This window comes from Phycodurus eques, chromosome 10 (assembly GCF_024500275.1).
Source record: "Phycodurus eques isolate BA_2022a chromosome 10, UOR_Pequ_1.1, whole genome shotgun sequence".
Taxonomy (NCBI): Eukaryota; Metazoa; Chordata; class Actinopteri; order Syngnathiformes; family Syngnathidae; genus Phycodurus; species Phycodurus eques.
In genome coordinates this window covers 18550228-18613867 of record NC_084534.1, presented here as the reverse complement: position 1 = coordinate 18613867, position 63640 = coordinate 18550228, and the positions used below count along the sequence as shown (strand labels likewise).

The window sequence follows — 63640 nt, the reverse complement described above, 5'->3', positions numbered from 1 at the left end:
AACCCTCAGGCCTTGTTGAAGGATCGTTGTTACTGTACTTTTTTTGATACTTTTACTGCATAAAGTGTTTAGTTATCATCAGTTCTTGTTCATTCCTTTTAAAAAAATGTAACCCTTCAAATTCTAGTTGGTTTGCAAAAGAACCGCTGGTGAAACAACAGACTATAATTAATAATCCACAGTAATACGTGTTAAAAAGAAGTGGCTACAAATGCTCAAATGATATATTGTGCATCCCTAGTGGTAAGCGTTGTATCTGTTACATGAGAAAAGTCGTGCTGCCACTTTGTCCCAGTCGGAAAAGCATCACATAAGTTGACTGCACTTTACACATTACACACTTTACTGGCTATCATTAGTTAAATAACAGACCCGCTAATAAACAAGTTGCGACAAAACAACATATACCTGTTTGAATTAGTTTACAATGAACAGGTATATTATTATTATTGGCCATGTTGCAAGAACTTAGTCTGATGCTGACAATGATCATTTCTCCTATCAGCACTGTCGTCACAACACGTTGCTGATGCGAAGCTAGACAACCAGCAAAGTAATCAAGAAAGCGGCATACACAAGGCGTTATTTTCTTGTTTTTATGGAAGTCTCTTGTGCTGATACAAATCTCAGTTATAGTAACTGAAACCAGAGATGCGGGGAATTGAGTCAAATACTTGACTCGAGTTGCCAGTTTTACGACTTGCGACAAATACTTCAGAAAGACTTGACTTTGACTTGAACTCCATGACTTGACGAGTCATCTCATTTAGAGTTGGAAATCTGCATTTTAATTGAAAGTTTGCCTTTTGTTTTAAGAGAGAAACTTTTTTGGGGGGGGGGGGGTCATTTGCACCAACCTGGCAACCACAGTCTGCATGAACAACGATGGAAGGCGCTCCAATGATAATACAATTTGGATTCCAAATATTATGTTGTCGATTAAGTTTGTAAAAAGAGGACGGCAACCTGCATGGTTTGCAACTCGCCCATTAAAGACACGACGACGACGTTGAACTTCATCCGTCACTACAAAACTCCCAAGGACAGGTAAGCTAATTTAACAGTTTAACTACTATAGCTGGTCAAACATTAAGTTTCATAAGTTTCACTGGTTTGGGATGATTAAAAATAAAAATGATATGCTTGTGAACGTTTTAGTACAGCTAAGTAACGTAACTAGGGTTGGGTCGGTTTATGATGATTGTCTGAACCTTTCGTTTTGGTTCATAGGCACGCAAACGTCTCTCTCTTTTTGTTTTCCCTCTCTGTCTCTCTCATGCACTAGAACAGAAAGTACATTACGGGACTGGGGCGTATACTTTCTAGTGCGAGCTCCCTTCGCCACTATGCAAGTACAAAGTGACGTCATTTCGTTTGGCTGCTCAGTTGTGAGTTAGCTGTGCTCAGCTTTCATAACAAAGCCCATTTACCACTCCAGCTTGCAGTTAGCAAGCTAACGATGGCTACACCCCGAAAATGCGTCTTCGCTGGATGCCTCAATTTAGAGAACAGCTCGGTGACGTTTTTTTAAGCTCCCCAAAAATGAGGAACTAAAAAAGCGATCGATTGACTCCTTAAATACACACGCAGATGGCGAGCTGAACATCAACATCACCAGCCAACTCTGCAGTGCGCATTTTACGACGGATACTTTTGCAAACATTCACCAGAGACCACATGGCTTCGGGTCCAACTTGATACTAGTGAACGGGGCAGTCCCGACTGTCTAACTAGCCGGGCTTTCTCCTAGCCTACCAATGTGGTCGGGTGCCGTGTTCGGCTGTGACATTATGTCACCAACAACGAGTGTAAGTTGACTCGTGTGCTTATGTTTATGATTATAGTCCACAATAACCATTCAATTTTCAAGTTGAGCCTCCTAACGTGATTTTGCATCGCAGAAGCTATCTCCCACTCAGTATTTTTGATTCCTTTTGGTGCATCAATTCGACATGCCCACAGTTGCTGAGAGGTGGCCCTTATTATTCAAGATTTGAAAGCTGATTTTATATACTTAGCATTTATTTTTTTATTTTTTTTAATTCATTCAAATTTGGCAGGCTTCTTAAAAATCGTCTCTGTGGTGAGTGAAAGTTACCTGCCATTTTTTGGGCCTGCTTAGTGCTACTTTAACTTTTATAAGGTGTGAATACTTTTTTGTGTGTTATGACTTAGAGAGAGAAAAACTGTGAAAAAAAAAAAACCATTTGATCCCCACTGCAATCTATGTTGCGACTGGAGCAAGACTGTATGTATTGATTGTATTGACTTGCGACTTGATTAAACCAAGTAATGACTTGACTTAAATCTTTTGTGTAGGCCAAAATGAAAAGTTACCGCTCAAAAACATCCCATCTAGTCAGGCCAGTGGACGGATTCTGGACACATTTGTCCGTAACTTTGTATTTAAGGCAAATTTCTGGTTACCGCTGTTGCACAGAGAATCTTTGCTGCGTAGTTTGGCTTGGCATTAGCTGGGCCAAACCTGCATTCTGCCACGAAAATGAGGTTTCTTAGCCAATATTATACGGACGTGAATGGGATTTCGACCAACAAATATTCATTTGTATGCGCCAGAAATACGTCATGATGTTTCGCGAACGCTCCCTTACAGTGCACATATAAACAGCGGATCTTCTGAAGGACTTCTGCAACTTCGCCATTACAAATCTATACAACAACTTTAGCCTAAAATGGGAAAATATCTGTTTTGCTTTTTCAGAAAACAAGAAAATGACGACGCATTCGTCATCATCAACCTGTCAATCTTATTGTCAAAAATGTATCTTCACAAATGTAAATACAGGACGCAATTACCTTCCTTTACCCAGTTCAACAATGACACTATCTTTTCCATGAAACTCCTGAAAGACTTGAGTAGCAAAAAGGCTTTGAAAATGTTTATGAAAAATTCTATTTATTTGTAATTACAGTTCCTTACCCGCTGGCATAAAATGTTCTGTATGCACTTTGTATACTTGTTCTAATAACTAATTTAAAAACAACAAGAACAGGACAGGTTTAAAACAACAAAACAAGAGGTTACAGTTAGCTTCGGTGAAACAATCACAATTTTCAGTGTTCAAATAAAATCTCAAACTAGTGCTTGTGAACTTACAAATACTTATAAAGACAAACGTTTTTCCAGGCTGAAACGTTTAGAAGACAAGTCAGCGTGTTATGAGCCGTTTTTAGAGCTCACTTCTGCTTTGTCAACGAGCTTAATTTCTTTCTTTCTTTTTTTTTTCTTTTTTCTTTTTGGGCGAGTTTGGAGAATACGTCAAAGATCCTCTATGAACTGGAAGATGCGCTTACATGGCTGCGACACCAAACGATCCTTAAAGAGATAATATCTCACTCTGACAATTTTACGCCCAACATTTTAACAGTTCGTACTATGAAATATGCACGATGAAGCAACATTTCAAATGAGCAAATATGAACTTGTACTTTTTTTTTAACTAACATTTTAACCTTATGAAATATGGATTTCTATTAACACAAAGACATGACAATTAGAATTTTACTTTCAGCTTGGTCTATCTAAACTCTTACAAATGTGTGCTTGGAATATATATATATATATGTGTGTGTGTGTGTGTGTGTGTGTGTGTGTGTGTACGTGCATGACCGTGAGGAAGAGGATACCGTATACTGTAGTGGGGGTGGGGGGGTTGTGCCCCAGTAGAGCTTCGTGCCTAGCAATGCTCCTGCATTGAACCCCTGATAGACACCTAGGACTTTCTGCATTTGAGTAAGTATTACTACTACTACTAGTAATAATAATAATAATAATAATAATGGGGAACCGCATATTTGCGCTTTGGCATCCGTGTATTCACCTACTTGTGGATTTTAAAAAATAATTTGGTTTTTTGGGGGGGGCAAGGGCTACTTCCGTTTTCTGCGGAAACTAGTACTTGTCAGTTTCCCTATTCCCCGCGAATGGCGGGGTCCACTGTAATAACGTGACCTGTTCGGTCACGTGGGACACCAGCGCCCCCTGGTGCTGCTGTGTGCACACGCATCAGCCTGACTCGCGGGCGCGTTCACGTGCATCATTTCCACCAACATGGAGGAAGCGCGTTCACGTTCCCACTCGTCCTCCTCTCTCCCCGAAAATCCCCCCAAAAATGTGGCATGAAATGGGTTAAAAGAAAAAAAAAGAGCGAGGGGAAAAAGAGAAAAAAAGAAGTCAAGTGTTGCTTTACGAGGCTGGCTAGCTTGTGCAGGACCCAGAAGTGAACACAACAAGCGACCCGGAAGGTTTCAAGTCCGCCTGACTGCAAATCGAGACGAAAAGAAAGACGAGTAGCGATCGTTCCCGAAAAGAAAGAAAAGAAGAATTCGCTCGGCCGTCTGCTCCATCCTGCGCAGGCCAGGCAGGCATCCATCAGGTTTGTAGCCAAATCTCTTGTCGTCATCGTGTCGCTTGCAACTCGCTCGATCGCCATCGTCGTTACGCAAGTCGTGCAAAAACAAAGTTACCATTAAAAAAAAACAACAACAACAAAAAAACGAGCCACTCTGCCTCTCAACGAGCCTCTATGATAAATGTGCAGTAATCCCGCATTACATCGCATACACTATGTACGCATCATGATTCTAGTTGTTGTTGTTGCAAGGCGTGCATCATCCCGCACATCGTCCCTTGAAGACATCCATCGTGCTTGTTGTAAGGAAGTGTCATCAGGGCTGTTTTTTTTTTTTTTTCTCCCCCGCTCTCGTGTCTCCCCTTCAACTAGCCGGGATATTTAAAGCTGCAAAATCCGAGTCAACAAGACGGCAAAACAGTCGCCCGAGGACAAACGCTCGCCTACTGGGCCCGTTCGCAATCCTGGACTGCGCCCACTGCTTGGAAAAATAAATGCAAGGAAGGGGCTGCCATTTTTGTTTCCCTTTTGTCTCATTTTGGGAGAAAAGCAAACGAGGAGAGCAGAGCAGAGCAGAGCGCGTACATGCAGTGCACATGCAGTGCGCGGCGGGCTGCAACTAGCGAGCGTCACAACGGAACATTGCGTCTTCTTATGTATGGGGCGCCACAATTGCATTCTCATTATTACTACACTCTTCATAAAGAGTCATATTAGCTGATGATGACTGCCTCTCGCCGAGGCATCTCGCAGTACGAATAATTACATTGCTGCATTGATGATGATGATGATTATACAACAGTAACCCCAAAACAAGCAGATAGTTTGAGTCCTACAATACCTTGCTTTCTTTTTACTTTGCATTTCCTGTTTTTTCCCCCTATAATTATCGTTTTAGTATTGTTTTAGTTTGACCCTTTTATTATGTTTGTGTAATATAGTTATATACATTTTTTAAATTAAATTATTGTTTTACATTTTTGCCATTTGTTTATTTTGTAATGTATTTTGAATAATTATTTTCATTATCCATTTTGATTTTATGTATTTTTTATTATTTTAATATTTGTTCTACAATATATACCTACATATATATATATATATATATATATATATATATATATATACACGCACACAGATTTTTTTTGTTCTACATTTTATTATGTTTGAATTATTAAACTAGATTTATTTTTATGTAATTGTCTATTTTCATTTGTGTTAACTTTGATTATTTAACTATTATATACATATTATTTTATTATTTTGTAGTAAGTGATTTTAAATTTAGTTTGACCTCTTTTACTATTATTTTGTATTATCTTCTTTTTGACCTTTTTTTACTTTTATTAATCCATTTTTCTACTGCTTATCCTGGTCAACTATCCCAGTTGACTTTGAGCGAGAGGCTGGACTTCACGCCGTCACTATCGAATATTTTTAGGATCAATTAACGTATAAATATTTCGTCAAGGACCCGAGTAATCGATGCTCCCCCTTTTTAAAAATTGTTACATTTTTATTTTTCGATATAAACTACTGACATACATTTTCATCTCATTTATGAGGGCTGGACTTCTATCCTTAAACTGCATATGTTGGTACAAAGTGTATGGTATAAACTCTACCAAATTTGCGACAGTCTACACAGTGGACTAGGTTTTTTTTTTTTTTTTTTTTACCTTTTACATGGGGCCTCTTGACTTCAGCCTCTGCATTAATCTGGCCCTGGCAACAAAAACACAAAGGGCGAGGATTATGTATTGATGGCCCATCCGTCATTTTCCCCAGTACAGTACAAAGTTATTGTAAATAAATATAAAAGAAAAAGGCTTGAAAATCACGCCAGTCAACAACAGCGGCCAATTCTAGAACTAACAGACTTTGTCAACGGGATTTTAAGTGACAAATGGAAACTATTTTTGGACACATTGTTCAGTCCCAACGGTCGGTTTTATCCGATATCTGTTATATCGGGGTCCGTTTTATTGAGGTTCCACTGTGAGTGTGAGTGTGAGGAGTAGTGCAAATCGTTAACCCAGGAAATCACCTGTTCACGCCATGTCTTGCACGGGCTGTTGTTCAAATCCTTCCATGTAGATGGTGAACTCAAGTGGACAAAAATAAAATACCTGTACCTCGCTCTAAAGTGCAGTTTAAAAACAAATTTAACAGATTGGCATTGGAACGCATATATGAACTTTAGAAAAATATATATATATAGTAATATAATGAATGATGAATTGCTATATTGCATATTTAATTTACTGCGAGGTTTTTCTCAATCGTAATTTTACTGTAATAAAAATCCAATTAATCTGTTCCTGACACCCAAAACTACATCAAAGGGCCAGCCGTTGTGGAGCCTAATTTAGGCTCCACAACGGCTTATTGAACAGTTGCACCCAATAAATAAGCACCAAAAACTTCTGAATGCTTCTGATGAATGTGTAGGGCGACACTGACTCTCAACAAAACACTCAAAGTTGCACATGGGATTCTTTGAATCAGGCTCGATTCCAGGAAATGAGTGGGCGAGTTTGATATGGAACGTTTTCAACTGTATGAAAACTGAGCGGATGTATGACAACTGGGATAAAATTTTGAAAAAAAAAAAAAAAATGTGATGAAAACCAGTTGATACCAGAATTCGGGCATACGAAAACTGAAGTTCCTCTGCGTTTAAGCGCAGTGTGAATGTTCAACCAGTGCATGATGTTACTGTGGCTTACAATAATATTAAATATAGTGGTACATTCAAATACAAGTTTAATTTATTCTGTGACCACGCTCTGAAATCAAAACACTCGTCTCAAATCATCTTTTCCCAATGAAATGAATGAAAATATCAATCTGCCACACCCAAATAACAAAAATGTTTTAGTTATTTTAATAAGGAAAGATAGCTGTCTATAATATTGTACTTTATTAATAAATATAGATTAATAACATAATTACATAGAGTCGCCACCGGTAGACTTCTACTACAATTGTGACTCGGTAAGCTGCTGTGATATTGTCATTTTTCGTAGATGATAAACAATATATGCTTGTGGGTATTTTTATATTATCTGACTGCATGTGTTGCTCCATTTGTTTATGTTCAAATATCCCTTGCTTCTAAAACCGAAACTATCGATGCAAATGTCGTTCTGCATTGTTTGTCAAGATTAAGATAAGCGGACTTTCTTAAGGCAAAAACTATATTGTTTTAAATGCGGAAGGTGTAATTGTCTATTCGATGTTTAGTTTGACAGCAAACCTCAACTGGGAGTGGCATTAAACAGCTCGAAGCCTCTTTTTTGATGGAACTTGTGAAGTGAGTTAAATTGAGGACACTGCCACTACACAGCGCTCCTATCTCAATTATGTGCTGCCACGTCAAAGAAATGAATCGGGCGAATAACGGCTTGTATCTCGAAAAACTCCTAAGTCAACTCGCTCGTATCTCAAGGCACCGCTGTATATTTTTAGCACCAAAACCCTAGCTTGTTTTTATTAATGAACATTCAGACCCCACTATGCCACTATATTTTAATGTTGGTCATGATGGTGTTTCTTGGAGAGCAAAGATTTTTTTCTGTAGTTAGTGTAGACCATAAATCTAAAACAATGCAATGCAAAACAGTAATTGTGGTGGTCACTAAACGGGCCTTTTACTGCCACATGATGACATATACTTACGCTGCTATGCAAACAAGTTCATTTTGCGCCTTTTGTCACCCGAAGACAGACCCCTTGTATCTCTCGTCCCTGCACTGTGCTTGGTGGAGGTAATAAGATCGTTTGATTCCATGGTAGGCTGAGGTTGTCTTTACGTGGTCCAGATGTGCAGGACCTAATTTCTGCATGCAGAAATAATCAGTTTTTCCCCCCACCAATTTTTCAGTCTTTTGGAGACATTTCTCATTGCATACTTTGGCACTCTTGCACCATTCCTGCGTGTGTTTGCTTTAGCCAAGGCATAACACTGTTCTGCGTACGCCAGCCAAGAGCAACAACAAAAAAAAATATATCGGTCCTGTACACCCCCCCCTAAATATTTGTCTAATGATGTCGGGCGCAGTGGATCGTTTTCACGTACTGCAGGCTCGTCTAATTTGCGGGAACTGCGCGACACCACCACCACCGACTGTGCATTGCTTTTCATAATTCACTGAAACACTTTATAAGTACACTATTTACTGATAGTTTGTGTCACCTTAAGTCAGTACTTGATATTTGCAGAAGCGCAGAACAGTAAGTGTACTAACTGTCTCGTCATCCACAATTTTGCTACCATGACAACTGAGATTAGGTTTTAGTGTAATGGAGTCAAAAATAGATGGGGGGGGGGGGGGAATCACGAGTAACCAACATTAAGCCTGTCAAGGTCAGAATGCTAAAGGATGCTTTAGCATTTGTCCCTTTAATCTGAAAAAATTGTATGGTCCCTTTAATCTGAAAAATGGTACGGTCCCTTTGATCCATGTGATGGGAAACGCCAAAAAATCTGAAAATAAATTTCTCTCACAAAAGGGAAAACATTTTAAATTTGTATGTTGGAATGATATATAATTTTTGGATTATGTAATTGTATTTGTATTATTGCAAATAGTCGTTTGTTTCTATGTGCCCTGCGATTGGCTGGCGACCAGTTCAGGGTGTTCCCCCGCCTCTAGCCCAAAATCATCTGAGTTAGGCGCCAGCACGCCTGCGACCTAGGGAGGATAAGCGGTTAAGAGAATGGATGGATGGATATTTGTCCATCCATCCATTTTCCATACCGCGACTACGGGCAATTTAGCGACTACGGGCAATTCACACCTACAGGCAATTTAGAGTCTCAATTAACCTACTATGCATGTTTTTGGAATGTGGGAGGAAACCAAAGTACCCGGACAAAAGCCACACAGGCATGGGGACAACATGCTCACTCCACACAGACGAGGCCGGATTTGAACCCGGGTCCTCAGAACTGTGAGGCTGACATGCTAAGCAGTCGTCCAATGTTTGTATTATTCTGTTTTTTGTTTTAATTTTTTAAATATTTTTTTTTAAAATAAGATTTAGGTTTGCAAGTGGTGCTACCACTTTGGTCCAATCTTCTCTTTTTGTCCTTGAGATATGACAGAAGCACCCATATGGCTGAAGAATGGTATGGTCCCTGGAGTCCCCATGATCCATGTGTGTCGGAATGACAACAACTAAAAAAGTTTTAAAAAATGACAATCACCTTATTGTTTGTATGCTAGCTAGCAGACTTCATGGTTCATGGAGCGCAATGGACAACATTTTTGTAAAAGGGACAAACTGCAAAAGGGTGGTGTTGTTGTTGTTGTTGTGTTAATGCTAGTTGGCCAGTTACTTCGTGGTTCATGGAGAAGCCCGGACTGTTCCACTTGCTTTCTGGCATGCGGAAAAAGCCATTATATTTGTATTATTTAATTTTTATCTTTGTTTTACCTTTTCATCATTATTTTTGTATCATTTAATTGTTTTTACTTTCTTTTTCTATTTTACTTTTTACCTTTTATTATTTTGTATTATGTAATTTTTATTTTACCTTTTTGTCGAATTTTGTCCTTTTGTCTTTTAAGACATGCAGCCGCCTTGAATGAAAAATGGTAGGCTGCTGTCCATGTGACGCATGTGAATCAGAACGACAAAAAAAAAAAAAAAAAATTCCTGTAACAAAAGTTTTTAAAAATTCGTAAAAACGCACATCTGACATTTCGGCGGACTGCACCATTCTGTTTCTGGGAGAGGGTGAAAGCTTTCATTGTTACTTGAACTGCAAAAAGTTGACAACGTGAAGTTATTATTAGTACTGTGTCATTTTTAGCAAGTTAGACTGTACCACCATGCTCTTCCCATGTCTTTCAGCCTAGGCTAAAATGCTTTGCAATTTACAATGACGTTCCCACAGGGTGAAAAATGGTATGGTCACTGGGATCCGAAACAGAAGAGAAATTCCTCTAGCAAAAGTGGAAAAAAATTGCCATATTTAAGTTTTTATACTAGTTAGCAGGTGACTTTCCTCATTGTGGAAAGGGGAGCTCAGTTGTTTGGATGATTGAAACCTAAGATTAAGTTTGCATGTGGTGTGACGCCTCCTCCCCGAAAAATGGTGCAGTCCCTATGAGTCATGCTATGTGACTGGCAATGACAAAAAAAGAAAATAAATTGCTTCCATAAAAGTGAAACACTGTATTTTTGTTTGTTTGAATTCAAGTTAGAAGACTTAGATAAGTGGTGCAACACAATGGAAGTCCCCCCCCAAAATGAAAAATGGCCCAATCCTCTATGATACATGTGAAAACAACAAAAACAGAAAACAAATTCCCCCAAAACAATAGTGAAAATGTTGTTTGACACTTGTCTCTTGTTTGTATGCTAGTTAGCAGGTTACTTCCTGGTTCATGTAAAACATAGGGCATTTAGGCAGCCAGGACTGTACCATTTGATGTCTGTCCCATGGTAAATTCTTACATTGTTACTTAAGATTGTAAAATGGTAAAAAGTTGACCTTGAGAGCTGAGTTAAAAGTTGTCATGATCGAAGTCATGACACGTACTAAGATTAGGTGTGCCAATTCCTCCATGATACATGTGACTCAGAAACACAAAAAAAAAAAAAAAAGTACATTTCCCCAAGATTGAAAAAAATGTGAGACATCATATTTTTGTTTGTATTCTAGTTAGCAGGATAGTTCATGGACAATGGGCGGTCAGTGCTTAGCCAGACAGGACTATACCATTTGGTGTCTGGTGGAGGGGAAACGCTTCCACAGTGAGTAGTTGACCTAGTTGAGCTGAGTTAAGTTGATTGAAACCATGACTACCGGTACTAAGATTAGGTTTACAATTGGTGAGACAAGCTGGAAGTGCACACCCCCGACCCGAGAATAAAAAATAGTATGGTGATGGTCCCCGAGATGTACCTGACTCGCAACGACAGAAACTAAAAATCAATTCCTCTAACAAAAGTGGTAAAAAAGGTGGAATGCTGTTTTATGTTAAAATAATACTTAACAGGATACTTGGTTCACGGAGAAAGACAGACGGGACTGTGCCATTTACTTTCTGTCAGGGAGAACATCTACCACTGTAGCTTAAAAAATTGACCATGTGGAGCTGAGTTGGTAAAATGGCAGAGGCCAAGTTTAGGTTTTCAATCATCCTGTCACTTTTATCCAATTTTCTTTTATTTTCTTTTTTTTTAATTGCTACTTCAAATCAAAATGTCTGGATTTTTTTAGTCTTTTGAAGCATGGGTTTTTATGCTTTCCATCTGCCCCAGAATGAAAAATGGTACCGTCCTGTGATCTTGACCCTTCCACGTGGGATTTGCATTATTGCAATAGCCTTATTGTTGATGTACTTCTTTCTTGCCACAATACCGCCACTCACCAAAAATAATTTGAAATGCAAAATAATATGCAGTATGTATTATGATTACAATAAAAAAAACAATTATTAGCGTATTATTTGTTTCACCAACCTTTGTGGCTGCTGCTTTTCCCAGTCAGTTGTAGGACTTCATGCCTGTGTTTACGCTGATAACGCTTTGACAGCCAAGGCCCCCAAACAAGAGCCCCGCTCACGTGATCGCATATCTAACAACAGGCATGGACGCCTCTCTTTACGAATGTCTTCACCTTGTTTGCGCAAAGAGCCAACTGAAGATCTAGCTCCTACTCGTTTTTGTGCACATTGTTTCCACACACAGTAGAGTCTAAATTGCAGATAGTGATGTGGAGTTGCAGATGGGTGACACTAGATTGCAGGTGGGCGTCACTAAATTGCAGACGAGTGATGCAAAATAGCAGATGGGTGACAATAAATTTCACACGAGTGACGCTAAATTGCAGATGGGTGATGCAAAATCTCCAATGAATGATGCTAAATTGTCAATGGGTCATGTTAAATTGCGCATGGGTTAGGCTAAATTGAAAATGGGTGACACTAATTTGCTGATGGGTGACAATAAATCTCAGATAGGTGATGCAACCTTGTAGATTAGTGACGCTCAATCGTAGATGGTGACACTAAATTCAAGACAGATGATGCTAAATTGCAGACAGGCTAAATTACAGGCGGGTGAGGCAAAATTGCAAGTAAGTGACGCTAAATTATAAGTGACACTAAATTACAGATGGGGACGCCAAATTGCAGATGAGTGATGCTAAATTGCTGATAGGTGACACTAAATTGCAGATAGATGATGCAAAATTTCAGATGGGTGACAGTAAATTGCAGATGGATGACGCTAGTTTGTCCAATGGAGACCAAAATTGTGTGGACACATGAAAATTCCTGAGGACCCATGCCCAGAACTGAACAGGGAGTCGGCCATTTTGATGTAAAGCAGTCATTTCAGCGAATTCCGGTGCTCGTACATCCTTCAATTAGAGGTTTTGTCGTGATAAAGGGTATGCGAGGGCCCGTTTATCACTCATGCAATATAGTACAAAACCACATGAGCATAGGAAAATCAAATAAAAATGGATACTCTGTCAAGAAAAAGGAATTGAGCGCAGATTCCCAGAGAAGTCCACGATAACAACTAGCCATTTTGAATTATTATTATTATTTTAACTCTGTTCTTTGTCTTTCAGAATGGCTGAACCTCGCTTTAACAGCCCCTATTTTTGGCCCCCGCCACCTGCCATGGCTGTCACTCAGGTGAGTGTTATTTCAAGTTCGCCTTAAAATCGGACTTTTTTCCCGAAGAAAAGGATGTGGTGGTGTTTTTGCAGACATCACTTCATAGAAATCTCCAATTTTTGTAGTGTTACCAGGCAACATGATCTCACGGAATTCAGTAGGGAACCGTACAAAAAAAAAAAAAAGAGCACTGTATTACATTCAAATGGGACTATTTTTAGGGACAGCAACAATAACAAACTCCAAAAAGAAGATATCTTTTTTTTGTTTATATATACAATATCCAACTAAATCTTCTCCCTTCATCAAATGAAGGAGCAGCTGATGGCGGAGAAGATCCGGGCATCCCATCCAGCCCCTGTCACGCTCCCTTCCCAGCAGCCCTTGCTGTCTCCGGCCGGAGGCCAGCATGTGGCGTCCAAAATCCACCAGCCGGACGTCGTCCTGCACGCCAGCCCCGCCCGACCCACCTCCAGCTCACTCACTGGTATTTGTCACAATTATGTATCGACCTTTGCACCGGGACGTCACACGTGCTTCGTTAGCTTTCGCTGATGGCACCATTAGTAAACAAGCCCTTCTATGTACTGTATGTTAGAGCCATTGAGAAAACAAAGTAAATGAATCAATGAAAATTGCACAAGTTAAATTTCAATGAAGTTAAATCACAGCGGGCCAGATAATTAACTGTCCAATGATGGCACAAGATGGAAAGGAAGTGAAAAGGAATTGAACCAATTTTAATATCAATTAAGATTTCAAATCCTCAAATTTTTTGTTGTCACATTGGACTACTTTCTGATTTCCTTAGCGCTCTGTCGAAGCAAACACGTTACCTTTGTGTTTTAAGTCAAAATAAAAAATAAAAGAAATTCATGGACTTCAGGTTTTGGAAAACTGACATTACTGCCTATTTTCTGACATGTTTGGAATCAAACACTAACCAGTTTAATTGGGCAGTTTTTCTGCCCAATTCAAAATCCTAAGGCCCACCAAAATCTTTAAATCAAAACTCTGATCAACCTATGAGGCTAGGATGAATAATTTTCCAAACAATGCTCCATACATACATGCAAAGCAGTGAGTGGCTTTGTTTATTACATTCAAATAGCTTGCAAGCAAGCTAATATACTATAGGTAACAATATCAGTCTTTCATCAGGGCTCCAAACTGCTAACTTTTGATTTGAAAGGCCTGCACCGGAGTGGAGTGGACCACCGAGTCGCACAGACATCCCCTTGCTGGTCGACTTTTCAAAATCACCGACTCACTCCACATTATCCCTCCTAATGTTAAAATGACCTATTAATTTGGCATACGTTGTCTACATGAACATGTAAGAGTTACTCAACTTACATGGCTTTTTCGTCCAACATTTGATCGGTCTGATTGTTCATGTGTGAGCCTCTGCATACGGTGCATTCAAGAGTAACTCGGAAATGCGTGTTTTAGCATGTTAAAAAGGATCGTAATAGTTTGAAGGGCTGTAAAATTGTGTTTGTGTGTATCAGTTACGGGTAGCAGGGGAACTATTCAGTGGTGCCTTGTTTTTTTTTTTTTTGGTTGTGTTACGCCGCCTCTGATCTTGGTGAAGTTTGTATAACTTCTATGTCTGATAAATGTGAATCTCACTCTTGGATGAGTCGCTCACGTGGGCACGTGGAGAGACTCGCCACAGCCCCTCCCCTCTCACGTCTCTATTCATATGTGTTAATTCCTGAATAATTTTGACTTCATATGTTTTTTTTTTTTTTTTTTCAACACGGTTATATTAGAATTTATTCATGAAAGGCCCCAGACAGGCTTACACAGACGCACACGTTTAAAAGTAAAAAATAAAAAAAATGGCAAAGGCTGCATCAAGGGCAAAAGGGCAAGGGCCCGGACACCTAAAGACCCTCCCCCCAACCCGCACACCCCTGTCGTGTCTGATATCTCTTTCAAAAAAAAAAAAAAACATTTATCCTGGAGATCACTAATCAGTACCCAACTGTGAAATCTGTCATTATACACAGAAAGGGCCCTGGATGTTCTCAAGCAGCAATCAGAGGTACGGAAGCGAGATTTCATTGATCTCCTAACAAAAGTGCAATGTTTGGATGCTGAGGTTTTTATGACTGGACCTCTCCCACTTGTACGATTTGGAGATGAACGATTCTCTAGGCTCAGTCAATTAAATAAGTGACTCAAGAAGTGTGTACGGCACTATCCGTGCGTTTCATTGACAGTTTCTGCATTTTCTGGGAGCGCAGGCATCTTTACAAGGCAGACGGTTTCTGTCTAAATAGACAAGGGGTTAAGTTATTGGCTGCCAACAGTTTTTACTGTGTACGTCGTTCAGCGGCCCAAAAAGAAAACACTGGCCTCGGTGACAAGGCTGAAGGACAAAAAGATGCAGTTGTCCCCAAACAATCGGAGGCACAGGAGATAAGGCGACACGAGGCGCAGACGGATTCATCAGGGTCATCCAAACAATCGGAGGAGCCAGCGCGTTGACTCTCCCACAGCCCTCCCTGACAAAATGGCGGAAAGCCCAACGCAAAACTCACTCTCTACTAGCCTAAATTCTCTGCTAGGTGTGACGGACAGGATGAAGGCGATTGTCAATATGTGAATCCAACGCACACCACGCCAAGATCTTCCTCCCTTCCCCCCTCGCGTGAAACCACCGTCCACTAAGATGCGAAGGGCCCCTCCTCCACCCATGAAGAACCTTATCTGCGAATCTGACTGATATCTGCGGGGTCTTTTCCAGAATAAGGCGGACCCCTACGGAGATCAGGCATTTTTGATCCCTGTAATTACAAGGGACAGAAAGTTGGTCAAATAAATATGGCACAAAACAAGTATAACTACAAACTTAGTGAGGATAAAATGTGAATCTATCAAACCATTGTCTCCAGTTATCTCTGCGAGACTAGCTCTTTTCAACATCAGGACACTGGGTAATAAATCAATGTTGATTAATGACATCATTACAACCTATGATCTGGACTTTTTGGTACTAAATGAAACAACGTGGTTAACAGAAAGTAGCTGTAATACCATTTTAAATGAGGCAACACCAGCAAAGTTTTAATTTTGTGTCGAAGAGGGAAAAAAGGTAGTGGTATTGCTGTTATTTTTAAGTCTTTATTTCAGAGTAAAGAAATTTTACTCTGTGATTTTAGCTCTTTTGAATATCTCTGTTTTTTAGTTAAAGGTGACCCAAAGGTTATTTTTTAAATAATTTATAGGCCTCCAAGAGACAATAGAAAATTTATGGAGGACTTTTCAGAACTGCTGTCTGTTATTTGTACTGACTACAACTATTTTGTCATAACGGGAGACTTTAACATTCATGTTGACAGTAACGTGGAAAACAAATATAAAGAACTCTCTGCTATACTAGACACATTTGACCTGTCTCAACATATTAAGAGTCCAACCCACACTCAAGGTCACATTTTAGACCTGGTCATCTCTAAGGGTGTTGAAATTCTATCAATTGACATTAAGGATATGGCTATGTGTGACCATTTTTGTGTATTGTTTGACAACCTCCATGTCTATTAAGAAAAGGTATATAAATGAGAGCACTGCCACTAAGTTTATGGAGACCGTTGCTGTGCCACAAACTGTGAATGCTGAGACAGTTGATGAACGTTTGGATAATTTCATCTGTAAAATCTCAAATGTCATGAATGCTGTCGCTCCTATTAAAACTAAGACAATCTTGAGGCGACCTAGAACACCGTGGAGGAGCGCAATGATGGTAAAGACCTCTAAATCAAAGTGGAGGAAAGCATCCCCCAAAAAGCATTAAACAGCTGCAGCTCGGGTTCTGACCAGAACAAAGAGGTCAGACCATATTACTCCAATTCTAAAGTCTTTAGACTGGCTTCCAGTCAGCTTTAGAATAGATTTTAAAGTTCTGCTACTGGTCTATAAATCAATAAGCGGTTTAGGTCCTGAATACATGAATGAAATGCTAATGCAATATAAACCCAGTAGGGCTCTGAGATCGACAGACTCAGGACAAATAGTGGAGCACAGAGTCCAAAGCAAACATGGTGAAGCAGCATTTTGCTGTTATGCTGCACGCAAATGGAATAAGTTGCCAACAGAAGTGATGTCAGCCCCAAGTGAGCATGTTTTTAAGTCCATGTTAAAAACTCTTCTTTCCCCCCCCCCCCCCCCCCCCCCCCCCCCCCCATAAAACGTTTGAGAACCACTGGTCTATAGGCTTTGACATCTCAGCGTCTGCGCCACAGATTGTGATGATTATGACATGTTTTCAAGGTCGCATTCTCGGCGATGTCAACTTGAACCTGGACGAAAAAGCGGCCATCAAAGCCAGGGGATTGTGGGAGGACTGGCGTCAGCTCATCGAGCATCCCGCTCGGGCAAACCACCTCTCAGGTAACAGCACAGCGCTCATTTAAAAAAAGTTGGGATGCATTCAAGACCACTGTAGGAAGTCTGAATTTCTAGACTTGGCTGTTTGGAGTACGGTCCAGCTATGTTGCTGCATGCCCTTTTTTCAAATAAATAGATTCCCATAGGAAATAATGGAAAGTCAATTAAGCCGTCACAAACTCAAACAAAGGAAATGTTTTAAGTCATTTTATCATTGGCATCCAAGTGTAAAAATAAGTTAAACACTACAAAATCTAAGTAAAACTGAAGTAAAGTAAAACTACTCCCTCTTTGAAGAGTACTTCCTCCTATGTATTCTAATTTTATTATTTTAGTATATATGCTAAAACTCTTGTGCCCAAAATCGGAAATGATCATACAATGAGACAACAAAAAGGAAAACATTTTACTCATCTTTAACTGTAAACTATTTATCCTTCTCATCTAAATGTAGATATTCATATATTTTGAAATATAATTATGATATTTTATTTTTATTATTTAAGTTTTGTCTTATTCAAAGTGACCCAGCTGAGCAGTAAGGCGTCCAAGCACCCTCTATTGACCAGCCGTCAAATTTTTAACTCGTAAGTCAGGTCGCTCGTATCTCTAGGCACATCTGTATCTGTAGAGATCGCCAGCTAATCATGTGATATTGAGCTATGTGACATACAAAAAAGTTTCTTTTTACCGAGATTTTTTTTTTAATGGTTTAACTTTTTTATTTTATTTTATTTTATTTTATACATTCTTATAAATTGAGAAAAAAAAAAAAAAAACTACAGACAGACTACAGACTTAAATAGAGAGGGCACGTACAAGTATCGATCCATATAGGAATATGCTCATGATCCAAAGCATACCACTTCATGCTAAGAAAGCTACTGTATGTGACAGAAGGAAAAGGATTTTTTTAAATACATTTTTTTATCTTTAAATTTCAATTTTAATAATTTAAGTATTATTTGTAACTTTAAAAAAATCTGAAAAAAGATAAATAGTTGACAATTAAAATAAAACTACTCACCCTTTGAAGATGCCAAACACACATAAAGGAGAGGGAACATTGTGTGCTTTCACCTTATCCGTTTTCCTGAATGAAAAAGCGGTAGACGTTCATTTCAATATGCCTAGAGGTTATGAAAAAGGTGTACACTTTCATTCTAATATGCCAGCGCCACCTAGAGGCTATGAAAAAAGTGTAGCCTACACTTTCATTCCAGTATGACTGCATAATATATACAGTTGTGCTTATAAATTTACATACCCTGGCAGAATTTCTGAGATATTGTTAAATACGACTGATGACTGACAACAATGACAACAACCATCATTAATTTCTTTTGTTTTGATTGATGATAATGCTTTTCGTAAATGCTTGACAGTTTAATTTGAATCCCATTAAAATAGAACTAAATGTGTTTCGCCTGGCCCATGTTTTCTTTAAACATATGAGCACAACTGTGTGTTTTTCTCATTTACTAAATAAACGTAGGGCTGTGAATTTCAAAAGAAGAGCAAGTAAATAAAAAGAAAGTATTACGTGTTCAAATGAAGTGCTTAACTTCAGAATATTTTTTTTTAAATACGAGCAAAATACAGATAATACTTCATGTTTAGATGATATGGGTAGAAGCAAAATCTTGCATTGTAAAATTGGATTATACATAGGTTTTCCAGAATTTTGAGGTCGAATTTTTTATAATTTAGTTTTTTTTATTATTGATCATGTATTTATTATTAATTTCTTCAAATCAGTTTTGTGTTGATTTAGTTTTGTTTTTATTCATTTAACCCTAACCCTGGCACAGACAAAAGTTATGTTAACCATTTTTTTAATTTTTTTTTCAAAATTAAAAAAAAAGGTTTTTTTTTTTAACTGTAAAGGCATATTTAAAGTCATAATTTATCATCAATAACCGTTATACAAGTTTAAAAAGAAATTTAAAAAATGAACGTACAATAATGTAAAACTATTCAAGATATGACAAGACAGTTATATAACGGAGTAATTACGTTTTAATTGGACTGAAGTCACCTTCATTGTATGCTGCTACACGGTACATCAGATTCCCCACTTTCCCCGAATGCAGCATTGTCATCATATCTTCTCGCCCATCAGGCGTTTCGCTGGCGTCTAGAACCGGAAACCTCAACAACTCTGAGCTAACATCCCCGGCCACACCGCCCTCGGGAGCCTCCACCCCTCACCTGCTCTCCAGCTTCACCAACCCCCATGGGATGGAGCCCGGAAGAACCAACGGAGGGCTCATGGGTCTACTCGGGGTGTCCAAGCCCCCGAAGGACGGACGTCGAAAAATCAAAGCGGAAAACGGCTCCTCGCTCTTGGTGGTGCCGTACCCAATCCTGGCGTCCAGCAATGACCAGTCACCGATCAGCATCACTGCCAAAGAGAAAACCTACAGGTAGGCGCATTATCTATCCATAGAGAAGAACAGCTCGTGATCCCAAGTACACCACATCATGTGCTATACAGCTATGTGACCGACAAGACAGGAGTATACAGTATATTTGAATTTTAACTCTTAAAACCTTTTATTAAGTTTTTTTAAAATGAATTTGTCCCAATGCAAGCAGACAGTAATGAAGCGAAAGTGAAAAGTCTATGGAGAGGAACAGCTCATGATCCAGCACCCCCACAGTATTATTACTCCTATCTCTGTCTCTCTCTCTCTCTCTCTCTCTCTCTCTCTCTCTCTCTCTCTCTCTCTCTATCTATCTATCGTGCTGTGAAGCCTTTGTTGTTTTTGGTCAACAGTGTTTTTTTCCTTGGAACTCTGCCATGGATGCAATTTTTGCCAAGTCTCTTCCTTATTGTGGAGTCATGAACACTGACGTTAACTGTGGTCTGCAGTTCATCTCCAGACCACAGTTCATCTGGGAGCCTCCCAGATGAGTTGTCGCTGGGAAGGTTCATGGAACATTGATTGTTCCATGTTTTCTTCATTTGGGAATAATGCACGCATCTATTTTGATCCGAAGCATACCACATTATGTCTTATGTTTCTATCCAGAAATCATGATCTGTGTTATCTACATACAGTACCTACTGTAATCCAAAGCACACCAGATCATGTGTTATCGCTCCATGATCCAAAGCATACCACATCACGCGTTCCGTTTGTATGTCCGCCACAGGTGTAAAGTGTGCCCGCTGACCTTTTTCTCCAAGTCGGACATGCAGATCCACTCCAAGATACACACGGAGGCCAAGGCGTACAAGTGCCCTCACTGCACCAAGACGTTCGCCAACGCTCCGTACCTGGCGCAGCACCTGCGCATCCACCTGGGGCTCAAGCCGTACCGCTGCGCCTACTGCGAGAAGTGCTTTCGACAGCTCTCACACCTGCAGCAGCACACCAGGTCAGATACGTTGACATTTCTCTCTTTGTGTCAAATGGACTTCGGTGTATGAAGCAGAACTTCAGTGGCATTGACATGTAAAAGAAAAAAGTAGGATTTGTCATGTATTTTCGTTAACATTCACTTTTTCTTGTTTATGTGTGAATTTTTACTCAGAATCCACACGGGCGATCGTCCGTATAAATGCTTCCAACCCGGATGCGAGAAAGCCTTCACTCAGTTGTCTAATCTGCAGGTAAACTGCCACTACTGCATCAAATTACATTCAATTGATGTAATGTATTCCTTACAAAATAGAATGGTATATTTTGTGATAATTCTTTTTTTTTTATAAAATTTTATTATGACCAAATAAAAATGTTTTGTCATTTTGTTTATTTGTAAGTTGAAAACTATTATCATTGTTGTTTTGTTTTATTTAGTATATTTTAATGATTTATTTTTACCAAAATGAAATATATTTACATCATTACTGTATTTTTTTCATTCAAAGCTAAAATATTGTATTTTTGTGATGTTGTAATTTTATTTAATTTTAGTCTTAGAAAGTAACATATTATAATTGTCATGATTATTTTATTATTACAACCTAAAATTGTATATTATTATGATATATTTATTTATTACAAAGCCAAAATATTATATTTTAATCTTTTGTTTGATTTTTCATTAAAAATTTAAATACAGTAGTATGTTTTCAAGATAATTTTTTAGTTAAAATAAAATACTGTATTTTTATAATACTTGTATTTTATTTCATTTTGACAAAATTAAAATGCTACAATTTCATATTATTTGTTTTACATTATTCATTAAAAATTAAAATATGATATTTTCATGATTGTTATTTGATTTTAGTATTAACATTCACTAAACTTAACATAAACTAACAGTTGTTTTCATGTTTTGTTTTGGATTATTTGTATATATTATTTGTATATATTATTTGTAATATTATAGTTATTATTATTAATCAGTACTTTTTCATTGAAATACTAAAATGGTGTAATTTCAACATGTCTCTTTTATTTCCCATTACAATTTTACACACACACACACATATATACATATATATATATATATATATATATATATATTTTGTTTTTGTTTTTTGTTTTTTTTGTTTTAATGATTATTGATTAAAACCCAACATTTTTCATTATTTTATTTTTCATGGAAAATATTTTTTTCACAATTCTTTTTTTTGTTTTTGTTTTTTTAAACTGAAATAGTATTGTTCTTATTGTTTGTTATTTTGCTGTTATACACATTACTGTTACTTAAATATTAATTTTTTATTTTTTCATTCAAAATATTTTTTTTCATTATCATTAATGATGATGATTATTTTTATTGCTATTTTAGGATTACTTATTTTTGTATTTTATTATTAAGACCATTGATATGGTAATAATAATATTATAGTTATTATTATTAATCAATGTGTTAATCTTACTCTCATTTAGGACAAAACAAAGATTCAATTTTTCAGATGTGTTATTTTACATTTTCTTTTTTTTTCTCCTTAAAGTCGCACCAGAGGCACCACAACAAAGACAAGGCGTTCAAGTGTTCCAACTGCTTCCGGGCGTACTCTGACGCGGCGTCGCTGCAGTTGCACCTTTCCGCCCACGCCATCAAGATGGCTCGGGCCTACTGCTGCAGCACGTGCGACAGGGCGTACACGTCGGTCAGTGGCCACGACCTCCTCTTTTGATGCACTGAAACGTCATTTTATTTTTTCGCCACAAATCAGTCAAACAACACTCATTCATTCATTGATAGAGCATCACAACAAATCAAAATCAAATCATCCACGGCCAGATATTCGTATAATGAATGAGAACAACAGAAGTTTTTTTTTCTGTTTTATAACATTTATTACATTTTTTCAAAGTAGTCCGAACAATTGTTTTTGTTCGGACTACTACACTTGACACCCACTACGAAGTGGGTGTTAAGTGCCGCGTACTGCAAGCAAGCCCCTTAACAAAATCAAGCAGAAATTCTTTATGACCTTTTTACCATGTTTCTCGATGTAAAGGCCCGCCATCCAAAGCATACCACATCACCTGCACACCTTGTATTGCAGGAGACCTACCTCATGAAGCACATGTGCAAGCACGCGGCGGCGCAGCACGCGGGGCCTCGGAGGAGCGACGCCCCCCACCACCACCCCCGGACCGATGCCTCGGACCTGAGCGCAGCCGCCATTTTGTCCCGACATCATCTCTCTCTCTCCGTTTAGTAGGCAACGACCATACAACTGATGGACTCGGTATGACCAAAAAAAAAAACAAAAAAGTGCCAGAGTGTACTAATATCTTATGAGGTACTACTTTCCTCTTTATTAATTTTATATATATATATATATATAAATATATATATATATATATATATATATATATATATATATATATATATATTATGTACAACCCCAATTCCAATGAAGTTGGGACATTGTGTTAAACATAAATAAAAACAGTATACAATGATTTGCAAATCATGTTCAACCTATATTTAATTGAATACACTGCAAAGACAAGGTATTTATTGTTCAAGCTGATAAACTTTATTGTTTTTAACAAATAATCATTAACTTAGAATTTTATGGTTGCAACATGTTCCAAAAAAGCTGGGAAAGGTGGCAAAAAAGACTGAGAAAGTTGAGGAATGCTCATCAAACACCTTTTTGGAACATCCCACAGGTGAACAGGCTAATTGGGAACAGGTGGGCGCCATGATTGGGTATAAAAGGAGCTTCCCTGAATTGCTCAGTCATTCACAAGCAAAGATGGGGCGAGGTTCACCTCTTTGTGAACAAGTGCGTGAGAAAATAGTCGAACAGTTTAAGGACAATGTTCCTCAACGTACAATTTTAGTATTCTGTTTTTATTTATGTTTAACACAAGGTCCCAACTTCATTGGAATTGGGGTTGTATGTATGTATGTATGTATGCACACACACATACACACACGCGCATCTCGATTATGTCTAATGAGCACTTTGAGGCCTGGAAAGGACAGACCTTTAACATTTATTGTGATGTCACAGATTGTTCTTTTTTTATACGGTCCCTAACTTTTTTAATGCTCGTTAAGGTATCGTCTATATATAGTACGCATCTTACGTTTATGTAAATATGATGTACTGGGTTTTTGTATCGTCTATTTATTCTTTTTGGCCACGTTCCCTCTGGAGATCACTTATGTTTTTGATAATGAAAACATAAAACAAAACAAAAACAGTTCAATCCAAAGGCCAACATATTAGGTGCACTCGCACAATTTAATAAGATCCCCTAATAAGAGAGTTGTGTTAACAAAATTTGCCTTTACAAAGACGATAATGATAAGTTTAACTTTTTAAGTTTAAACTGTAATCTGTTTATTATTGTGGTAGCCTTGTGAGTCCTAACACAAAAACAACATAGGATTGACTGTCAGCCTCTTTTTAAAGAATAAAACAATCATAACGTCAGAGAGTGGTGAAAGATTTTTTATTTTTTTTCCTATCACAATGACATTCTTTAATGTGTGCATCAGCTGTCACGGGGTGAGTAGTTATACTTCATCCGTCCATCCATTGTCTTTACCGCTCATCCTCACTAGGGTCGCGGGCTGCTGGAGCCTAGCCTAGCTATCTTCGAGCGGGAAGTGGGGTACACCCTGAACCGGTCGCCAGCCAATCATAGGGCACATAAAGACAAACAACCATTCACACTCACATTCACACCTACGGGCAATTTAGAGTCTTCAATCAACCTACCACACGTGTTTTTGGGATGTGGGAGGAAACCGGAGTGCCCGGAGAAAACCCGCGCAGTCACGGGGAGAACATGCAAACTCCACACAGGCGGGGACGGGATTTGAACCCCAGTCCTCAGAACTGTGAGGCAGATGTGCTAAGCAGTCGTCCACCGTGCCGGCTAGTTTTACTTCATTTTAGTTTAAATATAGGACATTTTTATCATCATAAAAATTTGTAAAATAAATGGTGAACTAAAGTCAACTCCATCAGCTCTCGAAGTGCATGTAGTTTTACTTTAATATCAGTAAAACAAAATAAAGTAACATTGTTATAACGAATCAAATAAGCTCACTTCAAATCAAGGGGGAGTAGTTTTAATTTTACAGTAAAAAATAAAATGGTAAAATAAAGCCAGCTCTGTCAGTGGTTAATCGGTGAGTAAAAATTACAAATATAGTTGAGTATTGTCGTAAAACACAACATATGTATACTTTATAGAGTATATTTTTATGGCTCTGCAGTGGCTGAGACGCGCTCGCTTAAAACCCAGAAATGCAGTGTTGCCGTTCAGCTGAGCTGAGTTGAGTGGGCGGGTAACAGCCACGAAGTGGTCAAGTATAATATATGAATATACTGTAATTACCAAAACTACGCCACTCTGTCGGTGATTTCAAATCCTGTCGTTTGCAAGCAGCTTTCAACGGACAAACCGCATAGATGTCAACCTTAAACCGTGTCGCAGACTCATTTTGACCTATGTTATGCATAAAACAGTAGAAATAAATGGATTCTGATGGGAGGGGAGCTTTAAAATAAATACCCCCCACCCAGAAAAAATATTGAAAAAATTGTGAAATGGAACAAAAGAGAGCCAAAATAATGAAAATCTAAGAATGTATTTTTTAAGAAGTAAAATGTGAGTAATTTTACTGTATTTTAGTTTCTATGACTGTGATGAAATTGACTGTAGATTAGTGTGCATGCATTTGTGCGCGCATGTGTTATGTCTTGGGTGGGCTGACACTTCCTGCACACTGGCCATCCAAAGTGGGCCGCCGCCGCCGCGGAGCACTTTGAACTTCCTGCTTTCATTCACCTCCCTGTGGACTCGTGCCAAGCTGTCATGGAAGACTTGATTTCTCCTCAGTACAAACCGCATTAATACTTCTTTAAAAGGGGGATGGTGCAAATTGGGCCCATCCAGGGGAATTTGATGTTGCTCCAGACCACAGTTATGAGGGGGAGGGCCAGAAGGAGGCAAGGAAGGGGAGGTGAAGCTTAGAGGAAATGGGTGGAGAGGACTCCTCCTATGCCTCTACACATTCCAATTCTCCTTGAAAAGAGCACAGAAGGAGGATAACATCACCTCTCGGGACAAAACTCCAAAGCATCGAGGCAAAGTGGTAAGAGTGCATGATGCAGAAATGATACTTTTCTCTTCTTTAGGCATGAAAACTCAGGAAATGCTTTTGTTTTACATTCAGAACAACTATGTGCTTGCACTATCTGGACCTCTTTTGTGAACTTGATGCACTGTATAGTAGAACGTAAGCGAACGCAAGCTGCTGCCTGTGGTGATGAGATCAGAGAGGACGAGACTGTCGAGAACAATTTTGCCCACACTGTCTCAGTCCATTCATTGAAATATAAATAATAAAAGTATGGGTCAATATCACTACGAAATGCCTTTGGTGTCCTCATCAGAATCTTTCAGTCACCATGGAAATGTAGCAGATTAATGAAATGCTGAGGTTGAAATATAAGGGGCTGAACCTTTGCATACATAACAGTACAATGATAAATCTTTAAAATGAATGCCTTTCATTTTACATCATTTATTTTCATTGGATGTACATGATGGCCTGACCCACTCGCTGCTAAACTAACAACAGTGTGTGTAATAAGTAGTTAGATGATGCAAACTAATATATTTAGCTTTTTACATAGTTTTACTGTCCACAAGTTCTATGATAAAACAAGTCATGTAGCACATGTGAATTCTATTTTGAAAATCAAATTGAACATTTTGCCTGTGTCACTGAAATTGCTGTCCACCCTGTCATTATGGGGTAACTTCCCCTTTAAGAAACCTGCCGATGTTTTCAGTGACATCACGACCAATATTTTTTATTTCCTCAATGGATGCTGAAACTGTTGCTAGTTTTAGGATAAACATTTACTTGTCTTTTGTCATTTTTATCATATTACGTGTAGTTGGATGGTGTCAAGCTTAACATGTCCACTCTGTCTTCGTGAAAGATCATCCATCCATCCATTTTCTGAGCCGCTTCTCCTCACGAGGGTCGCGGGCGTGCTGGAGCCTATCCCAGCTGTCGTCGGGCAGGAGGCGGGGTACACCCTGAACTGGTTGCCAGCCAATCGCAGGGCACATACAAACAAACAACCATTCGCACTCACATGCACACCTACGGGCAATTTTAGAGTCTCCAATTAATGCATGTTTTTGGGATGTGGGAGGAAACCGGAGTGCCCGGAGAAAACCCACGCAGGCACGGGGGAGAACATGCAAACTCCACACAGGCGGGGACGGGGATTGAACCCCGCACCTCAGAACTGTGAGGCTGACGCTCTAACCAGTCGTCCACCGTGCCGCCTAGTGAAAGATCAATTAATATAAAAACTTTTCAGAAATTGGAAATATAAAGTATTTGACAGTACACAGATGGTATCCTGTTGCTAAGTACAGGTCCATCATGTGCTTAGAAAATGCTAACATTAGCCAAAAATGTAAAGCGTCATTGTCCACCCTGTCAGCCAGCTAACTTGGTTTGTTTGCATCTGCTTGCAGTTTATTATTATTGTTATTTTAAAGTGTTGGAGCTTGACCAACATGCATTTCTAACAGGTTAACTTTACTTCATGAATTTGAAGTTCAAATGAAAATCGAAACATTTTCTGGGGAAATCTGGAAGTCTCAAAGGCACCTTATGGCAATATTGACTCATGCCAAGTCCAAATCTAACATGACAAAAATCCAGTTCTTGGATGAATCATTCTTATGAACGGTGCTCAAATAAAGTGTAAAGACAACATTAAATGCATGTTTTAGAAGAATGCTGATTTAACTTTTTTAAAGGCAGGAAGGAATTGCAACAAAATCAAGACTCAAAATCTTAACTTCCCATTTTGACCACAGGCGATCTTAGAATAATAGCACTTTCCAAACATCCAATGCGGGCATGTTGCATGCAGGGATTGCGTTGTTATGTGTGCCACTGAGAACTAGAGTGGGCTAACAAAATGTTTGTCATTTTGCAGGTGAGTGATTTAAAGTTTTCTGGCGACAATGAAATTTGGGGGGGGATTTATATCATGAATAATACAGAAAATATTTCTTCTGGATGGTTGTTTTACAGAAATTGGGGTTTTGCTCAGATTTTGGCATTTTGACAAATAATCATTTTGATGAGATGTCACGACACTTTTATCTTCAACTAAGGTACTGTCATCATTTTCAGTTTCAGAGGTAGGATCCTGGTCAGTATCATCTATGTTGACTCAAAGAAAATAAACAAATTTGGGTTAGAAAAAAAATGTTTAGTGGTGTAAGTACAAACATCCGTCAAATCTATGAACATTTCATGAAATATGATAAATAATATTTACGGAATACTTATATACGTGTAACATGCAGATGCACTGGCACGCAAGCTAAAGCACTACTAACTACACTCTGAGTCTCCTATCAGTCTCCAAACCTCACTTTCTGAGATGTTACATTTTTGTCATTTTTGCAGGAGAGTGATTGAAAGTTTTCCAGCTGCAATAAAATCTAAGGAATTCATATCTTGGTGATTCATATGGCGATGATTACTTCTTCTGGATACTTGGTTTTACAAAAGTGGTGGTTGTGTACATGTATGTGTGTGTGTGTATATATATATATATATATATATATATTCATTTGGCCAATTACAATGATTTTTTTTTTTATAGGTTGGATCCCGGTCAGTATCATCTAGGTTGACCCAAAGAAAAGAAACAAAATATTAGATTTAAAAGGTGTAGTGTAATCGTGGTCTAACTCCAAACATCTATCAAATCGATCAGCATGTCATGAAAGATGATAAATGATATTTACTTTATATTAACATCCAAATGCATGGGCACTCAAGCTAAAGCACTACTACTGAAACTCTCTGCGTCCTCTCTCTATCTCTGAACGTCACTTTGCGGGATGTGAAGCCTGGTTGAAGGGTCAGGGCCCAGTGTAGCAGTGGAATCAGGATGAATTGGGAAAAGTGCTGAGTGCAGTGATGGACTGCCCCCGATATGTCAAAATCGAAACTCAACCTTGATTTTGACCAGTATTCGCCTAAACGATATGCCTTTTCTGTATTAATTTCTCCACTTAACTAAAACAATGTCAAAACTGGAGTTTGCCCACTCTAGTTCTCAGTAGGTCAAATAGCAATAAGTCAGAAAAAGCGCGTCACATGAGTTTCTTTCTCTGGCGACAACTTGTCTCTATCACAGTTCCTCTTTGGAATAAAGGGACTTTTGGAAAGGTTTTTGTGGGGAAAAGAACTATAACACAATCTCGTTGCTTGTGCTCAAGTGAAAAGAAGTTATGAGCATGCGCGTTGTGATGTCATGGAGACAATAGTGCAAGATGAGAGGATTAGGGGGAAGCATGTTCATGATTGCGCTAATAGATAAAAGATGTTCAGGGGAGGGCGTCACGAGAGGCCCTTTTTGAGAGTCTGCCCCTCATCTTGGAGGTACTTTATGAGGAAGTTGAGCTGTGATTCATAACCGGGCCCACTTGCGACACTTCCTTAAGGAACCACCCAATAATAAGATATATTCACGGTTTTATTATAGCAACCTCAGCCATGGTGTACCTGCTCATATCCTTGACCGTGCTGCATCTGCTCACCCTGTCCATGCTCCTCGTGGCTACCCTAGAGAAGGTGAGTGGCACGTTTGTCCAGGAGATGACACTCTCAAGCCATATACAATGCAAGGGGTCCGCCACAGAAAATTATGTAAAATCAAATCATCTTTTCCACCTCTCTAAAAGCTGTTTGTTGCTCTTTAAAGTAACATGTTAACAATCTTCATCCAGCCATCCATTTTCCGTACAGTTTCTCCCTTCATTAGGGTTGCAGGCATGTTGGAGCCTATCTCAGCTGACTCTGGCCGAGAGGCCGGGTGCACCCTGAACCAATCGCAGCTTAACTGTCATTCAAGTGTAAACATGTGTTAACCACTGCTAAATACAACTAAGTAAAAACAAAATCAAGTAAAATTACTCACCAGGATCCAACTGTCAACCTTTGAGGCAAGGTTTTGAGTGACATTTTAAGATTCTTAACTTCCCATAAAAGTGTAAAAAATAAACATTCCTGATTGATATTAAGGTGTAAAATTGAGTTAATCACATTATAATAAAACAAAATGAAGTAAAACTACTCACCAGCTTCAAACTGTTGCCATGGTACAACCTTTAGTAACTGTTATAAGTAACATTTTAACATTCTTACCAACTCACTCGGCTCCAAAGAGTTAACAGCTGCTTAATAAAACTAAAATAAAGAAAAACGACTCACCAAACTTTAACTGTCAACTGTAAAGTAGAGGAAATATTTTATGCCAGCCTGCGTTCTTTGTGTCTCCCAGGTTTTCATTCTGGGTCCAGTGTTTTTCGGCCTTTAGATGTGCTCGAGATAGAAACTTTATTTTGTGTGTGTGTGTGTGTGTAGTCCTGGTGGGTATGGGACAATTCGGAAATCAGCGACCTGTGGTATAACTGTTTCCACGACAACGCCACTGATACGTGGCTGTGCGCCGCCACCAATGAGAGCGGTAAATGATCCCTTGCATTTCTGCACAACTCTATCTGTATTGTCCTCAGAGCTTCAGGTTTCAAAGCGTTTCGTTCTTCATGAATTCCAGACTGGTTGCAGTCGGTGCAGGCCCTCATGGTGCTGTCCGTGGTCTTCTCGTCGATCTCCCTGCTCGTGTTTGTGGCTCAGCTCTTCACCATGTCTAAAGGAGGTCTCTTCTACTTGACTGGACTCTGTCAGGCCTTTGCAGGTTGCTTATTATTATTGACTGAATGTTCATGTTCTTCATACTAAGTGTAAATAGATAGTTTTTTATTATTATTATTTCTTGCGAGTATATCTTAAATTAATTAAATGTTAGATTTTTTTAATTTGGGTTTTCTTTACCGCTGTGAATTGGACAATTTGCTTGTTTATTAATTTAATTAACAGTTTAATTAATGAAATTTAATTTGTATTTTTTTTGTGTTTTCCTCTTCTTATTATATTTTTTACCTGGAGGAGTAAATAGACATTGTTTAGTTTTACAATTTAGTAGTGTTCATTTTATTTTTCTGGGAAGAATATTTTATAGTGTGGTGGAAATAATTTGCCTGACCGTATAAAAAAAAAAATCCTTTAACCTGAATGTGTATTTAATTTTACCTTATTACCCTGGGACAAAGAGTCCATAGTGTGGTGGAAATTATTTACCAAACAGTATTTAAAATGTGTCTTTTACCCTGGAATTATACTGATTTTATTTGCTTGAGTGAATTAATTTAATTATATTGTTGTTTAATTTATTGTTTTTGCTAGGATTTATTAACCGAAGTTAATTTAAATTTTCTATCATATCTTTTTTTTTTTTTTTTTTTTTTTTTCACGACAACTTTTTCTGTGGCTCTTGCAGGCTTCACCGACTTCGCAGCGTGCCTCATCTTCACCTTCCACAGAAAGGAGATCGTGAACGGCTCCAGAGATCTAGGCAAAGGTCGCTTCGGTTATTGCTTCATCCTTGCGTGGCTGTGCGTCCCCCTCCTGCTTATCAGCGCCGTCCTGTATGGACACCTGAGAAAGAAAGAGTGAAACATGCTACTTTAACGTTGTGGAAATCAAAAGGACTGAAAGGGCCATGTTGTCGTTTCCTGTAAAAATGTGTGAATTTAAGAACATATCAACAAAAGGGCAAGCAGGGTGCACATGAACAAAAAACACCAGTATATGAATCAATTGCTGTATCTTGCATTGAATGATTTGTCTAGCTTACTGCAGAGTGGGTTTGCTTAACTGAATTGAAAAAAAAAATACTTGACCCCTTAAAAGTTTCAAGAATCAAATATTGTGATTTTTTTTTCCCCCTAGTGTACCAGTATAAATGACTATTAAGGCCACATTGGAAAGAAAAAAAAAAAGAGTAAAAGGTACACTATGAGAATGCTATGGGAATAAAGTTATAGTCTCATGGGGTAAAATATATATATATATATATATATATATACATATATATATATATATATGTAGATATATATGTAGATATACTGTATGTATATATATATATATATATATTTATATATGTATATATATATATATATATATATATATATAATGTGTGTGTGTGTGTATATATACTGTGTGTATATATTTATATATATATAAATTTCTACTTATTTTTTCTAATCACTTTTCTCTATCCTGCGATAGTGTAATTTTTTCATGAAAAGAATTATTGTATTATCATGAATGTCTTTTTTTTAAAAGCTTGATTTGAAAAAAAATTACTTTATTCCCCAAAATACTATTTTGTTTATCTCAAAAATGTTTCTCAATGAATTAAAAAAATATATTTAAAAGAAATGCATAAATACAAATACGCAATAATATGATGACTTCATCCTCATTTATTTTCTTTCCAGTGTGCTCCTAATACTGTTTTGTATAACAGCCTAGTGAGCATGGTGACAGTAACACTATGACAGTAAAGTCATAATTTCCTTTTTTTCCCCCAATTCACTCATTAAAATTGCATTTTTACCTTGTAAATTAGAATTTTTTCCCCCAAGAAATAACAAAATTCTCATAGCTTTACTCGTAATCTTATAATTTATTTTCTTTTCAGTATGGCCTTAAAAGGCCAAGGATCATTCAGCCAATCACCGTTTTTTTTTTTTTTTTTTTTTTTTTTTACTTCCAGTATGCTCATGTTTCCTTACAACTCACCAGACTTTTCACAGTCAATGTATTGACATGTAAGATCAATCAAAGTTCAAAGTAAGACTTGGGTGAGTTTGCTGATGTCAGCTGAATAGACAGACAGAGATGTTTGTATATATTGCTTAAGGGTGCGTCTGCCTTTTGTTGGTCACATGTTGCGAAATGCAATCTGTCAACAACATTTTCTCTGGCACAGCAGCATGAATTCAGAAATGGACGGAATTGCCTAAAAAGTATCAAGAAAAGGGCACTGCAAAACAAATAGGAAGTGTGCAGTTCGTCTGGATTGACAAAGCTGCCAGTCAGGCTAAACCAGTCCAAAAAGACACGTTAAGTAAAAGGATATTTCTTTAACAAAGGCAATTTCGTAATATTTGTCTCTCAGTCAGACACACACACACATCATGCAGACTTTTAAAATGCATATGCATTAAAGTGTTCCTGGGTGAAAGTGAGCGCAGTAATATGACAGCGTGGCTGAGCGCAAACGGCAAAGATACAGTATCTGTCAACGGCACAGAATTTGTGGAATCCGATTACCACGTTGCCCACAAGGAGTGGAAGGCTGACTGAGATGACAGGCAGGGGTGGGAACGATTCAAGCGAGAACTACAGAGTCACACAAGCTCCACTGACGGTGAGTTTAGCAAGACGACAATGATGGAAAAATGCACCGACTGCACGATTCTCTACGATGGCTTTCTGTTTAAGGTCAACATGAGCTGTGGAAGAAGGCTGCATACAAACAGGACACACACAGTGTCATCTTGAGGGACTTACCCTCAGAAGTAATCATCGGATGTCTTTCCTGTCTGCCATTTGGTCCTCAAGATCAGCACCTGATTGGACCGATGGGTGGCATGAGACGGGGTCAATAGTTGAATGAATTAGCATTTTATCACAGAGGCCGCAGCCATGGCGGGGTCTCAGGAGGCAAATCTGGATGAGAATATGGTGTTCCTGCCAGTAAAGCCATCTTCCCCGGAGTTCCTCTACTCTGAGCTGGAGCGCCAGTCAGTGGAGAAACTCCTGTGCGAAGGTCCCAAAGCCTTCTACAAGTCCGTCGGTGCAGGGCTCTTCAGCTCCTTCCTGTCTCCAGATGAGGTGGGCGAGATAACCAGCTGGGTTCAGGACTTTCATTTTACACCCCTGCAAAAAGAGGAGAATGGAGGGAAAGCCAACCTGGATGCAGCGGACTTAACATCCTCCTACTTCCCTTCCTACTCGGATGTGCCGGCTCCGGGTTTGGACCTGGGCTGGCCAGAAGTGCCTTGGGTACGCATGGAAAACGTTGCAGTCTACACAAATCCCCCCTCCGACGGAGAACCTTCCATCAGAGAGGTCATCCGAAGGCATCTGCAAAAGGCCAGCCAAGTATGCATACTTTACATGGACTCAAATTCTTATCGTTTAGATGGGTTTGAGCTGTTTCCAAAGCTATATCTCGTTTTATGGTACAGGTACTTGCTATTGTGACTGACCGTCTGACAGACAGCACTATAATTGGGGATTTACATGATGCAGCCTCCAGGGGTGTCCCGGTTTACATCATCCTCAACCAAAGAACCGTTGAGGAGAAGTACACACTCCACAGGCTGGGACATGTGGTGAGTCAGGCTTCAAACATTGCATTCGCTCAAACAGATTATACCCTAGACCTGCTAGAAGTGGTCCAAACCCCAAAAGATTTCAAACTTGACGTACAGCATTGTGCGCTTAAGGTATGGCACCACATTGCATGCCTTAGTAATCACGATAATGCCAGTGAAGCATTGCAGTTCAACTGGTTGCACAGCATTCAGTGCCATCGTCTTGTTTCTGTTGCAGAATCACTAGATGTTGCTCTTAAAAGAGGGCAAAAAGACACTACAATAATTGGAACGATAACAACATCATGTTTGATTGACTGTATAAAAATGGAATAACAAATATGATATTTTGAGATTGGATTTTCATCAAAATTGTCAGGGAGTTTGTACAACCAATGGTCATCCCTTGACTTGTAATTAAATTGATTGTATGGTCTTATTGTTAATTCTGTCATAAAGTAGTCTGATGACATATTTGCTGATTAGCTAGTTTTAACAACTTGTTGTAAATTTAGAGGGTTCAGTGTGTCCTGGGCTGCATGTTCCCATGCTTCCTCGCATGCATTCAAGGACTAGACAGATCAGAGTCTTACATTCCTAAGGTTTCAAGACACCAGTATGTATGTGCCCATGTATCCATACAGGGTTTCATGTTACCAGGACCTATTTTCCTGGGTTTGTATGGTTCAATGTCTCTAGAACCCAATTTTCTTGCGCTCAAATGTTCCCAATGTCTCATATGACACTGAAAACATGGGTCTATAGGTACACCGAATATTGTGTTGGACCCTGGTCTGTCTGGGTCTTAAATGCATCCTTAGAACCCTGGGAACATGTGAAGGACACATAAATTCCTGGGAATTATGTCACTGGGAATTATGTCACTGGGCATTACAGGTCCCCCCATATTGCCAGGGCCCATTAATACTCATATTCTCAGAGATGTCAAGGACCCTGTTTTCTTATGATCTAATGTTCCCAAAGTTTCATATTCTATGAGTTCCCTGCTGCCAAGCCTCCAAATTCAAAGGGTCTTATGTTCCCAAGATTCAATTTTCTTTGGGTCCTGTGATTCCAGGGTTTCATTTTCCTCGGGTCCTACGGCCCTATAGTCACAGGAAGCTTGAGTCTATCTCAGCAGACTATGGGCAAAAGGCAGACCACATCATAGCTTGGTCACCAGTTAATCACAGGGTACATCCAGATACAGGCAACCATTCACACTCACTTACCCACCTACAGTCACTAAGCAGAAATGAATCTCATGTTGGCTGCAGGAAAGTGAACCGTGTGTACCACTACATTATAGCCACCTGTTCTTAATAAGATGTTTCACCTTGAATTGGCAGAATATTCAGGTTCGTCTTCTTGGAGGCAAAAGCTTTTGTTCGAGGACGGGAAAGATGATGATTGGGGAGTTGAAAGACAAATTTATTCTGGTGGATTTGGAGACAGTAATTCATGGCAGCTGCAGGTAAACATTCATATAAAATAGATCTCTCATTATAACTGCTGATGACAGGTTGTCTTCATCCTCTACAGTCTCACATGGACTGATGCTCATTTACACCGGCAACTCATTACTGTTGTCAGTGGCTCGGCTGTTGACAGCTTCGACAAAGAGTTCCGGATCCTATTTGCCGCGTCCGCCCCGGTTCCTAACTTGTGGGATTACTCTGTTTCCCACATGGAAATGCCTAAGCAACAAAAAGACTTCACCGACCCTAGCCCCCCAAGACACTTCCACATGAAACACGAGATCCTCAACCCCCCTCCTTCGCCACCGATGGACACACACCTGGACTGGGAAGCCATGGGCGTCATCCCCAGAGGGAGCCTACCGGATAGTCCTTTTGAAGAAGAGCAAACTGTGGCAAAGGAAACAGCCCTGCAGACTGATATGCAGTTTGATAAAATGACACCCGTTCCAGATAATTTTACTCAGAATGGATACGAGCCTGTGACCACGGCAAGGTACGAATACCGTAGATGAGATGCTGATGTGGTTTTGGACACTAACCTCAACATATACAGTAGAGTGCAAAAAGTCTTGGGTCACCATTACCTTTGACTTTTTTTTCACTGTAGTCATTTTCCCAAACAGTAAATTGTACATTTATTGGATTACTCAACAAATCATGTTAAACCGAACCCTAACCCCAACTCTAGCCCCAAACCTAACCCCAACACTAGCCCAAAACCTAACCTTAACCCAATCTCAAACCGAATTGCTAACCTTAACCCTTGCCCAAACCCAGGGGTCACCAACATGGTGCCAACAGGCACCAGGAAGCCCCCAAGGACCGTATGACTAACCTGCGGGCCTCTTATAAAAAAATAAAAAGAAAATGTCTTACTATTGATGAGACATTGTGATCTCCTCGGATTGTTGTAGATGTGATGATCTTTTTTTTTTGTATCTAACAGGGTATGGGACAGCTCTCCGGTGACAAACAATATGCTGGACAATGCAAACATTTTTAAGTAAGCTTTATGAAAGACACATTAGAAACCTTTTACATAAAAATGTGCTTTCCTTCTAAAACATTGATGTAAAAAGACAACAAAATCTTGCACCTAAACTGCAGGGAAAGACAACAGCATATCAAATAATATTATTCCTTTCTTTGCCAGTTGGGCCGACTGTCAGACAGAACAAGCAGCATCCCGGCAGTTCTACAAAGAGAAGAGAAACAACGCGGACGACAGAACGTCAGCATGGCGCGACAACAGAGAAGGCGACTTGAGGCAAAACATTTTTTTATTTTCCTCGATGAGGGAAAAGCGATGTGCAAACCTGGATTCCAGTGAGAGAGAGGAGATCGACGTGGACAACATCAGCTCCAGCATAGAGAACAAAGCCGCCTCGAGAGTAAGCCACTACTGTACTTATGAAGTAGGGTTTTCCAAACTGTGTGTCGGCACCCAAAATGGGTCTCAAGTCGATTGTCAATCAGGCGTGCAATTTATTGGTGAAGGTTTTTTTTTTTCATCACATTTCACAGTATATAGTATGTCAATGTTACTGCAATAGATAAGAGTTAAGCAGGGCAACTCTTGGAGCTGCGTACATTCATTCATTCATTCATTTTCCATACCGCTTATCCTCACTAGGGTCACGGGCGTACTGGAGTCTATCCCAGCTATCTGGGATAGGCGAGAGGCAGGGTACACCCTGAACTGGTCGTCAGCCAATCGCAGGGCACATATAAACAAACAATCATTCGCACTCACATTCACACCTACAGACAATTTAGAGTCTTCAGTTAACCTACCATGCATCTTTTTGAGATGTGGGAGGAAACCGAAGTGCCCGGAGAAAACACACACAGGCATGGGGAGAACATGCAAAGTCCACACAGGCGAGGCCGGATTCGAACCCAGGTCCTCAGAACTGTGAAGCAGATGTGCTAACCAGTCGTTGCCGCCGTATTCATTATTTTTCTTCACAAAAATTAGTCACGTTTTTGGGGAGCTCAACATGCCCGAAAACACATAAATATTTGCATTTTTATGAGTTCCGAATTCAAAATTCACCGAATAGAAAGGAAAATGTGAAAAAATTTGAAAGAATTAGCCCCTGACATCAAGTAACCATAGAAATTCAATACGGAGTTGGCCATTTTGGTTTTAGAAAAAGATTTTGGGCAAATTTCAGTTCGACAAACTCCTACTCGGGATTTCAACCAAATGAGCCCCAATCGGAAGCTGGTATACTCGGCAGGTGGGTGACACTAAATTCCCAAGCTTTTTTAAATATGCCATCTAAAGTGGGTGGAGCATGATGTCAAATTTGCTGATCAAGTCAAGGATTCGCCATGAAAAGGGGATGCAGGGAATTCCTTTCATGAACATTGTTATTCATGACTTACAGTCAAAACACACCTTATTACTGTGAACTCACTAACATGAAACAATGGAGCTCTTTGCCTTTGTCTATTGTCCATTCAAGGCCACCATACTTGAAGGGCCTCAGGGGCTTGGCAAATAATCTCTAGTGAACTAGTTTATGCTCTTGACAACCACAAGTTTGATACTGCACCACTGACTTCCTTCATAAAAGTACCTCTTCAGGTTAAAATCTGAAGATTCATTTAGATGTTTCTGCTTGAAGAAGCCATTAATCTTGAGGGTGCCCCAGTCGGAGAGCTTCAACTCACTGAGCGACCTCATGAAGAGGTTGACGTCTCAGGCGAACAAGGGGGAACTGTACAGGAGAGGCTCCAGGACCAACATGCCCGAGACGTCCCAGTCCATGACGGACCTCCGCGCAGATGCGCCCAGCGCAGACCGAACTCCAGATGAGAGAAGACTCTCAGTACCGAGGCCCAATGCCAACGTAAGCGCTTGCTGCTGCATTTTATTGCATTGCTTATCATGCAACCTTATGTCAATACATACTTTTTTTTTTTTTTATGTGCAGTGTTATGACCCGGACCAAATGACACCGGGCTTGATACTGATGAAGAGGAGGAACAATGTGATCAAGTCAGCCCTACAAAGAATTCCAAAGGCCTTTCAGCCCAGAGAGCGACCTCGCAGCTTTGGTCTGGATATGAACTGGAAGCCTCTAAGGGAAAGAAAGTGGGAAGAAGAATGAGCTGCCGCACAGAATAACAAGGTTCTGTGTCTTGAAGGAAACTGGAAAACCTCTGTTACCTCTGTAGTATTAAACACACAACCAAGAAAAAAGGCTGACTTAAATCCTTATTTTAAATCTTGTGATGATTTACAGCAGCGCGGTAGACTAGTGATTAGCATGTCTCCCTCACACTTGTGAGGTTTGGGCTTTGAATCTCAGCTTCGGCCTTCCTGTTTGGAGTTTTCATATTCTCCCCGTGTTTGCGTGGGTTTTCACCTCGCAGTCTGGCCTCCTCCCACATTCCAAAAACATGGATGTTAGGTTAATTGAAGACTATAAATTGTCCACTGCTGTGAATGTGAGTGGGAATGGTTGTTATATGTTCCCCACGATTGGCTGGCAACCAGTTCAGGATGTACCCAGTTTCTCCCACCCAAAGTCAGCTGGGCTAGGCGCCAGCTCCCCTGTGACCCTACTGAGGACATGTGCTTTATTTTTTTCTTTTATTACTGTAAAAGGTAAAATATTATGATTCTGTTTTTTATGTGTCCAACTATATTTTAACTGTGTGACGTTTGTGAGTCCTATTTGTGTAAAGTGCTACAGGCCTATAAATAAAATGTATTTACTTCCTATAGAAAATGGATCGATTGATATAGTTTATGGTAGCACGGTGTTATTGTGATTGGTGCATGAGCCTCACAGTCGAGAGGTTCAAACCTCAGTTGTGGCTTACTCCCACATTCCAAAAACATAGTTTCACTAAAGACTTAACATTTTCCATAGGTGTGAATGTGAGTGCAAATTATTGTTGGTCTAAATGCGTTGTATGCAATTGGCAGTCCAGAGTATACACGGCTTCTCTTGCCCAAAAGTCGGCAGGGATAGGGTTCAGTTCAGTGCTATAGAAAATGGATGGATGGAAGGGGGAAAATATTTATTATACCTAATATACCTGTGAGGGTGACAGGTTAACCACTCCTACACCGTGCTGCCTACATTGAAAATGTTTCTAATAATGTACACTTCATGCATCCTACAAATGACCGGGAGTGAACCGCAGTCTGAGCCCGCCACACGCGACAGAGTTGAAAATCCTGTCCGACACGAGGCTGAGCTATGCCGTTTAAGATTGGTCATTATAATCTTTCCCTTACATACAGCACCAGAAACCATAGATGTGTTAAATTCCTCATTTGCGTTCACATTTTGTATCACCTTTTTTCCATTCATTTACGTAATTTTCAGCATTTTTTGGGGGTGGCATAGCATATATAAACATTTTATGTATAAATGTGATTTTATATTATTTATTGTTTCCATGTACGTCACTTTTCCCGATTAATAACCTCACTTCTTTTTCCTTGAGTTGCCATTAAAAGAAATATCAACAAACCAGTCGTTCCCCTGTGATACAGTAGGTGGCGCTAGTCGTACTATGGTTCACGTCGCTCTCCACTAAGACGCCAAAGAAGAAGAATTTGCGGAAGCACATGTTGAGAGCATTGCAATATGTTAATTAATTACTATCTGGGCTATTTAGTCGAATAGGGCAACATAACAGCCATTCTAAACGAAATTGACATTTTGTTTGCCTCTTTTGCCGGATGTTGTATTGAATTCCTGCACAATGGTTCGAGCATTAAGGTGAGTCTGCCTAACGTTATCATCAGCGTAAAGTCAAGTCACGACACGACTTTGTGTACAACGTGCGTCGTTAACACGTTTTAAATTGAGTAAATAAAGTATAGTATGTCTATCTGTCTATTTATATGACTGTCATCATAATCAATGTTTGATTTCCCCTTTTTTTCCCACCTGAAATCCCCAAAACCTTCAAAGCACTCTGAATGAATGCCAGTAAAACTTAATTAAACTTAATTTATTGTGGAAATTCTCACTGATAAAGCCCCGTAACATCAAGTGAAAACGAGGTTCATATCTCTTGTTATCACTTTATCCTGTTGGAATTGTTGGGACGGCCCACAACAACAGACAAAATGCATTCATTGATATACATTTTTTTCTCCTCTTGTCTGTTTCTGTTAATAGGCGTAAAAAGATCCGGAGGCCCAAAAATGAGCAACAGTATGATGAAGATGACCCAGAAGGTTACAAAAACATGCCCGTACCAGATAAAGTAAGCAGTTTTTTACCCCTCCGTGTTTTAGATATTATTTCTACTATCTTCGATTATTAGCATGGTCACGGTCAGGTTTGACTGTAGGTTAAAGTTGTAATTTATGTCTTAAAGTAACTAAGGTTATTGATGCATTCTCAATTAAATTGCTGCTTCAAGTAGAACAAAACTTGACCTAACAGAGATTGTGCATCCTCAATACGGAACTGCTTTCAACTTTGTTGGTATAACGCTTGAAATCTTAGCAAAAAAAAAAAAAGTTTACTTTATGACCACATTCCAAAATAGTAATTTTAATATACTGTATCGGCATGAACTGAGTAAATTTTGTACACGGCCCAAAGCATTTTAGATAAATCATGCTGTTTATCATTATCATAATAATCATCAATTATAAACATAAAATTTGGCAAAAGATGCCAGGCTAACCACTAATAATAATAGTAAATACAACATATAAAATTATAGTTACTAAAAAAAAAAAAAGTGTATGCATGGAATATTAAGCGGAACTTTGTTGTTGTTAGGTTGAACAATTTCATTTCCTTGTTTTGGTCATGGGAGGCACGATGGATGACTGGTTAGCACATCCGCCTCTGAGTTCTGATGACCCGGGTTTAAATCAGCCTCATCTGTGTGGAATTTGCATGTTCTCCTTGTGCCTGTTTGGGTTTTCTCCAAGTACTCCGGGTTCCTCCCATCCATTCATTTTCCGTACCGCTTATCCTTAACAGCATCGCGTGTGTGCTGGAGTCTATCCCAGCTATCTTCGGGCAGAAGGCGGGGTACACCCTGAGCTGGTCGCCAGCCAATCGCAGGGCACATATAAACAAACAACCATTGGCACTCACATTCACACCTACGGGCGATTTAGAGTCTTCAACTAACCTACCATGCATGTTTTGGGGATGGGGGAGGAAACCGGGATGGCACGGTGGCCGACTGGTTAGCATATCTGCATCACAGTTCTGAGTGAATATGAATGTGAGTGCGAATGGTTGTTTGTTTGGCTGGCGACCAGTTCAGGGTGTACTCCGCCTCTTGCCCGAAGATAGATGGGATAGGCTCCACCAGCCCGCGACCCTAGTGAGGATAAGCTGGTACGAAAAATGGACGGATGGATGTTTTGGTTTTTATTCTCTTTGTTGCCGTTGTGTGGTTGCAATTATAATATTTGAATGAAAATGTATGCATTAATCTTGTAATCTTACATTTTCTCAGAACTCCAAGGACCAAATCGATACGTTTCATGATGAGAAGATTGAGGTAATTTTTTTTTCTTATCATAATACTTTCTCATGGATCCAATGTCATTTCAAATGAAATTAACTGTTTGATTTATTAACTGAAGAGCTCAAACGCAAAATCCGACAAGCACCATTCAGACAGAAATAGAGCCACGCTTACTTGCAGATTGCCTATCACAGCATCGTTCGATGGGGAATTTCCTAACCCTCCAAAACAAAAAACAGCTAGTATGTAAAACTCATCAAAAATAAAGGTTTAATTGCAGAAACCAGCAAGCATTATATGCAGAGATCATTTTACACTTAAGACTTCGCTATAGTGCAGATTTTGACTACAGATTTTACTCTATTTTTTTTATAGTGTTTGTACAATATTATTGTTATTCATTGCTTTTGCTTTCTCTCAATGTATTATTTGTGTTTAGGCAAATTTTTAGGATGATATATTTTCCCAAAAACTATCACGACAAACGATAGTATATCGTTGTTTTTTATGCCACTGATATATTAGAGCATAATAATTCAAGTACATTGCATACCCGATCAAATACTTTTAATTCTAACTAAAATGAACATTGACATTTTAATGTAGAAAATATCTTAGATTAAAAATATAAATAAAACAGACTCAGTCTCTGTTCACAAAAATTGTACTTAAATATTAAACATTTGGTGCAGACGTCTAACCAGTCATTAATGCCTTTACAGGCAATATACTGCCAATCAAGTTTCTAGTTGGTTAAGAAAGTGCTATCGCCATTAATAACAACACAACAAGTAAATCAAAGCAACTTGTTTTGATTCAAGATTTGTACTACTTTTCAAAAGTCTGCAGCCTTTCTTTAAACACTCCTTTGTTAACATGTTCAATGGCTACATCTCTTACAATAGTGAGTAGCACTTTACCGTATATAATGTGAGCATACGTGCGCCATATATGCTGTCATGTTTGTATTTGCATTGTTTGGGCAAAAGATTCTATAATTGGAAGCTGACAGGAAATGAGAAATGTCCCACCGTGTTTTTTGTTTCCAGCTGAAAAAATTTGGTGGGATGGTTTTGTTTAAAAGGAATTGAGTCACTGAGGTTTTAAGTTGTGTTGTCTTCGTTGCAAATTTGACATACCAACACGTCGGCGTTAGTGGGACGGCCGCGTTATTCTTGCTTGAATCCAAAATGTTCCTACATTGTTGTGGTGGCATTTGGCTTTGGAAGTAATTCCATTTATGCCGCTCAACTTTCTGTAATTGTACAGCTCCGGCTATTATTATTATTATAATATTTTATTGTGTTTTTTTGTTTGATTTTTGCATACAGCACGTTGCCACAGCTGCGGTTGTTTTTGTAAGTGCTCTCTATAAATAATAATCATAATAAGGAAGTTGATTTCAGATGAGTTTATTTTTTTGTAGCATTCTGAGTATATGACTCAAAGCACTTAGCATTATAAATGATACATATAATGCATTTTTTACTTAGCCATTATTTGGTAATTAAAAATTTAGGGACCACCTAGGAGCTGAAAGAGCCGGTTCTTTTTAGAATGAATCACTAAGTCGGTGAGATTGATGTTAGGGTTCAGGTCTGCAAATTTACAGCGGAAGCTTCCGCCCGTGTTGGCTGCAATCAAGTACCGTATTTCTACGACCGTAGGGCGCACCGTATTAAAAGGCGCAGTCTAGGTTACGTGGTCTATTTCTGTATTTAACACATAGATAAGGCGCACCGTATTATTAGGCGCAGGCATGGTAAAACATACGCTAGGTTAAAACATACGGTAGCATGCACGCTAAAGCAATGTTTTTAAAAAGGCAGCGGGAGCAAAACTGAGTTTGGTTGTACTTTATTGAAGTATTTAACAATGTACTCACGTTATTTTTTTGATCAATCCTCATCCACAAATCCATCAAAGTCCTCATCTTCTGTATCCTAAATGAAAGTTCTCAAACAAACACGCTATGTTCGAGTCGGTCTCGTTGCCGAGCGGTTCGTCAAGCCTCCCGGAATGATGGCAAGCTCCGAGTTATTGCACTCAGTCGAATGGTGACTTGAGACGCTTCTCCCGGCTGTTCTTTGGTCATTAATCCAAAAACAAAACGCGGAAACAAGATGAGGTTTTGTTTTTCTTCTTTTTCCGCGGAAACTCAACTTCGTCTTCTTGACTTGCCGAACCTCGTTTTCCTGCTACCTCCACTTGCGAACCATGGATTCGTTGATCTTGAATTCTCTCCCGGCTGCTCGATTCCCATGTTTCTCCGCGTAACTGATAGCTTGCGGTTTAAACTGTGCTTCGTAAGCGTGTCTCTTCGTAGGTGACATTTTCGGGGGTCCCTAGCCAAACCGATGTTGTTTTGCACAATGCACACCCCGCAAATGCTCCCAGTCAGTCAAGCGGTTAAAAAAAAAAAAAACTAAGCAAAAAAACACCCCGTCGTGGCATTAGCGTCCTGCTTGACGCACCCTGTCCTCGGCCACGTCCACTTTTCCTCTGTGTAAGCAGCGTGTCTGCAGGAAGTGCTAAAAAAAAAAAAAGTCAAGTGAAGCGCTCATCACGCAACATTTATAGATGTTGGAACTCGGTGAAACACATAAGGCGCGTCGCATTATAAGGCGCCCCGTCCATTTTGGAGAAAAAATAAGACTTAAGTGGGCCCTATGGTCGTGAAAATACGGTAGGTCGACAGGATCTAGAGGATAGCAGCAACAAAAAAGATAACTGACTTTTCTCTCTTTTTAGTATTAAGGGATAATATTATAGTACACACTTAACTGTTTTTTTTTTGTTTTTTGTTTTATCCACCAAGCATAATGCTTATCATTTCAGTGCAATTTTATAGTTATGTGAAAAATTTGGACTGTCTGAGCTAAATTAATTAAATTATTTTCTTCGAGTTGTCTGGTTTTCAGAGGAAATTATAAAGACCTTTTCAATAAAAGTTGGAGATGTCTGCTTTTGGTTTTTTTCTTTTTAACTTATTATTAGAACGTGTTGATTACTTTTATGGGATACTTTGGTCATCTTCAACTGGTAATTACAACTTTGTATCATCTGTGCTTTTTTATTCATTTATTTTTAACTACATGCTTTATATTCTGGACTTTTTCCACACAGAAACTCCTCGCCAGTGGAGTTCAGTTGCAGAGCGATGACGAGGAGCTGGATGATGAGGTGTGATCCCTTTTTCCTGTTGGAGTTTATCATTATCTCTTGAGTTCCAGAGGAAATGTGTTAATATCTGCAGGAGGAAGTCATGGCCTTGGATGATTCTGAGACGGACGACGATGAAGATGAGCAGGAGGTCAGTGAGGAGAGTGAAGGCACCGACATGGAGAGCGATCTCGAGGGGAAGAAAGAGGAAGGTGAGACATGACTCCATCGGGGTGTGATGATGGTAGACTTTCAGCTCGCTTAACATTGATTGTATTGTCCTCCTCAGAACTTCCCAATGAACTAGCATGGGGCACCAAAAAGAAGATGTTCTATGACTCTGACTACGTGGCCACAAGTGAGCATACTGTATTTCGTTTTATTAAGAGGGAGGCCTTTATTTATAGTGTCATAACAATATTAAGTATTTTTCAAATCAATTACGACACCTAAATAAAACATCCTCTACAGTGGTACCTTGGGGATACGAGTGACCTGACTTAGGAGTTTTTCCAGATCCGAGGCATCTTTCGGCTGATCTTTTGCTTTCCGCAGCAAAAGCTACTCAATATTTAAGCTTTATCCCAAAAAGAAGTGGGACATGGGAAGAAAAGTCTGTTTTGGGTGAAATTTGGAAATTTAGCAGAAGTTTCTATTCCACTGTGCGTGACGCGTTTCCATCGCATGTTCGACAGAGGGAAAGTCACATGATGAGTTGGAGGTGGAGGAAGAGGAGGAGGAGGAAGAAGCCAAGAAAATCCAAAAGCGCTTGGCAGAACATCTCAGCGAGGAGGACTATGACTTGAACTTTTTCCAGGTATTTGTAACATCAGGCTTTATTTGCCATGAAATGCTCATTCTGTGCGGCTAATGAACTTTTTTTGTTGTTTCACATGGCTCCACATAAAGGAGTTTGCCACAGAGGAGAAGACTGAGGCGATGGTTGTGGAAAAGGAGAAGATTGTCAAGGACTTGAAACAGATGTCCCACAAGGAGAAAATGAAACTGCTCAAGAAGGAGTCGCCCGAGTTGCTCGAACTCATTCAGGACTTCAAGGCGAAGGTACACAGAGACAGCGATAACCGCTTAGCAAACCAGCCAATGAGAATTAAATTGTTGGTCTGCAGCTTACAGAAATGAAGGACCAGCTGCAGCCACTCGTGCAGATGGTCAAAGATGGAAAGATCCCACCGGGAAAGGTGACCTATTTCACAGTTGTATTTATATTCATTGTGTGTCCTGTGGGATGCATTGCAGTTGTTTACTTGGATAAAGATACTACTAATGTTTGTGTCGTCTTCTGATGTAACGCAAAAAAACAACAACAAAATGGTGTTCCCCACAAGTGAAAATGTAATAATACCCAGTTTTTTTTTTCTTCACAATCTGGGCTCTGCTACCACAAGGAGAAGCCAGTCTATTTGCAACGCTCAGGGTTCCACCCCTGGTCATGATGTTAACGAAATCTATACTCTATACTCAGCAAGACAAGAAATAGGCTGTGTTACTTGTTCTATAATTCTTGATTTTTGGGGTATATCGATGAAAAGCATGTCACAGACATGTTATTGAAACATCCGGGAAGTGTTTGAAATTGTGGGGAAAAAATGCTTGGTTTCCTTTTAAAAGTTATTTATTTTAAGTTAAGTTTGTCCATATGTCGTTGCTTCCACTGAATGAATTCTACTTTGCTCCTGTTTCCAAAAGGGTGCCGACTACCTGAAGACCAAACAGCAGCTTTACCTCAAGTAAGTACAGTACTTTAAAGCTGTATTTTCTCGCTGGCGAAGTCCTGAACTTGACCGCTTCTTGTCTCAGTTACTGTACGAACATCAGCTTCTACTTGGTGCTCAAAGCCAAACGGATCCCCACTCAAAACCACCCGGTCATCGAACGACTGCTCACCTACAGAAATGTAAGTCTATATTTTGTTACGGAAATAACTGGACGTTGACTCGATACGGCCGTAACGCTGATTGTTCCAGACGGTGGGGGGGGGGGGGTCCAAAAATGATAAACATTGAAGCCATAATTTATTAACGATTATGATTGACTGTTGCAAGGTAATGTTCTTGACAAAATTTAGAAAATACGGAAATTAAGTCAAATTTGGACAAATTGTTGTGGAAGTGAATTTTTATAGGTTGGCAGCAGTGCCTTTATGACACGATGCCACCATACTGACACGGCATCTGTAAAGCTGAAGTTAATGATGAAGTGGCACAAAACATTTAACTGAAAAATAATCTGTACATGGCATCTGTAATGCTGTAGTTTACACTGACGTTTGAGCATTCAGGAGCAGATGCTTCTCTATAGTTCAACATATACCTGAAAACAATTAGGACATGGCATCTGTAAAGTTGAGGATTTTGGTGAACTCTGAGCATTCCAAAGCAAAAGTTGCGTGGTGCTGTCACTGTTGAATATTTTTAGAATCTATTATTTCTATCTGTTATTCCATCAATTAATCAAATACAAATATTTTGCATTCAAGTTGATTGCAAAATATATATTATATTATATATATTATATATATAATATAAATATATATATAATATAAATATATATATATTTTTTTTGTTTATAATTAACTAATCTGATTATTTGCTACATTTATGATTAAACAAAACCAAATTAAATAACTATGCAATATCACATGAGAGGCATTGACGTACTCACCAACCTTTTTGAAACTGTGCCGCTTCTTGGGAACTGATTAATGCGAAGAGCTACTAGTGTGATATACACTTCTGAGGCTGCTTCAGGTTCAACTGCATGTCAATTACAGGCTATTCATTGACAAAGGCAAATAATGCTTATTTTTGTAATAGAATAAACTGACTATTTTTCCATAAATTGATCATGATTCAGTTACTGCTTTGGTCTGTATCATGTCAGAAAATAGGCAACAATGTTGATCATTCTTTTCTAAAGTTAAAGTAGATGTTTGCAAATGTCGTGTTTTGATAAAACACAAAAGACAATCTGTGTGCTTTCATGAAGGACTACAGAAATCGGAGAATATTTAATGTTGAGAGGCTGAAATCAGAGGATTTGGTCAATTTTAAGTTAGACAATGGCGCTAAACGAATGATTGATGTCCAATTATTTGATCATTGATTAGTTGTGGCATCTGTAAAACTGAAACTTAACGGTGGAGTGGTACATTGTGGAACCAAAACTGTTACTTGCAACAATGACACAAAGAATCCGGAATGTGGCATCTGTAAAGCTGAAGTTTATGTTGGCGTAGTGCATTATGAAACGAAAGCTGCTTAACATAGTCACATGTTGAAACAAACGCTGTTCAACATTGACCCCAAAAGGTTTCTGACGTGGCATCTGTAAAGCTGAAGTCTGTTTTAATTCATCAAATAAAATTTACAACCCTGCATCTTCCTGCCTGCAGCTAATCAACGAACTGAGCTTAGTTGACGCCCGCCTGGCGCCGCAGTACAGCAAGTTGCTGGCTGCTCGGGAGGAAGACGAGATCGCCGGGAGACCAGTAGCAGAGAAGAAGGCTGCAGTAGCCCCCCAAAAAGACAAGGTGAAAAAATATAAATAAATCGATGCTAACAGTTGACACGGATGCTAATGAGGGCACATTTGTGGAGGTAGGATTCTGTCAAAGAGGCACCAGAGACAGAGAACGCCTCCGATTCGGACCTGGACGAGGAGGCGGCATTGAGATTCTACAGAGAAGTGGAGGCGAGGATGAAGTTGAAGAGGAAGAGCAAACCGCAAAACCCTGAAGAGTGAGTAGAGCTTGTGAAGTGAAAATAAAAAATCTATGCGTTTTCTAAATTGTCGACAATGTTCCAGGGTGAATGAAGACGTGGATGAGGGGGAGGAGTTGGATCCAGAGGCTAAAAGAGGCATCACGTACCAGGTAATGAAGGAAGCTAGGGACTGCAACGATTAATCGAATAAGTCCATTGCAAAAAAAGTTCAAACAAAATCTCTTCCTCAAAGCTTCGCAGAGATCAAATTTTGACAGTGCTAATGTTGCTGCATTCGCACGAATTACTTCGTGGAGCAAAATATTTTTTTATGCAATTCATTGATGAAATAAACCGTAGAATACTTGAGTCTAAAAATGGTTGCTCACTGTTGCCCTAGCGTCATCTATCATCTCATTACGGGATGCTGTGTGAAAGCTCACACAGTGGTGGAAAGGCAATTTTGCAGGATCCCTGTAAAAGAGTCTTATGTGCCTTTGCTTAGTTCTGCATAAAAGGCGGACACATAAATACAGTAAATGCCGTTTCTCCTGTTTAACACGACAATTTTACGCAATCTCTGCATGAAAGAGGCTTATGTGCCTTTGCTGGATTGTGTGTAAAGGACACACGAATAACTGACAGTTCTACTGTTGTAACAAGGCAATTTTGTGTGCCCTGTGTTGAGAGGCTTTTTTGGCTTCGGTGGGGTCTGTGGAAAAGGCATACACGTGAATAAATTCTGGTTATTTTATTGTACCCAGGAAATTTGCGGGATCTCTGTAAAAGTCTTGTTGTGTCCTGGCTGGGTTCTGTGTAAAAGGCACACACACATGAATCGATGCCAGATTTACTGCTGCAATGCATACATTTTGTGGGATCTTTGTGTGAAAGAGGCTTGCATGTCAACGAACGACGAAACATTCACTATTCAGACTTACAGAAATGTGTCTCTCAGAGATTCTGCAAAATAGCAGCACCACAACACAATACCTGTCTTTTTTTATACAGAACTCAGCAAAATGTATTATTAATCAAATGAAAATAAAGTAAAAGACTCCCCCTTTGAAGATCAGGCATTCCGTTGTCAAAATGTTCCAAACACGTCCTAATGTCATGACTTGACCCTCCTCACAGATGGCCAAGAACAGAGGGCTCACTCCCAAGAGGAAGAAAATCGACCGCAACCCTCGAGTCAAGCACCGCGAGAAGTTCCGGCGGGCTAAGATCCGCAGAAAAGGCCAGGTGTGTTTTCCCTATACATGTAGTAGTAGCTTCAATGTACGCTTATGTCTGATGTTAACCGGTTGCATGTTCATCAGGTCCGCGAGGTTCGGCGTGAGGAGACGAGATACAGCGGAGAACTGTCTGGTATTCGCGCAGGAGTCAAGAAGAGTATCAAACTCAAGTAACAAAGGGGAAAGCCTCAGGGCTTTGTTCAGTGGAATGTGGTTGCGAGTTTGAGTATTTGGCTACCATGGTTGTATAACAATATTGACATCATGCAAGGTGAATAAACGTTTTACAATCTTTAATGGTTTGTACTGTGTAAGCGCAATGTACAGAAATAATAGAATGTCAATTAATTTCACAATTAAAGCATTGCGGTCTAAATTATCAGAAGCATGTATGAATTAGGGATGGACAAAGTATTGTTAGCAGGAATATCAATCAATACATTTAAATAATTGTTAATTGGTAACGTTTAAAAAAAAATAAGGCTGATCTGGAAAGGCCCCTAATTTGAGGTATGACTCAATCTAGGTCGTTGCAAATAGATCTTTGGAGATTGGTTATATTTCTGATGCAAAACTGTTTTGGTAGATTTTGGAATCATATGAGGACAATGACAAATTAATGTCAGACTTAGAAAGTCCTTTATCAAGGCTTTTAATTTGGGGTATGACTAAATATGTGTTTTTACAAATACATTTTCGGAGATTGACATTTTTTAAGCAAACTGTTTTGGGAGATTGTGTCGTAATGACAAAATAATGTGAGATCTGAAAAGTCCTTATCAAGGCCTTTAATTTTAGGTATTTCTCTAGTCTATGGGTTATAGCAAATGGATTTTTAAACTTGCTGAACAATAAAAGTCAAATTAAAGAGGTGCGTGGGTTTCGGGTCGAAGAAATGGAGCCGAACCCGAAATGATCACACATCAAACTTTGCCTCAAGTCGTTTCACAGCCCATTTAGCCATCAAACAACTATGGCCTCTATGGACCATATGCATGGCAACACATTAAGCATTTCTGGTGGAAAGTTTAGGAGAGTACGGGTTTCCGGTGTCAGTTTGTTTCAAGCTACTGGGATGTTATCTGACTGAAAAATAACCTAATTCTTGAAATATATAAGGTGGGGTTGTGAAATGGGTTTAGTCAATATTTAGGTGCTAGTACTTTGAGGTTGAAATTTCAAAAGTATTTTGTAAAGATCTGTTTTTGATTTGTTGTATCTACAGCACCATACAATGACAAAGGCGTTCCATTTATGTTCAATCATTATGTATAGCACTTTGTTACAGCAGGGGCTGTTTTTCAAAGTGCTCTATACGCAGACTTGAAAGTCTTAAAGGTTAAGCAGTGAAAGTCTAACTACACAAAGACCTACAATTACTGTTTAACTGCAAATGACTCATTAAATTGGATTTGGATCCTTTTTACTTCACCAATACCAGGATAACTAGCAATTAAAAAGGTAATATGTCATTTACGGCAACTTTTCAGTCTGATGCCGTCATTGTTATTGCTATTGTTGTTTTGCCTGGTGATTGGAGGTTAGCGTTCTCCTTATCCAAAATGCAGAAGTGCTGCGTGCATAGAGTCCCGTTATTTGGCTCTTTGGCCCATAATAACATCCATGATTCTTTAAAATGCGCCAAGACACCTTGATACAAACATTCAATTGCACATGAATGTTAGCGATTAAGTCATTAATCATAGAAATCCCTACTACGACTACAAAGCCAAGAATCGAAACAACGTGCAGCAGATGATTACAATCAGGCTGCTTGTTGTTGAATGAAGCGCTCGTGTGCCGCTGTCAAATTAGTCACAATTCTCTCCTCGATCTCCACCTGGTTGTCGACATCCTCCTTGGAGAGGACCACCTCGTGCTGGCTGGTGGGCGTCACCACCACTACGTGGCCCCGCCGTGAGTCCAGCACATTGGCGACCACTACCTGGTGCCTGTACATCTCCAACGCTCGCTGAGCCTTGTCCAGTAGGATGGCGGCGTCTGTCTCCAGTTTGAAGGATATGACGAAGGCCTGCGGCGCCCAGTCTTTCACCAGTGGGGACAAGATTTTGGGCACCATCTTCAAGCTTAGCTGCAGAAAGACGGGATCATTGTTTGAATTAGCCCACATTAACTTCAGTGTGGTACACACCTACCAATTTTTAAAACGTGAGATACCCTACACGACAAGGAAAAAAGCCTGGATGCTTTTATAGTGTGTGGTGTACTCAAGATACCAGGAATGACATGTGAGGCAGCTTGGTGCCATTTGGCATCCAGACTGATGAGCACAGTGTTGTACCTGAATGAGTTCATATTTTGTGCAAATATGAACTGAACTTAGTTCATTTCTTCCCATGAACATAATTGAAAAACACGCTTATTCTGACGTCAAAGAACGTTTTTCGAACAAAAGTGCATTTTTATTCAATAGTGGCAGATTTTGTTAGGGACGTCTTGGACAAACCCGTCTGAACACACTATATACGAGCCTTCGTATATCGGCGGACTAATGCTGTATTTGCCAACCGATTCAGTGCGGCCACAGCCGCCATTCATGGCAGGCGCGTCGTAGCGGCGCAAAACTCCGAGGTGCGTTCAAGGACACTGCGTAAATGGGAGTGAATATGTTCTTCGGTGGTTCCTTTGTAATGCAGTACACAATTGTAAAAGTTGATTCCAAGGCAAATAATTTGTATCATGATCCTTTAGTTAAAACTCTGTGATCACACTGTCATCATATGGAATTTATTTTGTTTTGCAATATAATAGATAAAATATTTTGTTAACAGTCAGTCAGACCTGCGAGAAATGCAAAGTTATCAGTCCTTTCACCATCGCTCCTGTCATATTGTGTTTCGTGTTTTTTCAAACGGACTCAAACTCTGGACAACACCGGTCCATATAGCTGGGACAGTGAGAAAGTTAGAGTAAGCATGTCATTAACAGTATTTATTAAAATCATTTAATTGCAATAAAGTAATTTAATTACATTAAGTTAGCACCCATTAGCGGCACGGTGGCCGACTGTTTAGAGCGTCAGCCTCACAGTTCTGAGGACCCGGGTTCAATCCGACTGTGTGGAGTTTGCATGTTCTCCCCGTGCCTGCGTGGGTTTTCTCCGGGCACTCCGGTTTCCTCCCACATCCCAAAAACATGCATGAATTGGAGACTCTAAATTGCCCGTAGACATGACTGTGAGTGCGAAAGGTCGTCTGTTTGTATGTGCCCTGCGATTGGCTGGCAACCAGTTCAGGGTGTACCCCGCCTCCTGCCCGATGACAGCTGGGATAGGCTCCAGAACGCCCGCGACCCTAGTGAGGATAAGCGGCTCAGAAAATGGATGGATGGATGGATAGCACCCATTATTTCTGTCATGTAATGTTGATTTGACCTAAACTTATGTCAGTGGCCAATCCTTGAAAGCCCCAAAGAGGTCATTGGTGTTTTAACTTTTGTCTAAAATGCTAGAGAATAATTTGAGCTGGGACAGGCTCCAGCACGCCCGCAACCCTTGTGAGGATAAACTGTACAGAAAAATGGATGGATGGATACAGTACACAAGTATATACATTAATGAACAAGTCATGTGAATAGACACATTGCTCCATCTTGTGATCGGTTATCGTTTTTTTAAACTTGCTGATCGGTGATCGGCCCCAAAAATCCTGATCGTGTAAAGCCTAAAAATCTAAAGATTTTTCTCATGTCTTTGTTTTCTTTTGCATTAAAAGAAAATGAAAAACATCTTATGTATAATTACATTAAATTTGGTATGATTTTATTGGTCCGGCCCCTTTGACATCAAATTAGGCTGGAGATGGTCCCAGAACTACAATGAGTTTGACACTGCTGTTTTAGAGACTTCCGATAATCGGGCTTTTGCCGACTCAACCTTATTGGTATGAGTGTACCCTGCTTGAAAATGTTTTTCAGAAGCAAGCATTTTCCCCAGCAGACCGGGGAAGATAAAACACTCTTTAACTTACTACAAACAACAGGATAATTGCTCAGGATCATCTTTCAGAGACATGCAAAAATCGGGTCTTTGATTACATTGATGGGAACGGGTGAGGGGGATTAGCCCAATTATGGGTATTTGTGTACCTCGCTTTAAATTTTTTTTTTTTTTTTTTTTTAAACAATTGCCAGCATCGGGGACGCAAAAAATAATCACTCTTAGCACACCTCACACCACAAGATAATTACTCAGGATAATCTTTTAGAGACATATGATCATCGGGCCTTGCTTATCAGTACAGCGGGAAAATGCTCAAATTAGGCCCGATTATCAGTAAATAAACATTTACACGTCTGAGCCTCTACTGTTGTTCGGGCAGATTGGGGAGGAGAAATTACTTTTAACACAGCCCACCAAAGGCTAATCCCTCAGGATAATCTTTTAGAGACATCAGATAAAATTGACTTTGCTGACTTTGATCAGAAGAGAGGAAAAAATGCTCAGTTATGCGTGTAGTCTACCTTAGCTTTTTTTACTCACTTGAAGCGGTCCAGTTGGAAGACTGGATTTTATGCTCCGGCATGTCACACGCAGGGATGTAGAAATCCGACACAGCCGCCGCCAAGTAAAACATGGCCTTGGATCCTAATGTGAAGAAAGCTGTTAGCGACATGCTAACACGAGTTGACGCCACAAGTGTTTACATCTACCTATGGTGCTGAGGGCCTGCGCTGACGCCTTGAGGAGGTGCAGGTACTCCGACAGAGTGCTGAACTCGACGGGGAGCAGGAGTTTGGCATCTGTGATCTCCCGGTACTTCTTCAGCACTTTGGCAACATTGGGGAGCACCTGCGGGTTCACCACCACGCGGTCCGGTTCCTGTTCCGAGAACTCCAGGGCATCCAGCATGTTGACAGAGGAGAACATGCGAGAGTACGGGTAGAGCGAGCGATGTCTGTGCAGGAAGATGACAGCGTAGCCGCCGTCTAGGAAGTACTCTGCCGACAGCGCGCCCCTCCTGCCGCTGCTGAAATTGTCCAAGAAGCGAACGGTGCGAGACTCCAGCGGGACTTTGGTACCGCCTGACGTGATGAGGACCACGCGGCGGGCCCCCTCGGCATGGAGCCGGGCGAAGGAGGTCATCCTCTCCCTGACCTCGTCCACGTGGGAGGGAGCGGTGAACTCTTCGGCCAGCTTGCCATCAATGGAAGAGACTATGGGTTCTGTCATGGCCTGGTGAGAGGGAGGCGGCACACGGACGTGAGGTAAGTCATTCGAGACCGTGGGTGAGTAAAGTATTGTTTATTCATTTCCCCGTTTAAATTATTAATGAGTAATATATTGGTATTTGAGTAGTAACCAAGATAAATATATAGTTGTTTTATATAAAAAGGTTCAGTCTAATAAAATTATGACCATTAACATTTTGAAAATGCATACTTTTATTGATCAAATATACCACTTTAAATGTTTTCTTTTATTAAATAATTTAATTCTACTTGAAATTTTAATCAAAACATTAAAATAAACAACTTGTAACATCCAACGTTTCCCCCAAGCCACTGATCAAAAATGTATTTAAAAAATGTGCGCGATATCTTGTCATATTCAACAGTGATATATTTTATTATTATTATTAAGATTTATGACTGATATCTTGGAACATTCAGTTGTTGTTTTAAATACTGTGCTATGGCAACACTTTCAAAATAAAAAAAAGTGTCATAGCTTGTAAGACTAACCTTTTATTTTTTTTATTTCTAAAATATCTTTTCACAGTCAACATTTTTTCTTTAATATGATATCCTGTAACATCCTATTTTTTTTTATATTTACACTTTTAGTTCTTATTACCGATGGACCAAAATAACCCAAGGACGAAAATAGAAAAAAAACCTAAACAAATTATGCCAGTTATTAATATAGTCGCATTTATGGCTATGACTGCAGCGTTACCAACCAATAGAAATTCACTTCCAGAAAGCTTTGTTTGAATTCACATACTTATAAAATTATGTCAAGAACATGTCAAGAGTCACAGTACAGTATCACATGACAGTTATTGCAGTATATTATGTAATAGGATAAAAATAATTTTACATGTAATATGTATGTAATTCCCCATTGTGGGAAAAATAAAGGTTATCTTGTTTATTATATTAATATATTTTTCCTTTGTGATAACAATACGTGTCCGACGTTTAGCTAATTCGCTTCTATGGTGACACCAGACACAAAGCGAACATTCGCCTCAGCGGCTCTCCATTGTAGCTAGCCAGAAATAGGTCATAGGTAGCTTTTTTTATTTTTTTTTAAATAAACAATACAGGGTGTGTTTGGAAATCCACTCCAAGCGGACTCTGCTATGCTCCAGACCGTTCAAAAACTCAGTGTTGTTGGAATGTGCTGTTTGTTTATTCAAAGTCACTCTTGGAGTGGCGGCGCGCACTCGGGCCGCTCTGGGGACTGGGGAGACAGCGCGTCAGGCAGGACGAACATGGAAGCTGTTCAAACAAGACGGTCGTTCGTAAATTCAAAGAAAGGGAGCGCACTACCCCTCTCAGAACCCTGCACTCTCAAAGTACAGTTAGGGCGGCAGATTAAATTTCCGAGACAGACAATCCCTCGCTGGCCGCGTTTTTTGCTTGCGTCATCACAACATCCTCTTTCGGCGTTGTTGTTTTGGCAACCATTTTTTTGGCCGAAAACCAACAATGCACTTTTGGGCCATTTTCGAGGGAAAGTTTTCAGTGACCAAATTTTAGTTAGTTGAAAAATACTGCGATGACGTGTCTCATTCAACTTTTGTTTTTTTAAGAAGCAAAAACATCATGTGATACCTTGCATAACATTTAAAAAACAGTGATATCTTGTAAGTTGTAACATTCAGCTTTTTAAAAAACATATTAAGGTTGTATTTTTAAAGAGTGTGATATTATAGGACTTAAAATAGAAGATGTAAATATCTGTAACTTCAGTTGAGAGATCTACAATGTAATTTTAGTCTGTCAGTTACATTTATCTTTCACATCAATTAGCCTAGTTAAAACTAAAGGTCCCCTTCCATTGAAATCCAATCCCCCACCCCCACTGTTTTATGCATAACATAGGTCAAAATGAGTCTGTGACATCGTTTAAATTTGACATCCATGCAGTTTGTCGATTGAATGCAATAGGCAATAAATGGCACAAGGCTTGCATACGACCGGATCAGATTTCCGTGTGTTTGTGATGTAGTTAGTTACTAATTATTCAAGTACTTGCCTACTTAGTGGTTGGTACCCACCCACTCAACTCAGCTGAACGGCAACACGGAATTTCCAGGTTTTAAGCGAGCGGGTCTCAGTCGCCGCCAAGATGAAGGTTGCGGTCATTGTTACCAAAATGTGCGCGAGCGATGAATGTAATGCACAAGTAAATGGGAGTGGCGGATGTGACCTCAAAATATCCCCCTCCCTTTTTATTTTCACCCACGCCCCCTTTCAGCTCATATTCCTCTCTTAGTGGGCCAAGAATCCAATGCTTGGTAAATGGTGTTTTACAATGGTAGTAAGACATTGAAGAATCCAAACGTGACATTGCTATGATCGCTTGGCCCCCACAACACACTGTGATATCACCAAGGCCTAATCACAGCAATGATGTTTCCCATATTTAAATTAAGAATAACAGCGATCCATTGATCCCATTTAGAGCAAAGATTATTTACATATCAAATATGAATAACAATTCGTGCCGTCTCAAATGCCATGTAGAAAAGACCATCTACAATAGCTTGAAAAGGGGCATTCTGAGTTTTTAAACACATTTAAAAACAATACAAAGATATTTATAACATATTGAGAGAGAGCAAGAGCAATGGCTAACATCATCAAAAATATCATAAAAACTCTAAAAAAGTAACTGTAATAACACTTACAATAATAATGAAATAATTAGACTTTACGCCGATCTGATCGGTGTGATCGGTATCGGGTGATAATTACCATTTTATGCTGATCGGCTTTCATGTCCTAATTCACCGATCCGATAAATGACGTCATCAATCGGCTCCGCACAAGACATTTAATTAACTCTGCATCGCTGTTGCGAATTAATCAAAAAGCTAGTTTATTTTTAGCCTTGTCACATGTCTTGTGGCGCAGTACTGTAACTATTGTCAGCTAAATGAGGTTGCAGATATAAATTGTGCATAGGAAGAATGAATTTATGAATAAGTATAATGTTCTTTTTGACCAGGAAACTTAATTACTGATAAGAACTAGTTATAGTAGTAACTTTGGCCATTTGCCCCTAGTACGATAGAATATAACGATAGTATAATAAATTATCTACACGGAACAAACGAAGCATGTTTCATTTTCGTTCCGATGTTAACTCCAAACTAAAGAGAACCACTTTCATTTTCCACAATTTCTCGCCAACGCTCAGTACAGTCATAACAAAACCGACAGCTGTGTCACCTTCGCACGAACACAGGGTGAACAAAAGTTTATCAGCGACTTCCTCATGTGTCCATTTCATAACGACGCTTTGCTAAATGTACCTCGTGGGGAAACAAAGAAAAGAAAAAAAAAATCTTACTTTTGACTCCAAGGTGTGCAGAAGTGAAGACCTTCAAGCTGAGGACCACAATTCACAAGTACGGCACTTCCTGGAACTGTGGAATGCTCTTCCTCTACGCTTTGTTGTCCAAAACAGAAGAAACAGCGCCACTAAACAGATATCTGTGGTACTACTGTCACTACATAAAGAGGTAGACAGAAGGATAGATGCCAGGTTTTTGTGATGTAAAAATAAGACCAACATAAATCATTTCAAAACGTTTTTTTCCGATGTTGATGTGAGCTACTATAATATTATCAACTTAATTCATTTTATAAAATCTTTTAAGAGGATAAGTGACAAACAACTGCAATTATGCGGTGAGGTTACACAAGTGTAAACACCCTCTTATAATGGGATGTACACGGACATTCAAAGTCGTGCTAAGAGTCAGCACACACATGCCATGTAAAGTGCCTCTGATTAACCCCAAATAAAGTTCAGCTGTTGTAATAGGTTATTACCGACTTTTTTTTCCTAGCAGAAGCCTGAAAGTTTTGATATCCACTGTAGATAGATGGACAGATACATAGATGGATGGATAGATACATAGGTACTGTAGATATATAAAAGATTTAAGGCAATTGTAAGGTTATTATTCACATTTGCGTTGAAACAAAACCACCACCATGCACAAACGCAGTACGTTTTTGAGGAAGTGACAACCCCTCTTTAATTTATGCCTGTGAATATTATATATAATAATATATATATTCCAGGTCATTTCGTTCTCAGGGCATTGAATCAATCGCAACTGGACAATTCTGTTTGTGAAGAAGACGTTTCGTCTCTCATCTGAGCAAGCTTCATCAGCTTTTAATTTAATATTTGGTGCTTAGTTCACCAGATTAGTTTGGGAAATAATTATTTTTATTTATTTATTTATTTTTAAAAAATCTGACAACGTAATGACTCTTACATTTATATTGCTTCGGCTTTCAAAAACAGTACTTATGATTAATCAACAGGGGACGCTGTTGCATTTCTAAATAAGGGTGTACTGGCTTCAAAACCAACCTTTTTCTCTCTCGCAAGTCACCTGGCCACTTTCGCCAGTATGTGCGCGCATGTAAACAGTTACATATTTATCAATTAAGCATGGAATTATCGCAGAATGTGTTATGCTGCAACTGAACACTGTGTCAGATAAAATGTTCATGTTTAGGCAACAAATACATAACTATGTATATTGTTGTACTAATATTTGATTTTATTACACATTTATATATGAAATCAGAAATGAACTATTTTATTCAAATGTATTTACGTTATGTACAGCGTATAATGTAATATATATGTATAATGAAGTATGTAATAATGATACCTCGCCAATGATGCTAAAAGTATTAATATATGTGCCATATCTGTTGTTGACCAATACTGGCCACTCATGCCAGAGTAGCATCTGCTCCATTTGCACACTGACTGAGGAGTATCTCCAACAGTTGCACAATCAACATTGTCCCAGATTATCGCAGTACTCGTCACTTTAAACTGCATACACTCCTTGAAGTCTCGGCGCCCTTTGCACAATGGTTATTGCACCAGACTATTGCGAGATTAGTCATTCGAACTGCTCTAAGTGCTGGAGGACTCTGCATCTTTTTGCATAATTGTCAAAAAAAAAAAAAGATATATATATATATATATATATATATATTCTACCGACATTACCAGATAACTAGCAACCCTTTATTTCTCAGTGACTGTTTTTCTCAATGTCTTTATGTCTCAAAAGTGTTCTCTGTCAGTTGACTGTCTGTTCTCGTACTAGAGCGGCTCCAACTACCGGAGACAAATTCCTTGTGTGTTTTTTTGGACATACTTGGCAAATAAAGATGATTCTGATTCTAATTTTGATATATTACATCTACAGTATATAAATTAAGAATACATATTTAATACAACACATAACATATTTTAAAAATATTTTTTTGTAATATATATCAAAATATGGCATGCAACCTAATGCAAAAATTAGTACTAAAATATAACATCCTTCCATTTTCCATACTTTTTATCCTCACTAAAGTCGCGGGCGTGTTGGAGCCTATCCCAGCTGACTCTGGGCACATATAAGCATTTGGATTTAAATATATATATTATCATATATTTTATTACTCATTTTAACATGTACAACAGAGATTTGACTCCTCGCGTTCTTCACTACGCACTAGGTTTTGTGGCGGCGGCGGCTGAGTTGGGGGTGGTGGGAAACCAAACATTTCGTGCGCATCGACGTACGCCATAAAGTAGATCCGGCTCGAGCGCTGAGTGCCCCGGATGTTGCCTCGGCCGCTGAGCGAGAGGCGAAGCGGGGAGAAGGCAGGCGGAGAGAGAGAAGCAGTGAAGGGACGCCACGGCACCGCAGGCACACCGGCGAACCTTCGGCGGCTCTTTGCCCGGGACGACAAGCGTTCGAGCGCGCGGCGGACACCCTCGGGAAAACCGCCGGACCACGGGAGGTGGACGGTGGCAAAAGACTGGAGCAGTGAAGTGCGAAACTACCGCGAGGATTACGGAGACCACCGTCAACATCAGATCTCTCCCCCCCCTCCCCCCCCCACACACACAGTAAGTGAGCTGCAAGGGCATGGAAGTTGAACTCGGGCCCACAAAATGTACGACTTTTGGTCGGGCAAAGTGTGCTGTGTTCAAGTTCTTACATCGAGGAGAGAGGAGGAGGAGGGGCGCGGGGGGCTTGTTTGGTTGAACCCGGCGGTCAGGCCCCGGTTGACAGCTTTCCGCTCGCCGTGGCAGGGGGGCGCGCGTAGGGTGGGTAGGCGGGGTGGAGACACCCTCTTTTTTGGGTGTAATGTAGTGACGTACCCCAGCTTTCTCGTCGCTATGCTAGCTGTTTGGTGTGCGTGTGCAGTAGGAAGTGTGTGTGTGTGTGTGTGTGTCTGTCTGTGTCTCATTTGGCTTTTGCGTGCCCGGGTGGGATTTGACTCACAGCTGTTGCAGTGTGTTTCCCCCCTTCACTGTCAATCGTCTCCTCCTCGCACACCGCCATTGAATTCCTGCCGAACATAAATATACTCATAGTTGTGCTCCGACGCTCAACAAGTGCAGCATATGCAACCCGGCAGGCGGACACGACATTAGGTACACCCGCACGGCCTCAAAGCACGAGAGCTGCATCCCCCCAAATTTGATCACAATGCTGCGTTTGAATTTACATTTAGAGGCGTGTCACTCACACGTGCATGTTAATGTACAGTGGTGCTTGATTTTACGACAGTTTAGTTCATACGGCGATGAATTTGTAAGTCGGAACACGGCGTCTCCAAAAACTGGTGTCTGAGAGATCATCAGGTGTGTCCGAAAATTGTTCATTTACTGCAAGTAATGTATGTATCTTTGGTCGTCTATTTATGCCAGCTATGTATAGTGACAATTAAATGCTCTTCCACGACCACCACATATGATCCTTATTATTTCAGATCGAGAGACCAATATGTTTTGATCAGGGCTGATATCGATTAGCAGTCAAGGGGGCTGATAACTGATATTGAGAGCTGATATCCGTTTGCTGTAAAAAGGGAAATATTGGCGTAAAAAATTTGAATAATAAAAACTCCAACACGAAATAATACAAACTCCAACATTAAATGCCTTTAAGCATATTGTCATTGAACAGCTTTTTAGATTTGAAACATGTTTTTTTTTGTAAATCTTAGAAAACGGACATCTTTTTTAAAATTAAAACAAAAAGTACATGGAGCTTCCAGGCGCAGCAGGATATCTGATGAAGTTAAATGAAAACCTAAAAAAAAAAAAAAAACAGCTTCATCAAGCAGAGTTGGGACCAAGTCATAAGTCTCAAGTCTTTGCCCTCAACTCCCGAGCCAAGTCGCAAGTCCTATACTTTGAGTTTCAGTGTCCTTTTGAGTCATTTTACCAATAAAATGAAAATATCTATCTATCTATCTATCTATCTATCTATCTATCTATCTATCTATCTATCTATATGCGTGTGTGTATATATACTGTATATGTATGTATATATGTGTATATATGTGTGTGTGTGTGTGTGTATATATATGTTTGTGTGTATATATATGTATGTGTGTATATATATTATATAATATAGTAATTAATGTGTATACGTATATATATATGTGTATACGTATATATATATGTGTATATATGTATATGTGTATACGTATATATGTGTATATATATATATATATATATATATATATATAAAGTTAATTGAAGACTCCATAGATGTGAAAGTTAGTCTATAGTGCATGTTTGTTTGTACAGCATGTGCCCTGTAATTGGCTGGCGACCAGTCCAGAGTGCAAGTCAGCAGGGATAGACCCCAGCTCACCCAACTCTCATGATGACAAATCTTATAGAAAAAGGATCGATTAATTGTGCATCTCTCCATCCTCTGACCACCCTGAACCACCTCACTGAAAGAAATACCCTTAATATGAATCAGCACCCGCAATGAAAGGTCAGACTTGATTTTGCATATTAATCACCCTTCCTTTTAAATATGAGTGAGTGTGTCTGAGCCTGCAGCTCTACATGTGCACACACGGTTCACAGTGAATTTTAACTTTGCAGTCTAGTCGAAACGTTGAAAGTCGCACAGTTTTCTAGAAAACTAGGCTTCAAAGTATCACTATGCTTGACATCAGCAAATCGCATTCACTGCCATTGACAGCTGTTGAATTAAAATATCCATATTAACATGGAGGACTGGCTGTGAATAAGATTTATTAATACAGTGTTACTTTGCTTTGACTTGCGAGCAAAAATTTTAGTTACAACCTCTGCCTGATGGCAGTGAACTCCACTCAACTCGCTTCACAACCAGCAGCAGTTCGGCAGCTAGTGAAC

At 39.4% G+C, this 63640-nt stretch overlaps 6 protein-coding genes across 15 annotated transcripts in view; 5 read left to right on the top strand and 1 right to left on the bottom strand.

Annotated features, from left to right (window-relative positions):
• Positions 1-4031: 4031 nt before the first annotated feature.
• Positions 4032-24272, top strand: znf362a (zinc finger protein 362a). Of its 2 annotated transcripts, none has more exons than XM_061687879.1 (9): positions 4032-4397; positions 12970-13036; positions 13340-13505; positions 17300-17419; positions 19539-19842; positions 20576-20800; positions 20957-21035; positions 22332-22490; positions 22893-24272. In XM_061687879.1, exons 2-9 carry the CDS (start codon positions 12971-12973, stop codon positions 23046-23048), a joined length of 1275 nt encoding a protein of 424 aa, XP_061543863.1. In that variant the 5' UTR covers positions 4032-4397; position 12970; the 3' UTR covers positions 23049-24272. The 2 variants fall into 2 exon arrangements, with proteins under 2 accessions (XP_061543863.1, XP_061543862.1); XM_061687878.1 differs by having other exon boundaries at positions 13334-13505.
• A 1590-nt stretch (positions 24273-25862) lies between these two features.
• Positions 25863-32493, top strand: emp3a (epithelial membrane protein 3a (MAM blood group)). 7 transcript variants are annotated; one of them, XM_061688939.1, is made up of 8 exons: positions 25965-27830; positions 27929-28011; positions 28310-28430; positions 28509-28574; positions 29397-29485; positions 30278-30380; positions 30471-30611; positions 31254-32493. In XM_061688939.1, the coding sequence occupies exons 5-8, from the start codon at positions 29408-29410 to the stop codon at positions 31427-31429; spliced, it is 498 nt and encodes a 165-aa protein (XP_061544923.1). In that variant the 5' UTR covers positions 25965-27830; positions 27929-28011; positions 28310-28430; positions 28509-28574; positions 29397-29407; the 3' UTR covers positions 31430-32493. The 7 variants fall into 7 exon arrangements, with proteins under 7 accessions (XP_061544921.1, XP_061544927.1, XP_061544926.1 ...); XM_061688938.1 differs by having other exon boundaries at positions 27929-28038; XM_061688942.1 differs by lacking the exons at positions 25965-27830; positions 27929-28011 and adding an exon at positions 25880-25954.
• A 584-nt stretch (positions 32494-33077) lies between these two features.
• Positions 33078-39982, top strand: fam83e (family with sequence similarity 83 member E). Of its 2 annotated transcripts, XM_061688127.1 has the most exons (9): positions 33078-33191; positions 33266-33928; positions 34015-34161; positions 35493-35617; positions 35686-36117; positions 36571-36627; positions 36778-37015; positions 38258-38482; positions 38567-39982. In XM_061688127.1, the coding sequence occupies exons 2-9, from the start codon at positions 33470-33472 to the stop codon at positions 38741-38743; spliced, it is 1860 nt and encodes a 619-aa protein (XP_061544111.1). In that variant the 5' UTR covers positions 33078-33191; positions 33266-33469; the 3' UTR covers positions 38744-39982. The 2 variants fall into 2 exon arrangements, with proteins under 2 accessions (XP_061544111.1, XP_061544110.1); XM_061688126.1 differs by having other exon boundaries at positions 33078-33928.
• A 221-nt stretch (positions 39983-40203) lies between these two features.
• On the top strand, positions 40204-50528 carry utp3 (UTP3 small subunit processome component). Its single transcript, XM_061687084.1, has 16 exons — positions 40204-40372; positions 40778-40865; positions 42087-42131; positions 45225-45281; positions 45355-45472; positions 45550-45618; positions 45956-46077; positions 46170-46322; positions 46388-46459; positions 46968-47008; positions 47079-47175; positions 48673-48810; positions 48882-49018; positions 49086-49152; positions 50120-50227; positions 50305-50528. Exons 1-16 carry the CDS (start codon positions 40356-40358, stop codon positions 50392-50394), a joined length of 1419 nt encoding a protein of 472 aa, XP_061543068.1. The 5' UTR covers positions 40204-40355; the 3' UTR covers positions 50395-50528.
• ppcs (phosphopantothenoylcysteine synthetase) lies at positions 49673-57577 on the bottom strand. The gene is given in 5 exon segments (XM_061687085.1): positions 49673-52312; positions 54722-54733; positions 54735-54826; positions 54892-55414; positions 57446-57577. Coding segments are annotated over 4 exon segments (951 nt in total). The 5' UTR covers positions 55412-55414; positions 57446-57577; the 3' UTR covers positions 49673-51985.
• A 3500-nt stretch (positions 57578-61077) lies between these two features.
• Positions 61078-63640, top strand: part of foxj3 (forkhead box J3) — a 154058-nt gene continuing 151495 nt past the window's right edge. For both annotated transcript variants that reach the window (XM_061687082.1, XM_061687081.1), the window contains exon 1: positions 61078-61360. The gene's annotated coding sequence lies outside the window, so the exon portion shown is untranslated. The remainder of the gene's footprint in view (positions 61361-63640) is intronic.

Excerpts from the sequence above, each read along its gene's own strand:
- utp3 (XM_061687084.1), top strand. Across the intron at positions 40,866-42,086 it reads ACATGCCCGTACCAGATAAA|AACTCCAAGGACCAAATCGA; the intron begins GTAAGCAGTTTT and ends ACATTTTCTCAG. Across the intron at positions 49,153-50,119 it reads AAAGAGGCATCACGTACCAG|ATGGCCAAGAACAGAGGGCT; the intron begins GTAATGAAGGAA and ends CCCTCCTCACAG.
- emp3a (XM_061688937.1), top strand. The coding sequence starts at position 29,408 with ATGGTGTACCTGCTCATATCCTTGACCGTGCTGCATCTGCTCACCCTG. Across the intron at positions 30,381-30,470 it reads CGCCGCCACCAATGAGAGCG|ACTGGTTGCAGTCGGTGCAG; the intron begins GTAAATGATCCC and ends CATGAATTCCAG. Across the intron at positions 30,612-31,253 it reads ACTCTGTCAGGCCTTTGCAG|GCTTCACCGACTTCGCAGCG; the intron begins GTTGCTTATTAT and ends TGGCTCTTGCAG.
- znf362a (XM_061687878.1), top strand. The coding sequence starts at position 12,971 with ATGGCTGAACCTCGCTTTAACAGCCCCTATTTTTGGCCCCCGCCACCT. Across the intron at positions 17,420-19,538 it reads TCGGGCAAACCACCTCTCAG|GCGTTTCGCTGGCGTCTAGA; the intron begins GTAACAGCACAG and ends CTCGCCCATCAG. Across the intron at positions 19,843-20,575 it reads GCCAAAGAGAAAACCTACAG|GTGTAAAGTGTGCCCGCTGA; the intron begins GTAGGCGCATTA and ends TGTCCGCCACAG.
- fam83e (XM_061688127.1), top strand. The coding sequence starts at position 33,470 with ATGGCGGGGTCTCAGGAGGCAAATCTGGATGAGAATATGGTGTTCCTG. Across the intron at positions 35,618-35,685 it reads GTAATTCATGGCAGCTGCAG|TCTCACATGGACTGATGCTC; the intron begins GTAAACATTCAT and ends CATCCTCTACAG. Across the intron at positions 37,016-38,257 it reads AGAACAAAGCCGCCTCGAGA|AAGCCATTAATCTTGAGGGT; the intron begins GTAAGCCACTAC and ends TTCTGCTTGAAG.